Here is a 72,089-nt window from a genome sequence, read left to right on the forward strand (position 1 = left end):
AGGTAAATGTCATGCAGAAACATGTCATGCAGAAACATGTCCATAATTTCCTCCTTAAGCCATGCACTAGAATTTCATAGCAGCAATATTTTGTAATGACTCCAAACTTGAAGTGAGATGGTAAAATAAAGTGTGGAATAGTTATATAATGGAATTATATTCAGCAATGAGAATAAGCAAATTGCAATGGCACAAAGCAATATGAATAAATCTTACTAACCTAATGTTGAATAAAACAAGCCAAACATAAAAGAGTTAAAAAAAAAAATTCTCTGGGTGACTACCAACTCGATGATTTAACGTTTTTCTAGCTAAAATAATTAGAAGACAAAATGAAATAAATGATAAAATATTGGGAGTAGAGAAAAATTACAACTGAATTCTATAAGCAGATCTAAAAATCAAAGAGAATCCATTGGAAAAATGACGTAAATCTGCTATTCTGTTCTGGTCATCCCATTTCTCTGTTCTAAGCACAATAGCATAATGTTTTACTTACTATGGATTGCAGTAAGTGTTATTTTCTGCTAGAAGTCCCCCACTTCTCCCCTCTTTCTCAAGGTTGACATAGTTATCTGTAGCATTTATTGGTCCATGAGAACTTTACTTTCTGAGGCCTCAAAAAAAATCCAGCTGGAATTTGTTTGGGATTGCATCCAATTTATATTTTAATTTAGTAGAAATGTTATCTTTATAGTGTTGTCCCACTCAAGAACCTACAATATCTCTTTTAATTTTTCACATTATTTTCTAACTCTCAACTAAAGAATTAAACATTTCTCCACAGAACTGTTCTTGGTTTAGTTAAGTTTGTTACTGGATACTTTAGACCTCTGAGTATGAGATGTTATTTTATTTTATTTTTTATGTGCCTATGACTGGTGTGGAAATGTTGAATTTAATGATTACCTGGTAATGACAGTCTAGTTGGACTCAATTCCACTGGTTTGCTTGTTTTTACATACAGATGATCATATTCAAATAATGACAGTTTTATCTCTTCCATTTAACCTTTACACAACTTATTTGTTTTCCTTTCCATGGAGCACTATCCAGAATCTCTAGGCTCAACTTGTCTATACCCGTCATCCTACTCTTTCCTTGGAGGGCTAATTTATGAGGCCCTGGGAGGTAACACTGTACTAAAGATAGCCCTACCATAGAGAAGTCAGGTTATTTCCCCAGTTTTCTTATATATAACCCCTTACATGCTTTTGGGGTACTTAACTGCTTCTGCTTACCTTCTCATCTTCTTTCCTAAAGAAATCTCACTGGCTTCTATGCCCATTACAAGGTGAGTTGTCTATTCGGTCTTTTTTTCTGCCCTTATAAAATAGAGAGAGGCTTCCACTGCCAGCATCTTAAGCCAGACTCTACACATGGAGCAACTGATGTCCCTGGGTGGAGAAAAAAATATTTTGTGGAATAGCTGGGTCTATAGCCCATAAGTCCTGGCCCATTTTCTGGGCCCCTTTGCCCCATGCCTCTCCTTCTCAGATGAAACTTGCTCTCTTTACTCTTAGTGGTCAGTATGAGGGGATTCAGTAGTCCAGCTCCCTATGAGGACCCAATGCATCACACCTCCTAGAATCTTCACTCCAGGGAAAGCTTTGTTGGGTCCTTTCTTCCTCAGGAGCATGAAGGCCCTGGTTTGAGTCCAAGGGTAGGGGACAGACTCTCCTCAGTAAGGAGAGCCTGGGACTCATGATGAGCCTCTGAGAGTGGTAATGCCAGAGGAGCTCCTCTGTGGAGGGCATCATGGTGCCCCTGTCAGACACACTAGATATCCCTGGATGATCAGAGTCTACCCCAGAATCCAAGGGTTTTAATCAAGCTGCATCTCTGGGCCCCTGAGATTAGGCAGCAGCTGTTCTGTTTCTCTCCTATTCCTGACTATGACTTTCTTATCTGTAAGATGTACCCTCCTAAATGTCTTTTTCTTTGGGGCAGTTACATGGAATGAAACATTTTAACCATATCTATTTAAATGAGAAATATTGAGTACCTAATATGTGCAATGAAAGTATAATGATGAGGATTGCTATTGAAAAATTGAATCAGTCATTCATCTTCATGTCAATTACAGTGAAGTAGGGAACATAGGCTCCAAAGAGAAGTGACTGTGTTACAAGGTAAATGGTAGTAAGTTCCACACAGTAATGTGTAGTGGGAGTTTAGGGATAAATTAAAGGGTAATTTTGAAATGGAAAAGTTTTAGGGAAGTATTAATTCAGGGCCAGCATTTGAATCACATCTTGGAATATTGGGGCATATGGAGTTCTCAGGTAGAGAAAAGTTGAGTAAGAAAGTGGAAAATCAGAGGGTCACAGTCTAATGGCTCATGTTAACATGCACTTGAGAGAAAATGGGGAGTAATCACTCTTTCATATAAGGTAAGTAGAGTGTTGCTAAACACCCATTGATTTGTTTATGGCAAAGCATTTATCAATTGCTAATTTAATCAATGATATCAGCCTTGAGGAATGCTGTCTCCCACTCTAAATTCTAAAAATCTTAGAATTTTAAGGAGATCTTAGAGATCACATCCAATTTCTCATGCATTTGGTATCCCCTCTGCAACTTCCCAATTCCTGAACACACACAATGGAGCCCTCATTAGGGAGGTTGTGATTGAGGTATCCTAAAACTGGATGCATCCTTCTGCAGGAATACAGAACTCAGTGAGATGAATGTTACCCACTTGAGGTGTGTGTCAGGCTGTAGTTACTGCCTGGGATTCAAGCCTAGCTGCAGGAGTCTGTGTAGAAGGGAAATGAATAACCTGGAAGGGCTGGTTGCCTTTTTTGTTCTGTAAGAAGAAAAGCAATGAAGAGGAGAGGACAATACTCTCATCAAGGGTTCCAGGTTTCAAAGAAGGCAAAGATTCTCTACCCTGGCTGGACCACAGAATCACATGGGCGTCCAACCCTATTAATATAATTCTTAATGATAAGCCCTGAGCAGCAGTACTTTCTTTTTAGGCTTTTCAGTTTATTTCAATAATCATCCAGATTGAAAATCTAATCTAAGAGAGGGTCAGGAATTACAGCTGAAAATACTGACCCCCACAGCTGTGTAAGATACCTTAACTTTCTGTAATTTCTCTTTCCCATTTGTTTAAACTACTGGCTCTTCCTCTTCAGGATTATATATACAAGTAAAATGAGAAAGGCTGTCTTAAATTTGAGGAAATGTCAAGAAAGGAATAGTGGAAGTGGTGGCTGGAAATGCCCAATCAATGGAGTCTAAGAGAGCAGTGATTCATTGGAATTCACCTTGGGAGCTTTCAAAAATGCTGATGCCAGACTCCCACTCTCAGAGATTCTGGTTGAATTGGCCCAGGATTGGAGCCCCTGCATCAGGACTTTTTAAAGTTTCCAGACAATATCAATGTGCATCACAGTTTGAGACCCACTGTGATAGAGAATGGAAGAGAAATGAGTGGCCAGCTGATCTCCAGATAGGAAATCATAAGGCAAGAAGGGAGTATCTGAGAAGTGGCTTCAGGACTTTAACAGCCATGAGACCCATGTGGTTGTTCTTTGACAACTGGTGGCAACAATGGGCTCAGAGACCCTGGGCACATATTTGTTGTCCAGAGAATAGACTGAAATCACCTGAGGGTATCAGAGGAAAGGGACTTGCAGGCTGGAGGGGAGAGGTGGTCACAGGAAATGGAGTGTGGTTGACAGGAAGTAAAAAAAATTAGTGGGGCAGCTGCTGACTGCACTCAGGACCCACCCAGGTTTTACTGTGATACAAGCGACTGTGTTCACAAGACAAGGACCTTGAGATTATGAGGACATGGTCATGGGAAGGTGGAAATAGGTCAGCCACTCATGAAATGTACATTTGTTGATTACTATAAAAGTAATATTGGTAATTTGGAAAGATAGAACATTTCAAGGGAAACAAGTAAAATCCATTATGTAACTACCACTCTTTGAAAATGACTAGAAATATCTTGGTGTTTCTTCTACTTATTCTGTGTGTGTGTGTTACAATATTGAGAATAAAGGTTATATACAGTTTTGCATCCTCTTTTACATCTTATTTTATCACAGGAATTTACTTGTTTTTATGAAGTTACTTCAGTTACTTCAGTTAATGTTAGCATTTTAAAATTATATTTTCTAGCTGATTACAGTTAGTATGTAAGAAAATTACATGTTACTGGATTTTTGTTTCTAATCTTGCAATTTTCCCATACCTGGATATTAAAGAGTATTTCCATGTCCTTTACCATGTAAATTATTTTATTATTTCCAAATATTATGTTTTTATTGTTTCCTAATATCTAACTTTTTAATTCAATTTCTTGATTAATTTAATTGGCTAGAGCTTTCAGAAAAATGTTAAATAACTTTAGTGATATGAATATGCTTCTCTCATCCTTAACATTAAGGGAAGTCTTCTAATGTTTTCCCAAATGCATGGTGCTGGCTTTGGAGCTGAGCTAGTTTTATTTTTTTCATGAGGTTTAAAAATCAGAATGAATATTGATTATAGTCAAATACATTTTGGAAAGGATTATACAACCTCCACTTTTACATCTGTTATCATGAAATATATTCATAAATATAGCAATTTTAAACTATCCTTGCATTCTTTGAATAAATCCCACATAGTTATGGCAAATTATTTTGTAATGTAGTTCTTAATTAGATTTGTTAATATTTAGGATTTTATATTAACATTTAAGTGATAGACTGTATTTTTCTCTCTCTTTTCTGATCTAGTGATATATATTTAGTAGCCATCTACTGTATCTACTAGAGTGAGGGTCTTCTCTCTGATTATTTTCATACCTTCACTTGATCTTTACTATTTCTAGAAAGCTAGAAATTTAAGTTTCATTTTCAAATGCTTCCTAGTTTTGGGGGGAATATAACTGCTTATTCTCTTGTAATAAGCAGTTATATTCATTTGAGGTGATCCCTCTGAGGAAAATGGAGAAATTTCATCTTTCTCTCACCACATTCAAAGAATAACTTGCTTTTATCTTTATGTATTTTCCCAAGTATTCTGGCCCCTTCAACTAGTAGAGGATGGGAGGGACAAGGTATTGGTGCATGGGGCATCTCTGCTGAAAGATTGGAAAGGGAACACTACATAACGCTGTCTATGAAGCCAACATTACCCTAATACAAAGCCAGATAAAGATACTATAGAAAAGTAAACTTCAAACCAATCTTTCTAATGAATATAGATTCAAAAATCCTCAACAAAAAACTTTCAAATAGAATCCAACAGCCTATTAATAGAATTATACATCATGACCAAGTGGGTTTTATTCCAAGTATGCAAGGGTGGTTCAACATAAGAAAATCAATTAGTGTAATACACCATGTTAACAATTAAAAGGGAGAAAACACATGATCACCTCAATTGATGCAGAAAAGGCATTTGACAAAATTCAGCATCCTTTCATGATAAAAACACTTCAAAGGTAGGAATTGAAGGAAACTTCTTTAACATGATAAAGGGAATATATGATAAACCCACAGCTAACATCATACTCAATGTTGAGAGACTGAAAACTTTCCCTCTAAGATCAGGAACACAAAAAGGATGACATCTGTCATCACCACAATTCACCATTGTGCCAGAAGTTCTAGCTAGAGCAATTAGGCAACAAAAAGAAATAAAAGTCATCCAGATTGGAAAGGAAGAATTAAAGCTGTTTCTATTTGCAGATGACATGATCCTATACTTCGAAAATCCAGAAAAAATGACTGCAAATGTGTTTGATCTAATAAGCAAATTGAGTGGAGGCAAACAAGATCAACACACAAAAATCAATGGTGTATCTATACACTAGTAATGAGCTGTCTGAGGAGGTAATCAAGAAAAATATTCCATTTAAAATAGCACCTAAAAGAATCGAATATCTAGGAAGAAACCTAACCAAGGGTGTAAGGGACTGTACACAGAAAACTACAAAACATTGCTAAAAGAAATCAAAGAAAACCTGCATAAATGGAAAGACATTCAGTGTTCATGGACTGGAAGGCTAAATGTCATTGACATGTCAATTCAACCCAAATTGAGCTATAGATTCAATGCAATACTAATCAAAATTCCAACAGACTACTTTGCAGAAATGGGCAATCTAATTATCAATTTTATTTGGAAGGGTAAGTGCCCTCAAATAGCCAAAAAACACCTTTAAAAAGAAGAATGAAGTGGGAGATATAATGCTTCCTGACTTTAAAGCATAGTAAAAGACACGGTGGTCAAAACAGCATGGTACTGGCATAGAAATAGATATGTTGATCAAAGGAATTGAATTGAGAGCTCGGAAACAGATCCTCAGATCTATGGTCGACTGATTGATAAGGCCCCCAAGTCCACTCAGCAGGGGAGAGAACAATCTCTTCAATAAATGGTGTAAAGAGAGCTGGATATCTCTAACCAAAAGAATGAAAGAGGACCCCTATCTCACACCCTATTCAAAAATTAACTAATAATGGATCAAAGATCTAAATATAAGAAACAGTAACATAAAACTCCTAGAATAAAATGTATGGGAACATTTTCAAGACCTAGTGATAGGTGGTAGTTTCTTAGACTTTACACCCAAAGCACAAGCAATGAAAAAAAAAATCAATACATGGAACTCCTCAAAATTGAATACTTCATTGCTTCATAGAACTTTGTGAAAGGCAACTGATTGAATGGGTGAAATATTTGAGAACCACATATCCAACAAGGGTTTGATATCTAGTGTATAGGAAGATCCTACAACTTAATAAAAAGAGAACCCAATTTAAAAATGGGCAAAGGACATGAATAGACATTTCTCCAAAGAGGAAATACAGATGGCTAAGAGGCACATGAAAAGATGCTCAGCTTCACTAGCTATTAGGGAAATGCAAATTGTAATCACAGTGAGATGGTACAAGGAAATAAATGAAACTATGGTACTCTAACAATATCATTTTTGGAAATTTCCTATATAACTACTGGTTAAATCATACTTTGAAAGATATTACCTTTCTGCATATATATTTCACAATTAGGAAATAACTGAAACTGTGGAACTGTAACACATAACATTCTTTTAAATTTGCTGTCTAACAGCTTGTTAAATTGCACTTGGAAAGTTATCGCTTTTATATATATGTGCTATTTTATACAATAAAAAATATGATTTTAAAAAATCAAGACCTATAATCTCACACCTACTAGTATGGCCACTATTAACCAAATAGGAAATAAGTGTTGGAGAGGGTGTGGAGGAAGAGGAACATGTATTCGCTGCTCATGGGAATGTAAAATGGTACAGCTGCTGTGCAGGACAGTTTGGCAGTTCCTCAGGAAGCTAACTAGAGAGTTGCCTTATGACCCTGCAATCCCACTACTTGGGATACACCTGGAAGATCTGAAAGTAGGGATGTGAACAGACATCTGCACTCCAATGTTCATAGTGGCATCATTCACAATTGCCAAAAGATGGAAACAACCCATGTGTCCATCAACAGATGAATGGGTAAACAAAATGTGGGATATCCATAGAATGGAATATTATTCAGCAGTAAGAAGGAATGAAGTCCTGAAGCATGTGACAACATGGATGAGTCTTGAGAACATTATCTTAAGTGAAATAAGTCAGACACAAAATTACAAGTATTACATGTTGGGAAAATTGAGAAATAAGCTAGAGAACAATGAAAAAAATTAAGCATAAGGCTCACTGATGCGAGGATGTTAATAATAAGATGGTATATGGGAACTCTGTATTCCATGCATGATTTTCCTGAAAACTTACAATTTCTCTAAGAAAAAAAAAAAAATCATGATGGGCACTTCCATGTCAGTGATCTAACATTTTTCTCGCCAGTGCAATTAGATGACACAATGAAATAAATGATAAAATTTTGTGAAGTAGAGAAAAATATAGTTGAACACTGTAAGCTGGTCTAGAAAACAAAGAAACCTCATTGGAAAAATGACTTAAATCTATTCTGTTCCATTCATCCCATTTCTTTGTTCTTTCACCATCATAAAATTTTACTTACTACAGGTTTGTTGAAAGTATTATCTGTTAGGACAAGACCTCCACCTTTCCCCATTTTTTGAGGTAGACTTAGGTATTTGTAGCCATTTTTTATCCCCTACTAATTTTACAGTGAAATTTGAGGACCCAAAGAAAATCCAACTGGAATTTATTTTTGAGGCCTCAAAAAAAAAAATTCAACTGGAATTTGTTTAGGATTGTCTTGAATTTATACTTGAATTTAGGAGAAATATCATCTTTATTTTGTAGTCCCATTCAAGAGTCTGGAATAACTCTCCATTTTCATCACCTTACCTCCCAACTCTCTCTTAGAGAATTAAACATTTCTTCATAGAAGTCTTGTATGTTTTAAATTTATTCCTGATATTTTATAGCTCTCTGGATGATATACTATTTTTATTATATTTTTGAAGTGGTTATTGCTGGGTATGGAAAATACTGTTGATTTTTAAGATGAGCTTGTAATGGCAATCTTGTTAACTCTTCCATTTAAATATCTGCACCTTTTATTTCTTTTTGTTTCCTTATAGTGCTTCTTTCTGATTTTTAAGGAATTGCAATTAAAGTTCTCCATTAAATATGTTTACCCTAGGTTCCCAAGTTAGAGAAGGTCCATTCTTTATCTAGTTTACTAGCAGTGTTTCTCACAAACAGGCATTTAATATGATCAAATCATTTTTCTACATTGAGATAACTGTGTGATTTTTCTTTTTCAGTCTATTAATGTAAATGATGCTAGAGTTTTCTGATGCTGAACTATCCCTGCACTCCAATGATATGCCCCACTAAAGCATGATGCATTATTTTTTATAATACAGTATTGGAATCAGTTAGATAATATTTGGTTTAGGGTTTTTTTATTTTTGTTTTTAATTGAAATGGTTAATAATTTTCTTCCCTTATTTTATCTTTATCTGGCTTGGTGACACAAACTCCACTAGCCTCATAAATGAGTTGTGCAGTTTTACTTGAAAGTTTCCATGAAGTTTAGCTCAGGAGATTTTTTGAAGGATAGATTGGTAAATCCATAATGACCATTTTACTTTCTTCAGTACTTTTCTGCCCATTCAATTCCCTATTTCTTTTTGTACAAACTTTAAATGTTAGGTTTATAATGAGCCATAATATTCTCATGCTATTTTAAGTAAATTTTTTTTGTTAAAGTGTAACATACTTACAGAAGTGCACAAACTATAAATTTGGCAGCAGTGGAATAGTTTCGAATCTCCATGAACCTTCCCTCCAAAAAATAGATTGTGTAAATTGGAGAGCATCTGCCATGTATGTGTGTGATAAAGATGAACAGTTGGGAAAAAAATAACATAGTTACAAGACTTGCATGATATCAGCATCTGTGTAGGAGGAATCTAAGGGAAGTAACAGGGCAGTCAACAGACCTGAAATAGCAGTGAACAGATACTCAGTGGAAAGCATGGAGGGTCAATTTTAAAAGAAAAGCTGAAACTGGGAGTTTTGCACATTTATTAATGCATAACTGCAAAATGACAATAGTAAATTTTGTAGGAGCTAGACAAGTCTAGGACCAGTGAGCTCTCAGTATTATGCCCTGCACACTTTGTGGACAAAGAGCCTCTACAATGAGGAGAAATTACTGAGAAAAGATAAATTGAGAGCACAGGAAAAAAGGAGACAAAGGAGAGATGCTGTCCAGGAAGAATTGGAGGGGGGAGACAGAGCCAGGGTATGGGAGAGGGGGAGTTTTTGGTTGGTGGCTACAAAGGGTTTGAAATTAAAATTTAATTTAGAAGTCTTAAGTTCCCTAATCTGAACAAGAAAATGTCACTATATTTTTGAACACTTCATCAAAACAAAATAGGGGCTCTTATATCAAGCAGTTAAAAAAACTACCCTTAACTATATCTTCTTTGTAAAAGATCAGGAAAAATAGTTTTGCTTAATGACAAGCAATAGAAAAAGATTGAGTACTGGAAAGAGTGTGAAAAAGAGGTACTTATAAATTATTTGCGATTTTGAAAAAATGAAAGTGCCTAAATGGCCATCAGTGAGGAAATTTGTAAGCATATGGTGATACTTATTAGGAGTGAAATATTATGAGGCTTTTTTGTGGGCATGGAAAATTTCTTATAAGATGATGACAACAAGAAGGAAAACTATTTCTACATGTACAGAAAAATACTAGAAGTATATATACCAATGTGTTGCTTGTGTTTTTCTCTGGGTGATGGGTTTAGAGGTAACTCTTACTTATGTCTGTTTTCCACTGGACAGAGATCTAGGGTTTCTCCAAGGCAAGGAACATTTATTCCTCTCTCTAAACCCCTGGAGCCCAGGCCAGGACCTGGGACCCAGAAGGCATCAGTAAGTGTTTGCCTGTTAGAAGGTTATGGGGTTAAGGCTCCTGTGAGCTTTGGCTCCTCTGTGATACTCAATTCAGGTGATAATCACTGAAAAATGACTCTGCTGCCCAAGGAAGCTCACTGAGTAAATTTGGGTTTTTGGAGTTTATTGAACAGAATCAGGGAAAGCTGCCTGGAGCCCCTTGGAGCATGTCATTGGTTAGAGGTGACACATACTCCTCCTGAAACATAATTCCTGGCCACCAGGACTTTACATCTCTCAAGGTCAGATAGAACAAAAGCAGCCTTGACAAACACTTTGAACATTAGTTGACCTTTAATGTAATTATTGATACATTCAGGCTTACTTCTGCCATCTTGTTTTTTGGTTTACTGTTTGTACTAGTTAGTGTTCTCTAGGAAAACAGAATCAACAAGAGATAAGTGTAAATATATGATTTTATAAAAGTGTCTTGCAACTTTAGGGATGCACGAATCCAAATTCCATAGGACAGGCAGCGAACTGGCAACTCCGATGGAGGTGTTTGATGAAATCCTCATGAAATGCTTCACTGGCAGGCCAAAGAAGAAATGAAGGTTCTCTTTTTCCCTTAAAAGTATTCAACTGATTTTATTCAATCCAGCTGATTGAATTCTTTCATTGAGGAAGACATGCCATTCATTGATGTAATCAGTCACAGCTGCAGTCAATTGACTGATGGTTTAATAAACCAGCCTTCTGGTTTATTAACCAGCCACAAATGTCTTTGTAGTAACAGTTAGGCCAGTGCTTGCTTGATCAGACACCTGGATACCATCACCTGGCCAAGTTGGTACAGGAACCTAACCATCACACTATTCAATCTGACATTTTGTTTGCTTTGTCTGTTTTTTTGTTTCACTGTGGTAATGCCTACATGTATGTTATTTTGACATTTTTTAGAATTCCATTTTGATGTATCTGCAGTATTTTTGAGTGTATCTCTTTGTATGGTTTCTTTAGTGGTTGCTCTAGGTATTACATTATATAAACTTACCACAGTCTCCTGTAGTGACATTTTACAGTTCAAGTGAAGTATAGAAAGCTTACTTCCTTTATGTCACATTATCCTCTCTTGTTTATAATTGTTTAAAATATTTCCTCTACATACATTTAGAACCACATCAGACATTGTTGTAATTTTTTCTCAACTATCAAACATAATTTATAAATCTAAGGAGGAGAAAGAAGTCAATTGTGTTTACTGATATGATGACTGTGTTCTTTCTTCCTTCGTGATCTTCCAAGTTTCTGTGGTTTATGAGAAATCTGCTGTCATTTGAATTGTTTTATTTTCCCCTACAAGTATAGTGTCATTTCTCTCTCATTGCTTTGAAGAATATTTTCTTTGTGGTTAGCTTTCAGAAGTTTGACTATGATATGTCTTGGTGTGGATTTCATTGGATTCACTCTTTTTGGGGTTCACTCAGCTTCTTGATCTGTAGGTTAATGTCTTCTATCAAATTTGGGAAGTTTTCAACCATTATATCTCTGAGTACTTCTTAAGCCCTCAGCCTCTTTCTCCTTCCTTCCAGTATCCCATTAGAGTTCTATAGGTCCTTAAGGCTCTGTTCAATTTTGTTCAGTGTATTTACTCTCTTATTTAATTTTTTATTAATTTTTATTTGAAAATACTATATTTATACTCTATATCCACCAATCAAAAATACCTCCTCCAACTACACCTCATTCCCTGGTAAACTCTAATCAACTTTCTGTTTCTGTTAATTTGCAATTTCTAGATATCTCATGTAAGTGACATCATACAATATCTGTCCTAATGGGCCTTGCTTATTTCATGCAGAATAGTATTTTTGAGGTTCATCTATGTTGCAGCATGTCTCAGAACTTCATTTCTTCTTATGGCTGAAAAATATTCCATTGTGTGTATGTACTACATTTTGTTTATTCTTTCATTTGTTGAAGTTTCAAAAGAAGGAAACTTGAGAAGACACAAGATTCCTCTACTGCAAATGTGCAAGTCAGAGTTCAAACCAGCCATGACCTAAACAGCTAAGGAAGAAAGTTAGAGACTAGTTGCACACAAGTTACTATAATATTTAACCTCTATTTATTATATATTCTCATTATAAATTTCTATAAGTCTGTTTACTAAAAGGAACATACGTGACTTACTAAAAAGAATATAGATCCCTCTGGTATTATTGAAAGATTTGTTTGCACATTTGCAGAGATTTTTTACTTGTAACCTTGAGGCAGTAAGTATTTGTATAATAGGCAATAGCTATATTTGTAGTGGAAAAATTGGATTTTCTCACTTAAAATTGTAAAATCTTTGCAATATGATATTGATCTTTCTTGTTGCCTTAGTTTCCCAGGAATGCTGTAACAAAGCACCACAATCAAGGTAACTTAAAACAACAGAAATGTATTGCCTCACATTTGTGGAGGCTAGAACTCTGAAACCACAGTGTTGGAAGGGCTGTGCTACCTCTAACCCTGTAAGGGAGAATACTTTGACTCATCCTTCCTTCTGGTACTGTGGCAGCAATTCTTAGCATTTCTTGGTTTACTGCTGCAACACAACAATCTCTGCCTCATCTGTCACATGGCATTCTCCCATGTGTCCATCTATGTGTCCAAGTTTTCCTCTTCTCATGGGGACTGGTTCATATTGAGTAAGCCCCAAACTAATCCAGTGTGGCCTCATCTTAACTAATTCCATTTTCATTACTGTATTTCAAAATAGAGTCATACTGTGAGATACTGGGGGTAAGGATTTCAACATATATTTTTGGTAGAAAAAAATTAAACTCTTAGCCCTCACTAACATTTTGATCATTATGCCACTTTCCATAACCTCACTTGTCTAAGTTTAAAAAATACTCTAAAGGTTATATAGATTATTAGCATGATGAACACTGCAAAAGACATTCCTTTTTTACAAAAGGTATTTAATAAGTAAAACTGATAAATGAGTAGGTTACTCAGATTAACTTTAAGCACAATACAAAATCTTGTTTCTCCTGACAGTACCAAACTCCTGGTGGGGATTCAGGGAGGGAACTAGTGATAAGGCACATTTGAAATTCAGAATGAGACCCTCGAGGTGGAAATGTCTGTAAGTCCCTCACTGGAGGGAAAGGAGCACACTTGCATTTTCTCTGCTGACATCAGTGGCCCTGCAAGAAGGAGATTTTGCCCCTGAGAAGTCTCCCCAGTGCATTCTGCATGTCCTTGTTCCATAGGCTGTAAATGAAGGGGTTCAGCAGGGGAGTCACCACAGTGTACATGACAGCAGCTGCTGTGTCCTCCTCTAATGAGCTGGAGGAAGTTGAAGAGAGGCACAGATAAACCCTGATCACTCTTCCAAAGAACAAGGAAAAAACAGTGAGGTGGGAACCACAAGTGGAAAAGGCCTTGCACCTTCCCTGGGCAGAGGGGACACAGAAGATGGCTGAAACAATGTGGATATAAGACACCAAGATAAGCATAAAGGGGCTTAAAATAACTGCTCCTCCCACAAAGAGGAGGATAAGTTCATTGACCTGGGTGTCAGAGAAGGACACCTTTATCAGCGGGCCCAGATCACAGAAGAAGTCAGGAATGATCTTCTCTGAGCAGAAGGAATGCTGGAATATGAGGAAGGTGTGGGTAAGTGTCCAGCAGGCAGTGACCATGAGGATGCAGCACTGGGGGCTCATGACCACCATGTAGTGGAGAGGGTGGCAGATGGCCATGTAGCAGTCATAGGTCATGGTGGCCAGGAGAAAGATGTCCATGTCCCCAAAGTTCAGGAAGAAGTATAGCTGAGTCAGGCATCCTGTGTAGGAAATGGACCTGCTCGTGGTCTGGAGGTTCACCAGGGCCTTGGGCACAGTGGTGGAAGTGAACAGGATGTCTGCACAGGACAGGCTGGTGAGGAAGAAGTACATGGGTGTGTGGAGAACCCTGTCGGTGTCAATGACCAGGACAATGAGCAGGTTCCCAGTCACAGTGACCACGTACATCCACGGGAACAGCAGGAAGAAGATGTGCTGCTTCTCTGGCCATGCTGAGAGTCCCCAGAGGAGGAACTTGAAGATGCTGGTCTGGTTCCCTCCTGCCATGAGCCCAAGGTCAGAGAGACAGACCTTGAGTAAGACACAATAAAATTCTCTAAGCTATTTCACTCTAGACAATTGGGAACATGCCATTCTGCAAACTCTAGAGAAGAGGAATAAAGAATGGTGTTAATGTATTTCTATGGACCATCCACTATATGCACCATGTATATTTATCAAATCCTCCTAAATACACAATGCTAGGAAGTGTGGGAGACAAACCTTAAGAAAACTAAAATAGTTTGCTTGTTTGGTTTCTCTGTACTCCTTTCTGTCCACAATTTCTTTAGTTGTAGTTTCTTTTTCTGCAGTTGTACTCTCAGTGGATTCAAGATAATTTCCTCTATTCATTCATTCATTCATTCATTCACTCATTCATTCTACAGGTTGTGTAAGTACCAAGCTGCAACCAGTACAGTGCAAGGTATGCAGGATAGTGGAAATCCTTAAGCTCAGATTTTTTAATCTAATGGGATGGACTTCCCATATTAAAATCCTATAAAATTGGTGATTTGGAGTCCTTCCCAAATTCAGGTGCCTCCAAACACCTCTCAGACCACAGACAATATCTGTTCTGATCCATTGTGCCCAGGAAAGCAAAATCAATATTCCAAAGACACAAGTTCACATTATCCATTCTGCCAAAAACCAACTCAACAGTCTAACAGCTATTTCATAAAGGCCCACTGTGTACATGTTACTCTTCAAGACATCAGGGAAACTACATAGAAGAAATCAAAATATTTAGTCTCTCTCTCTCTCTCTCTCTTTCTCTCACACATAGACACACACACACACACACACACACACACACACATTCATTTCTGACACAAACCAGAAGATGGCAGGAGAGGAAGGCTTTCTGGGCCATAGGAGTATCTCAGGGTTTCACCAGGTGGATGTGGACAATATGTTTAGAGACACCTCTTGAGCCCAGAGGAGGAGGTCAGAAGACAAGGACAGGTTAAGAGATGGGGAAAAGGAGCTTTGAGCAGGGAGAAGGGATTGGAGGCTGAGATGAAGTTGGACAGGGAACTGAGAGCTGAATTAGGGAACTGAGGACCTAAGTAGGGAACTGAGGGCCTACATAGGGATAGTTTTACAGATACTTGAGCAGGTCACTGATGTCAATGCTTGAGTAGGCATGATACCTAAAAATTTCTGTTCCCTCCATGTGTGGAACCAACTTAGAATTAGGCACAGGGGTTAAGCAATCAGGTGGAGAAAAGAAAATCACCTGTATTACTGAAAAAGACTAGGCTGTAGAATGTGTCTTAGCTGTGTCCACTAAGTGAGTTCTTTTTATGTCTACTTTTCCATAATGAAATATATCTTCCTTTCCAGGCTCAGCTGGATAATCATAGATCTCTCACAGGAGAAGAGCTGCCCCTATAAAACATGTAACTTGGAGGAAAATAGCAGAAAGTGTGTTTTCTGAAAATGATCCAATTCCTGAAGAAAAAGGAGAAGCTGACGACCAAAATTCAGTAATCAGGTAAGTCCTCCAGGGTTGAGCTACACAAAAGCAGTGGAGTGGGGCCAGGGATATTCATCTGATGGATAAACTCTTCACATGGAAAGAAACATCAGGAGGAGGAAGTAAGTATTCCCCCAAGTGAAGAAGACAACTTTCGATGGTATTTCTTTCCATCTCTGACTGGCAAGATGCCATGCATTTACTAACGTCACCTACCACATAAAATTTCACTGGTCCTTCTACACAAAAATGTTGTCCTTAGAATTAACTTCCACAACATTTTGCTTATAAATCGTCTATGAGTTTTACTCTTTCAGCACTTGAATTGAATATTTTTGTGGCCCTATGAAAAAACCCAGATAGTCTTTTATATTTTTGTCTTTTGCGTAGTACTTTCAACAGTGCCTTGAAAATAGTAAGATTTAAGCAAAAAATTTTATACTTTCAATGAAATGGAGAGAGAGGTATCCCACAACTCTAAAAACCTTGTCAATGAAGAGAAGAAAAAACTCCAGGTGAACATAACCAGTGTGGGAAACTACAGCCATGAATCAAGTTAGGTAAGTGGTGGTAAATTACCAGAAACCAAAGAACGGTAGTCAATTTCCAGAATCCACAAAACTTAACTAATATTCATGCCTATAAAGAGGGCCTTACCCGGAGTGATGAGTGAGGTAGAAAAGTCTTAGTAACAATACAGTACACTAAGCACAAGAGAAGATCATGAGAAAAAAATGTGAAAATTGTACAGGAAACCAAAGCTGTAGATATTAAAGAAGCCTCCGTCTCTCAGGCGAGGGAGTCCTTGAGCTGAAAATCTAGGCAAGTTTTCCAAATTTTTCCCTACTTTCTACCACAACCAGCCAAAGGATATTCTTGCTAAATCTCTGCTCTAGAAAAATTTGAATCATTCTAACATGAATAGTAACTAATGGGGAAACTGTTGGATCTACACAGAAATGTCACAAGAAAAAAGTCCTGAAGGGGTGTAAATCTCCAGCTACGTGGTACATGACTCCTGGGGATGAGCCTGGACCCAGCATCCTGAGATTGAGAAAGCCTTCTTGGATCAAAAGTGGGAATAGAAATGAAAGAAAATAAAGTTTTGTGGCTGGGAGATTTCAAATAGTCGAGAGGTCATTCTGGAGGTTTTTCATAAGATATATCTTACAGATATCCCTTTTTAGTTTCTAGTGCATTAAAATAGCTAGAAGGAAATACCTGAAACTGTTGAACTGTAATCTAGTATCCTTGATTCTTGAAGATGACTGTATAGCTATATAGCTTTTATAGTTTGATTGTGTGATTGAAAACCTTGTGGCTCACATTCCTTTTATCCAGTGTATGGAAAGAAGAGTAAGAAAATGAAGGCAATAAATATATATTGGTGGGGGGATGAGGTATGGCAGGTTTGGGGTGTTCTTTTTTTATTTAGTTTCTATTTTTATTCTTATTTTTTGGAGTAATTAAAATGTTTAAAAATTGATAGTGGTGATGAATGCACAACTATATTATAATACCATGAACCACTGATTGTACACTTTGGGTGATTATCTAGTATGTGAATATATCTCAACCAAATTACATTAAAATAAAAGCCCTGAAAATTCAAGTTTCCCATCTGAAAAGAAGTCACTACAGAGAAACAATTGTAGAGAAAAATTCCAACAAATATGTCATCCAATATGCCAAAGGCATTATCAAGAAACTGAAAAGACAACCTACAGGAGCATGTCACTGTGAGCAAAAGACAGGAACAGAGCAGGGAGGAAGGGAGAGCAGGGCTCCAGGAGCCGATGGGAGAGGGGCCTGGACCCCTCACAGCTGGATGGAGGTCTCTGGGGATTGCATCCGACCCCTGGATGAGGTGGGGCTGGGTGAATTGGGCAGGATCCCTGGCTTTGCCATACCTGAGAGTACATGCTCAGGGAAAGACCCCCACCCTAAGGAAAGGGGCATCTTGTGTAAAGTTAATCGAAGTGAGTTTATTTGTGACAGAGCCTCATTGCTGAGAAGGGGAGTGCAAGGGGTGAGGGTAGGATGGCATTAAAGGGAAGGGAACTCAAATTCAGTGGGTCCCTTCCAGGGTCCTGACCCAGGACCTTCCATCACCATCTCCTAAACCCCCTCACTGGAAGTAGTTGTTGCTATTGGCCTGTCATAAATGATGAAACTGAGGCTCAAAGAGGCTGAAAGACTTGCCCCAGGGTCACAAACTGATAAGTAGCAGGATCTGGAGTTGATCTTTACCCTTATGACTACAAATCCATTGTGTATTTTGGAAGGGAGAATGGTGGTGTGAAGCAAACATTTGGACCCAAATAGCTACATCTGGCCAGCTGCTTGTCCCTTCTGATCTGGGGCAATGGGTCTCCCTCTCATGGTCCAACAGACCCTATCCCATGTCCCATGAGTCCCTCCACCAATGCCCAGCCTGACCCTGGTGCTCTCCCTGTGACCTGTTCATATCAACACCATCATCTCTCCATCACACACGGCCTCCCCCCACTGCTCAATCCTCACCTCTGAACCTTCTCACTTGCTCTCCCCTCTGCCTTGAGCACTCTCTCTCCACCACCAATCACTCCATATTCATTTAAATCCTATTCATCCTTTAAGTCTCAGCATAAATATTCCAAAAGACACCTTCTAGGGTTTTCTGTACTTTGCTAGGTATTCCAATATTAACCTTTATCCCCCTATTTCAATACCCATATAATTTATGCTACTTTTTTAAGTCAGGTACACCACCGGACTGAAATCTTCAAGAAATCAGCCCCCTGTGGTTCTGTTCCCCACTGTGATTTCCTGGTACCTAAGATAATGCTTGGCACAAAAGAGTTGTTCCATAAGCATATGATGCCTGAATGACAAAGGTGTAGAGTGGACACTGGCAGATGCACAAAACAACCCCACTGTGTTACAGTCAGGAAACTGAGGCCCATGAAATTTAAAGAAATGCAAAGGATCTTATAAAAAACTAGTTTCCCAAAATTTCTGTGTTGCCTTCCATTTGACCCTATCTTCTTAGACGCCTAGAACAATGTACTGTCTGCAGCTTGGTATGGTAGACTAACAAAGAATGCATGATTTAGAGCAAGAGATTAGCAGATGTTCTCTTTTCCCCAAAACCTGTGACTTCCTGATGCAAAGCAGCAGTTCTGCTAGAAGGAATTTATCAGTCAAAGCACAAATCCCTTTTCCAAATGCCCAGCATTCTGAGTCTACTCAGTGTGGCTAGAGACTGAAATCCCCAGCTGTCCTAAAATCCCTCCTTGTCTGTGGAGCCTTCCCTGGCCATAAAAGCCTACAGGGAACCTCCTTTGTCCACTCACCTCCACTCACCTAATTTTTGTACTCCTTATTCTGTACCCCATAGACTGCCAGGAAATCTCTCACCTTATGGTTGGGAAGGCTTCCTTCCACCCACACAGTTCAAGTGTCAAGATTTTGTTTTACTTTCACTGTCAAATGTTTACCTTACTTGACTTGCACTCTTTGGAGATGGAGACCTTGCTTCATTTACCTGCATATTCCTTTCACCTCCTAGGACATGCTTGGTTGTGTTTGCTGTTAAGAGCAGAGAGAGCTCAGAACTTGAATCCCTTCACAAACATAAAACTTACCTCCCTGTCTGTGAACATCTCAGCCACTGTCTCTTATGTCCTATTGCTTCTTGTTCAGTCTCCTACATCATTGGAAATTAACATGAAAAAGCTACCTGAATATTCAGAGGCCATCCTTCCCTGGAGCAAAGAACTCAATAGGTTCATGGTTGGTTTTTTAGCCTCTGATGCAGCAAGTCTTTCCTACAACCCAAATGCAGCAGTGCTGAAGATAGGGAGTTTTCTGTTCATTAACATCTGGACCTCTGGCATAATCCTTAGTGTCTCTAGCCCTGAGTTATAAGGAGACTTGCCCTATTTGTTTCCTAAGTGGCCACAGTGTGAGCCCTCTTGGGTGCCTTGTGAGAAATGGGAACTTAATAATTGTCTTATGCTCTATGCATTCCCTTGGGAGCAGTTTCTGGGAAGGTGGAAAGGAAGTGGTCCAGGCGTATTGGGATTTTCTCCAAGAAAAATTCACTGCCTATATCTTGGACTGAACTAGAAAATCCTCCCAATCCATCAAAAATACCTTTTTGGTCCCTGTTATGTGAAATGTCACCTATTTTAATGAATTACAAAAGGTCTATGCTAGAATTATAATTTCATGTGTAGCACTAGTCACCCCTTGAAAAGTAGAAAATGTATGCATTCATGATCATTCTCACTTTAGTGTAGATTATTTCTCAAATTCTTCATGAGAAGGTAACTTTAAGCTTCATTGGAGAACAAGAAGGATATAGACTGGGGCACAATGGATGGTGAGACTCCAACCAGAGGAAGTCAAGGATCAAGGTACACTACCAAAAAACTTAACTACATTTCAAATGAATAACAGAACTGCACTGAATGGTGGGGAAAGAATTAACCCAAGTCACTCTTTTTTTTAAAATTCAATTTTATTGAGTTATATTCACATACCATGCAGTCATACAAAGCATACATTCAATTGTTTATAGTACCATTATATAGTTGTGAGTTCATCACCAAAATTAATTTTTGAACATTCTCATTACCACCCACACAAAAATAATAAGAATAAAAATTAAAGTGAAAAAGAACAAATCAAGTAAAAAAGAACACTGGGTGTGTTTTTTTTTTTTGCCCCCATTTTTCTATTCATCCATCCATACACTGGACAGGGGTGTGTGGTCCATATGGCTTTCCCAATCATATTGTCACCCCTCATAAACCACATCTCTATACAATCATCTTCAGGATTCAGAAGTTCTGGGCTGCAGTTTGGTAGTTTCAGGTATCCACTGCTAGCTATTCCAATTCATTAGAACCTAAAAAGGTTGTCTATATTGTTTGTAAAAGTGCCAATCAGAGTGACCTCTTGGCTTTTTTGTAATCTCTCAGCCACTGAAGTTTATTTCCTTTCTTTTCACATCCCTGTTTTGGTCAAGAAGATGTTCTCCATCCCATGATGCCAGGTCTAAATTTTCCAGGGGGAGTTATATTCCACATTGCCAGGGAGATGTACTCCCCTGGGTGTCAGATCCCACATAGGGGAGAGGGCAGGGATTTCATCTGACAAGTTGGCTTAGCTAGAGAGAGAGGGCCATATCTGAGCAACAAAGAGGCATTCAGGAGGAGACTCTTAAGCACAATTATAGGCAGGCCTAGCCTCTCCTTTGCAGCAACAGTCTTCCCAAGGGCAAGTCCCATCGTAGAGGGCTCAGCCCATCAAACCACCAGTCCCCTATGTCTGTGAGCACATCAGCAACCATTGAGGTGGGGAAGCCCAATACCCCTGCATTCTCCACCAGCTCCTCAGGGTGGCTCTGCAAATTTTTTCATTTTTTTTAATTAACTATAAACTATATATAAATAGAGTAAAAATCATTTCAAACAAACCATAACAAGGGAGTAAGAAAAAGGCAACTAACCTAATATAACTACTTTACTTTCAACATGTTCCTACTCTACCCCAAGAAAATAACCTAATATACATTTCTATGAACTTGTTCCTACTATACCCACCAGAAATTAACAAACTGTAGTCATTCAGGGCATTCCCAGAATGTTAAATTTACCCACAATAGCTTATCTGTTCTTATTGAGTTATCGTACCCCCTTGATTAATTGCTCTATCACTAATTCCCCTACATTCTATATTATAAACCATTTATTTTACATTTTTCCAATGTTCACATTAGTGGTAGCATATAATATTTCTCTTTTTGTGCCTGGCTAATTTTTCTCAGCATTATGTCTTCATTTCATCCATGTTGTCATATTTCATGACATCATTCCTTCTTACTGCTGCGTAGTATTCCATCGTGTGTATATACCACATTTTATTTATCCACTCATTTTTTTTTTTTTTCATGATGAATTCTGTAAAATTTTATTTTCTCAATTTTGGTTTTCCTCAAAACTAAAATGGAAACAAGATGTGAGTTTTGCTCTCTTAAATAGCAATCAGTTATTCACTTATTCCAGAACACAGAAACATTAAACATGCCATCAATTAGTATGTTATTACTATTATAAGTCCAAAATAATAAAATAGTAATAATTATAATCATGACTCATTTTATATGTTCCTGAATCTTTTTTATCAACCCAGAGAAAGTTCATGTTAGCTAGACAATAGAACCTCTGAAGAAGGCTGAGGGAAAGGTGAACTGATGAAACCCATGACAAGCAGTTCTTCACCTCTGTTGAGCACTAAGACCAGGAGGTTGCCAAAATACCACGGGACTGCCAAAGAAATCACACCCTGCTTGCTGGCTTGTGCTATGATTTCTCAAAGTCCCTTCCAGTTAGGACTGAAATGCACAACTACTGAAGACTACGTCTCAGGCTATCAGTCCTCTCTTTGTCCTGATTAATCTGTTCAGTCTTTTAAGGGGCAAGAGGGAAGAGGAATAAACACAAACCATGTTCTTCGAATGTGCAAAGTTAAATTGTCCTGAGTTATAACTGTCTGCTTAATACAGTGATATCATGTTCTCATCTAAGAACCATCTCATAATTTATTTAAAGAATGACACAGCTGAAAGAGATATTTAGGAAGACATTTCCAGGCAGAGCTGAATTTAAATCACCCTCCAAATAAAAGTCTGTCCTTTTCTTTATTGAAATATTTTATCTGGATTTACATGAAAATTAATCAATTGATTTTACCAAAAGACCATGACATATCAATTCTACTGCCTCTAATAGAGTCAATAATTTTATAAATTAAGGTGATTATAAAGTCATTTGTAAAAACAGTATCAACTGAGACTTTCTTGCACTTATTACTAATCCATTATAAACAAATAACAATCTTAAAAACAAAAATTCTAGAATAAGTACAGTTAGACCAGTACAGATAAGAAAGTACAAGGAGTTCATTGGTAATGCTATACCAAATGGATAAAAAGTAAAATTGATTTTATACTGTAAAGTTATACAAGTAAATAATAAAGCTCCTATCATTTTTTCTTGCATACATGCTTAGATTTCTTAAATAAATAACAGAATGCTCCATTTCATGCACTTCACTAGGATCAACCCCTTAGAAAAAGACTGAAAAGATTTGATAATCAACTCCCAAATTTCATGCTTCTTTTATCGTTTATCAATTTCCTGACATTTAACATAAGCAGCAAAGTATTTTCAGTAAGTTTAGCACTTGGGTCTAGAAAATGTCTTGAAGAGCCCTGGCAAGTTACATATATCCCCTGTTGCTTTTGGTTTCCCATCTCTTCTTTGCTTCAAACCCCCATGCAAGTTTCTTCTTTTTCCAAACAACCTGTGAATTTTCAGCAGCCTTCTTGGCTTTTACAAAATTTTGGCAGGCAACAGCTTTGGCAATTTTTACACCAAGCTCTCGAGTAGCTAGCTGGTTGCTGAGTTCTTCGGCTTTCTCAGTATTCCACTCTTCCACAGCCTGGTCTATGCTCTTTTCAAGACCTGACTTCTCAATTTTTTCTTTTTTACAGCGGGGTCAAACCTTTCATTGACTCCAAAATACTGAGTAAGTTACTTCCACTGGATTTCATTTGGTGAGTGTTCACCATGAGATGCTTCTTCATTGTTCAATTTATCTTTCCTGGAGCGCTTTCTTTTTTTCCTCCTGAATCTTGAGGCTGAGTTTTTCTGTTCTGAATGTTTTTTATGCAATTCTTGAAATTTATTCCACATATTTAATGAAATTCCAGATGGACACTCTTCATATGCATTTACATTTGCCTCTGTTTCAGTTTTTGGTTCATTTGTAGGGAACTCTGAGATTTCTAATTTTCTAGTGGCCTGATCTTCTTTATCTTCCTGTAAGTTAAATCCAGAGTTCTCTACTATGGCTTTGTCTTCAGAGTTTGACTCAACATCACTTTCATTTAGACCAGGAGGTAGCAGCCCACTCCACATCTTTTCTTTTTTTGCAGATTTGGTTCAGCCTCAACAGTTGTTGATTCTATGAAACATCCTCACCAAAATATTCTCTTAGTTTATTAAGAGGAAGGGCTCTGGCATCTAACAGCTCCAACTGGAATCTTGACTCCACCACCCACTAGTGACATCAGGAAATCATTTAGTGTATCTGACCCTCAGTTTCTTCATAAGGTCCAGGACTTGTGCAAGAGGGTGGCTCTAGAAAAGTACACCTTTTCCTGCTTGGCTGCACAACCCAGAACTCTGCAGGCTCTCTAGAAGCAGTGCCACACTCCAATCCCAAAACGGGAAGAATCCCCTCCAGGACACAGGACTAAACCCCGCAGATTCTGGTGTAGAATCCCTAGCCGGTAGGCACTGGCCACCCGGCAGCCATCTTAAGACCTATCCATTCATTTTTCTTTTTTTAATTCAGTTTTATTGAATTATATTCACAAACCATACAGTCATCCATGGTATACAATCAACTGTTCACAGTATGATCATATAGTTATGCGTTCATCACCACAATCTATTTCTGAACATTTTCCTTACATCAGAAAGAATCAGAATAAGAATAAAAAATAAAAGTGAAAAGAGAATACCCAAACCATCCCCCCATCCCACCCTATTTGTCATTTAGTTTTTACTCCCATTTTTCTACTGATTTTTTTTCAATTTTTTAACTTTGTTTATCAAAAAATTAAAAACAAACAGGCAAACAACAACCAAAAAAAAACCCCACAACATTTCAAACAAAGCAATGGATTAAGGAAAACAAATAACCTAAAATAACTACTTTGCTTCCAATATATCCATTCATTTTTGAAGGACATTTGGGTTGTTTCCATCTCTCAGCAATTGTGAATAATGCTGCTTCGAACATTGGTGTGCAGATATCTGTTTGTGTCACTGCTTTCAGATCTTCTGGGTATATACCAAGAAGTGCAATGGCTGGATTGAAGGGTAACTCTATATCTAGTTTTCTAAGGAACTGTAAGACTGACTTCCAGAGTGGCTGAACCATTATACAGTCCCACCAACAATGAATAAGAGTTCCAATTTCTCTACATCCTCTCCAGCATTTGTAGCTTCCTGTTTCTTTAATGGCAGCCATTCTAATAGGTGTGAGATGGTATCTCACTGTGGTCTTAATTTGCATCTCTCTAATAGCTAGTGAAGCTGAACATTTTTTCATGTGTTTCTTGGCCATTTGTATTTCCTCTTCAGAGAACTGCCTTTTCATATCTTTTGCCCATTTTATAATTGGGCTGTCTGTACTATCATCATTGAGTTGTAGGGTTTCTTTATACATGCAAGATATCAGTCTTTTGTCAGATACATGGTTTCCAAAAATTTTTTCCATTGATTTGGCTGCCTCTTTACCTTTTTGACAAATTCCTTTGAGGTACAGAAACTTCTAAGTTTGAGGAGTTCCCCTTTATCTATTTTTTCTTTTGCTGATTGTGCTCTGAGTGCAAAGTCTAGGAAGTGGCCGCCTAATACAAGGTCTTGAAGAAGTTTCCCTACATTATCTTCTAGGAGTTTTATGGTACTTTGTTTTATATTGAGATCTTTGATCCATTTTGAGTTAATTTTTGTGTAGGGGGTGAGGTAGGGGTCCTCTTTCATTCTTTTGGATATGGATATCCAACTCTCCCAACCCCATTTGTTGAAAAGATTGTTATGTCCGAGTTCAGTGGGTTTGGGGGACTTCTGAAAGATCGGTTGACCATAGACCTGGGGCTCTATCTCTGAATTCTCAGTTCAATTCCATTGATCAATATGTCTATCTTTGTGCCAGTACCATGCCGTTTTGACTACTGTGGCTTTTTAGTAAACTTCAAAGTCAGGGAGTATAAGTCTCCCACTTCGTTTTTCTTTTTTAGTCTTAAGCAATTCAAAGCACCTTCCCTTTCCAAATAAATTTTTATAAATAGCTATTCCAAGTCTGCAAAGTAGGGTGTTGGAATTTTGATTGGGATTGCATTGAATCTGTAGATGAGCTTGGGTAGAATTGACATCTTATAGACATTTAGCCTTCCTATCCATGAACATGGAATATTTTTCCATCTTTTGAGGTCACTTTCTATTTCTTTTACTAGAGATATGTAGTTTTCTTTGTATAGGTCTTTTACATCTTTGGTTAAGTTTATTCCTAGGTACTTGATTTTTTAGTTGCTTTTGAAAATGGTATCTTTTTCTTGAGTGTCTCTTCACTTAATTCATTTCAAGGATATAGAAATGTTACTGACTTATGTGCATTAATTTTGTATTCTGCTACTTTGCTAAATTTGTTTATTAGCTCTAGTAGCTGTATTGTCAATTTCTCAGGGTTCTCCAGATATAAGATCATATCTTCTGCAATTAATGACAGTTTTACTCCTTCCTTCCCAATTTGGATGCCTTTTATTTCTTTGTCTTGCCATATTGCCCTGGCTAACACTTCTAGCACAACGTTGAGTAATAGTGGTGACAGCGGGCATCCTTGTCTCATTCCTGATATTAGAGGGAAGGCTTTCAGTCTCTCACCATTGAGCACTATGCTGGCTGTGGGTTTTTCATATATACTGTGTATTATACTGGGCAAGTTTCCTTCAATCCCTACAGTTTGAAGTGTTCTGATCAAAAAGGGATATTGAATTCTGTCAGATGCTTTTTCAGCATCTATTGAGATGATCATTTGATATTTCTCTTTTTATTTGTTAATGTGTTGTAACACATAGATTTTCTTATGTTGAACCATCCTTGCATGCCTGGAGTGAACCCCACTTAGTCATGGTGTATGATTTTTTTAAAGTGTCTTTGGATTTGATTTACAAGTATTTTGTTGAGAATCTGTTTATTAGCTCTAGTAGCTGTATCACCGATTTCTCAGGGTTTTCCAGACATAAGATCATGTCTTCTGCAAATAATGACAATTTTGCTTCTTCCTGTCCAATTTGGATGCCTTTTATTTCTTTGTCTTGCTGGATTACCCTTGCTAGCACTTCTAGCACAACATTGAATAACAGACGTGACAGTGGTTATCCTTGTCTCATTCCTGATCATAGAGGGAAGGTTTCCAATCTCTCAGCATTGAGTACGCTGCTGGCTGTGGGTTTTTCATAGATGCTCTTTATCATATTGAGGAAGTTTCCTTCAATTCCTACCTTTTGAAGTGTTTTTGCCAAAAAGGGATGTTGGATTTTGTCAAATGCTTTTTCAGCATCTATTGAGATGATGATTTGATTTTTCTCTTTTGATTTGTTAATGTGTTGTAATACATTGATTGATTTCATTATGTTGAACCATCTTTGCATGACTGGAATGAACTCCACTTGGTCATGATGTATGATTTTTTTAAATGTGTCTTTGGATTCTACTTGCAAGTGTCTTGTTGAGAATTTTTGCATCTATATTCATTAGGGAGATTGGCCTGTAGTTACCCTTTTTTTATAGCATCTTTGCCTGGTTTTGGTATTAGATTGATGTTAGCTTCATAAAATGTGTTGGGTAGTATTCCATTGTCTTTGATGTTTTGAAAGAGTTTAAGTAAGATTGGTGTCAGTTCTTTTTGGAAAGTTTGGTAGAATTCACCTGTGAGGCCATCTGGCCCTGGGCATTTATTTGTGGGAAAATTTTTGATGACTGATTGGATGTCTTTGCTTGTGACTGTTTGGTTGAGGCCTTCTGTTTCTTCTCTGGTCAGTCTAGGTTGTCCATATGTTTCCAGGAAGTTGTCCATTTCCTCTATATTATCCAGTTTGTTGGCATATGGTTGTTCATAGTATCCTCTTATAAGTTTTTAAATTTCTTCAGGATCCACAATAATGTCACCTTTCTCATTCATTATTTTGTTTATCTGGGTCTTTTCTCATTTTGATTTTGTCAGTCTCTCTAGGGGCTTGTCAATCTTGTTGATTTCCTCAAAGAACCAATTTTTGGTTTTATTTATACTATTGTTTTTTTGTTCTCTATGTCATTTATTTCTGCTGTAATCCTTGTTATTTCTTTTCTTCTACTTAGTTTGTGAATGGTTTGCTGTTAATTTTCCAGCTTCTTCAGTTGCTCCATTAGTTCTTTGATACTAGCTCTTTCTTCATTTTTGGTGTATGCATTTAGGGCTATAAATTTCCCCCTCAATACCACTTTTGCTGCATCCCGTAAGTTCTGGTATGTTGTGTTCTCATTTTCATTCATCTCTATATATTTAGCAGTTTCTCTTGCTATTTCTTCTTTAACCCACTGTTTGTTTAGGAGTGTGTTGTTTTAGCCTCCAGCTCTGTGAATTTTCTAAGTCTCTGATGGTTATTTATTTCTAACTGTATTTCATTGTTCTCAGAGAATGTGCTTTGAATAATTTCAATATTTTAAGTTTATTGAGGCTTGTTTTATGTCCCAGCATATGATCTATTCTGAAGAAATTTCTGTGAGCACTAAAGAAGAATGTGTATCCTGGTGATTTGGGATATAATGTTCTATATATCTGTTAATTACAGTTCATTTATCAGATTGTTTAGGTTTTCAGTTTCCTTATTGGTCATCTTGTCTTATAGATCTATCTATAGCAGAGAGTGATGTGCTGAAATCTCCCATAATTATTGTGGAACCATCAATTGCTTCCTTTAGTTTTGCCAGTGTTTCTCTCATGTATTTTGTGGCACCTTGATTGGGTGCATAGACATTTATGATTGTTATTCCTTCTTGTTGAATTGCCCCTTGTATTAGTATGTAGTGGCCTTCTTTCTCTCTCATAATATCCTTGCATTTAAACTCTATTTTATCTGACATTAATATTGCTACTCCTGCTTTCTTTTGGCTGTAGCTTGCATGAAACATGTCTTTCCATTCTTTCACTTTCAATTTCTTTGTGTCCCTGTGTTTAAGATGAGCCTCTTGCATGCAACATATTGACGGTTCATATTTTTTGATCCATTCTGCCAATCTGTATCTTTTAATTGGGGAGTTTTATCTGTTTACTTTCAACATCACTACTCTGAAATCATTTCTTGAATCATCCATCCTATCCTTTGGTTTATGTTTGTCAGATATATTTTTTTCCTCTCTCTCTTAATGTCCTTTAATGTACCCATACTGAATCTCTTTACTACTGAACCTATCTTCATCTCTCTCTCTCCTTTCTTTGTTTCTCTGTTGGTAGGGCTCCCTATAGTATCTCAAGTAGGGCAAGATTCTCATTAATAAGTTCTCTCTTCATTTGTGTGTCTGTGAAAAATTTAAACTCTCCCTCAAATTTGAAGGAAAGCTTTGCTGTATAAAGAATTCTTGATTGGCATTTTTTTCTCTCAGAATTTTAAATATGTCATGCCACTGCCTTCTCACCTCCATGGTGGCTGCTTAATAGTCACTACTTAGTTTTACACTGTATCCTTTGTAAGTGGTGATTTCTTTTCTCCTTCTGCTTTCAGAACTTCCTCCTTCTCTTCATTATTTGATAATCTGATCAGAATATGTCTCAGAGTGTGTTTATTTGGATTTATTCTATTTGGAGTTCACTGGACATTTATGATTTGTGTTTTTATGATGTTTAGAAGATTTGGGAAATTTTCCCCAACAATTTCTTTGAATACTCTTCCTAGACCTTTACTCTACTCTTCCTCTTCTGGAACACCAATGAGTCTTATATTTGGATGTTTTATATTATCTATCATATCCCTGAGGTCCATTTTGAAATTTTCAATTTTTCCCCCATTCTTTCTTTTGTTCTTTCATTTTTCACTCTGTTATCCTTGAGGTCACTGACTCTTTGTTCAGCTTCCTCTAGTCTTGTACTATGAGTATCCAGAATCATTTTAATTTCATCAACATTTTCTTTTATTTCCATAAGACCATCTTCTATTTATTTGCTCTTGCAATTTCTTCCCTATGCTCTTCTAGGGTCTTCCTCATGTCCTTTATATCCTGTGCCATCCTCTTGTTTTTCTTCAGTTCTTTGATTAATTGCTCCAAGTACTGTGTCTCCTATGATCTTTTGATTTAAGTATTTGGGTTTGGATTATCCATATCATCTGTTTTTTTATATGCTTTAAAATTTTCTGTTGTTTTTGGCCTCTTGGAATTTGCTTAACTTGATAGGGTTCTTTTAGGATATGTAGGCTGATTTAAACACTGATCTCTAATTTATCAGATCTACAGCTTGGTGGAGTTCACTTTCTCTAACCAGCATGTGGCCTCCACCAGGACACCTAATCCCCTCCAGCCTATTCTCCCCGACTTTGTCTTTGTGGTGTGTGGAAGTGTGAGTCTTGTAGGGGTCCTATTGGTGCACCAAGTTTGCATGTGTATTTGGTGCTGCATACCCTGAATGTGAGGTGTGTGAGCAGTTAGGAAGGGAGCGTGGCTTTAATTATCAAATCTCCCAGGTGTTCCTGGAGATTTAAAGCTGTTGCAATGGTCTAATCCTACAGTTCAGTCTCACCACAGATTTTCTCTGCTACTGACCCACAAGTCCTTGGTATTGGTGTATGGTCCCTGTGAGTTTTGAGTAGATACATCTTCCAAGCAATGCCATCCTAGGGCCTCTGCTGAGGTAAGACTGTGCTACATCACAAGTGAGTACCATCCCTCAAGGGGAATTCTAGGCTGCAGGGCCATGTAGGGGAATTCCCTTCCTGCTGAAAGCATGGTTGAATGGGGCATGTTAATTTCCCCCTTTTCACACAGCTCTGCCTTTCCAGCTCTGGGACAATTACCTGTGGGTGCACAAAAGGCTATTTTCCATGCCAGATTTGTGGTGAATGTGTGTGTTGCTGGAAACACTTCCCATCATACTGTGTTGTTTGGGGCAGCTCTGTGCTGTGTCACTTACACCTGGAAGGATCATTCCCAGACTGCTGGGAAGATGACTGTAATGGGTGTCCCCCTTTTCTTGGGATGTTATGGTGTTTAGTGAATTTTCTCAGCCACTAGACTTATTGCTTTGTCCCTCAGAGCTATCTTTGCTCTGCTCTTCCCTGGGCCCAATTGCAAGTCTTTGAGGCTTTCTGTAATGGACTTCTTAGAGTAATTGTTTTAGAAAAGGAGAAGATTAAAAAAGAAAGAAAAAGAAGGTCCCTCCTTGCAGACCTAATGGGCTATTGAAATGCTAAGAGTCAAGGAAATTAGGGCCATTAAGGAACAATCAAGAAAGTAGAGAAACCAGCTCTTCAGACAAGGGTCCTCACCCACTGAATTTGCATATGCCCTTAATTCTGTTTGAGCCCTGCCCTTCTCTGTTTTCTGTTCACTGGAACTCCAAAAATCTTTATTTTTATTTTTGGTTTTTTTTTTTTTTTTTTTTTTTTTTGCTGTTTTTGCTGGCCCTATCTCCTCTCTGCTGAGCTGACTGCTCCCAGATTCTCTAGTGCCTCATCTCAGTCTATCTATGTTTGGAGTTTTGATCAGCAATCTGAGTTTTCAATCAGAGCTGCAACCACAGATCTCCCTCCTGGTTCCCAGCACCAATGGCCCCTCCTCCTATGGGACTGTGCCTGGCAGACAGGGGCATGGGTCCCCTGGCCATGAGAACTTACAGATTCCAGTGATGTCAGCTATCCCATGCATTTGTGAATGTTGTATAAAATATGCCCAAAGTCAAATTGCTCTGTGGAGTCCAGGCCATGCAGTTCCTGGCTTTCTACATACTGCCCTGGAAGAGTAACTAAAACCCAAACCTCACCACTCCACCATCTTGCCTCACCTTGAAATAAACTTGAAAACCTGGATGAAATTGATGGGTCAATTGAACATAAATAGACTTAAGAAGAGATGAAAATCCAGACTCATGTCCATTGATAAGTTGATAATTTTTCAGTGATACGCCTGCAGAAAGTGCCAGTCTCAGACAGTTTTATGGTTAGTTATTTATAGAGTTCAAAAAATTTATAAATAATTTTTATGCAATTGAAATTGTGTCAGGCTTTGGAGAAAAGGATACTTCTGAACTTACTCTTAAAAATCCAGCATAATTCTGTAGTATATCCTGAACAAAGTGGTGAGAAAATAAAGTTCCATCCCATTTAAATTTAAAGAGTCAACTAGCTAAGCCAACTTGAAAGGTGAAATCACTGCCCTCCCCCCTACGTGGGATCAGACACCCAGGGGAGTGAATCTCCCTGGCAACGTGGAATATGACTCCCGGGGAGGAATGTAGACCCAGCATCGTGGGACGGAGAACATCTTCTTGACCAAAAGGGGGATGTGAAAGGAAATGAAATAAGCTTCAGTGGCAGAGAGAATCCAAAAGGAGCCGAGAGGTCACTCTGGTGGGCACTCTTACGCACACTTTAGACAACCCTTTTTAGGTTCTAAAGAATTGGGGTAGCTGGTGGTGGATACCTGAAACTATCAAACTACAACCCAGAACCCATGAATCTCGAAGACAGTTGCATAAAAATGTAGCTTATGAGGGGTGACAAGGGGATTGGGAAAGCCATAAGGACCACACTCCACTTTGTCTAGTTTATGGATGGATGAGTAGAAAAATAGGGGAAGGAAACAAACAGACAAAGGTACCCAGTGTTCTTTTTTACTTCAATTGCTCCTTTTCACTCTAATTATTATTCTTGTTATTCTTGTGTGTGTGCTAATGAAGGTGTCAGGGATTGATTTGGGTGATGAATGTACAACTATGTAATGGTACTGTGAACAATCGAAAGTACGATTTGTTTTGTATGACTGCGTGGTATATGAATATATCTCAATAAAATGAAGATTAAAAAAAAAAAAAAAGAGATAATGCTGAGCAAAATAAGCCAGGCACAAAAAGAGAGATATTGTATGTTACCACTAATGTGAATTCTGTGAAAAATGTACAATGTTTTATACTGTAGAATGTAGGGGACCTAGAGATACCAATTAGTGGAGGGGGAATGATAATCTAGAAAAAAAAAAATTTAAGGAGTCAAAAACCCTAAATGTTAACCAAGCACTACATTAGAAAAATGTCCACTTCTGATGAACTCAGTAAGGATTTAATCTTAGGAAATTTATTAACGTAATTAATCCTATTAAAATTTACTTGGGTGATAAAAAACTCTATGGTTTCTCAATGGAAGGCAAAATGCTTTTAATAAAGCTGAAAATTCATTCAAAATAAAAACTCTAAGGAAATGGGAACAGATTGAAGCAGCCTAACATGAATATATATTGGGAATTCAAGTAACTGAATCCAATATGTATCATTATTCATTTTTATGTTACATTAGAGAAATATTCCCTTTTTTATTGAGATTTTTCACAAACCATACAACTATCCAAAGATCCAAAGTGTACAATCAGTTGCCCATGGTACCATCATACAGCTGTGCATCCATCACCACAACTAATTTTTTTCAATTTTTTGTCCCTGTTTATTACTCTAGAAAAGAAATACAAAGAAGGAAACTCAAATCCTCCCATACCCTTAACCACCCCCTCTCCATTATTGATTCATAGTTTTGGTACAATATATTTGTTACTGTTGATGAAAGGATGCTAAAATACTACTAACTGTAGTGTATAGTTTGCAAAAAGAATATTTTTCCTATATGCCCATCTATTATTAACTTCTAGTTATAGTGTCATACATTTGCTCTAGTACATGAGAGAGCTTTCTAACATTGTACAGTTAATCATAGACATTGTCTACCACAAGTTTCACTGTTTTATACATTCCCATCTTTTAACCTCCAACTTTCCTTCTGGTGACATACATGACTCTGAGCTTCCCCTTTCCAGCACATTCACACATCATTTAGCACTGTTAGTCATTCTAGAAGCATGTTAAGTTCACCCTACTTGAACATTCTGCTCATAATAAGCAATTGCTCCCCATGCTTTGGCCCTGTTCTATATTTCATGTAACTTATTTCATGTAATTTATATTTCATGTCTGTGAGTTTACATGTTATAACTAGTTCATATCAGTGAGACCCTGCAATATTTATCCTTATGTGTCTGTCTTATTTCACTCAATATAGTGCCCTAAAGGTTTCTTCATCAACCCATTTTTTAAGATGGTTTTGTTCATATACCATGCATTCCATCCTAAGTAAACAATAGATAGTTCCCTGTAGAGTCACGTATTTATGTATTCATCACCATCACCACTATCTATATAAGGACATCTCCATTCCCTCCACAAAGAAGGAGGAAGAGTCAAAGAAGGTAGAGAGACAAAAGAAAAAAAGGAAGGGGGGGTAATATGACAGCTAGGAAGCAATAAAAGGAAAGTTAGCACTGAACCAAAGTAGAATAAAGAGTCAGACAGCATCCCCAATGCCAAGAGTCCCATACCCCTCTCTATTCCCCTCATATGCATTTAGCTTTGGTACATTGCCTTTGTCACATTAAAGGAAGCATAATACAATGTTTCTGTTAATTATAGTCTCTAGTTTGCATTGATTGTATTCTTCACCCATTCCCACCCTATTTTAACTCCTTGCAATGTTGACATTCATTTGTTCTCCCACATGTAAAAATATATTTGTACCTTTTATCATAATCATTGAGCACCCTAGGTTTCACTGAGGTCTAGAGTACCAGTCTTTATATTCTCTCTTTCCTTCTGGTGTCCCACATGCTCCTAATCTTCCTTTCAACCATACTCACTGCCATCTTTGTTCAGTGTACTTACATTGCTGTGGTACTATCTCCCAAAATTGTGTTCCAAACCTCTCACTCCTGTTTTTTCCTTTCTGTTTGTAGTGCTCCCTTTAGTATTTCCTATAGAGCATGTATCTTTTTCACAAACTCTGTCATTGTCTCTTTGTAAGAGAATGTTTTAAGGTCTCCCTCATATTTGAAGGACAGTTTTTTCAGATATAGGATTGTTGGTTGGTGGTTTTTCTCTTTCAGTATCTTAAATATATCATACCACATCCTTCTTGCCTCCATGGTTCCTGTTGAGAAATCTGCACATAGTCTTATCAAGCTTCCTTTGTATGTGGTGGATTGTTTTTCTTTGCTGCTTTCAGGATTCTCTCTTTATATTTGATGTTTCATAATCTGATTATTAAGTGTCTTGGCATAGGCCTATTAGGATCTATTCTGTTTGGGTTACACTCCACTCTAGGATCTGTAATTTTATGTCTTTCATAAGAGATGGGAAATTTTCATTGATTATTTCCTCTATTATTTCTTCTGCCCTTTTCTCTTATCTTCTTCTGGGACATCCATGACATGTACATTCCTGCATTTCATGTGGTCATTAAAATACCTGAGACATTGCTCATATTTTTCCATTCTTTTCCCTATCTGTTCTTTTGTGTGTATACTTTCAGTTGTCTTGTTCTCCAGTTCCTGAGTGTTTTCTTCTCCCTCTTGTGATCTGCTGTTGTATGTCTCCATTGTGTCTTTCATCTCTCGTGTTGTGCCTTTCATTTCCATAGATTCTGCTAGTTGTTTTTTAGAACTTTTGATTTCTAGGTTACATTCACCCATGGTTTTCATTATAGCCTTCATCTCTTTTGCCGTATCTTCCCTAAGCTTTTTGAATTGATTTAGCATTAGTTGTTTAAATTCCTGTATCTCAGTTGAAGTGTAAGTTTGTTCCTCTGACTGGGCCATAGCTTCATTTCCTTACTGTAGGTTATAGTTTTCTGTTGTCTGGGCATCTAGTTTCCTTCGTTCCCCCAATCAGGCTTTCCCAGAGCAGAATGGGCTCAGGTTTCAGAATAAGGCAACAGTATCATGTCTTCCTGATGGTATGTGTTAGAGGATTGATACCCCTTTTGAGGCCTTAATTCACCGTGCTTTTCTCTCCAGCAGGTTGTACCTTTCAGCCTGTCACTTCAGACTGGTGTAATGAGGTGTGGCCCATGGCTGTTTTCCCCTAGACTCTGGGGTCTGGTTCTGAATGGAAGGCAGGTAGTAGAGCTGGGCACCACCTCTTTCCTCTTAGGGAAAATACACCCCCTGCAGAGATATCATTTGCATTTGAATAGTCTCTCTGACTCTGCTCTCCCCACCCTTGTCTGGGTCAGAGTGCTAGGAACTGAAAATGGCTGAGGCTTTCTCCACTGAAACAAAAAAAGGACAGAGAGCACCCCTTCAGTGCTCTCCCACAGCCACCCTCAGTATCACCCATTGGCTAGGGACAGCACCTGGTCCTCTGGGCTCCCCCTCCCTCCCAGAGAGGTCCTCCAGCTCACCAAGGTCATTCATCACCAAAAGCCTCAGTGTGATTGTTGGAAGTTTGTAGCTTTTATTAAGCAGCCAACATTTGGTAATTAAAGCCTCAGTTGGATATGGGGTGTGGCATATTAACTTGTTCCGAGAGTGCTGCTCTGTAGCACAGTGGGGCTTTGCAGTTTGGGCTGTCATGGGGGAAGGGCTCTCAGTGTGGTTCTGCAGTTTTTACTTACAGATTTTATGCTGTGATCTTGAGCATTCCTCCCAATCCAGGCTGGTGTATGATGAGTGGACAGTCATGTTTGGCCCCCAGCAGTTTTTCCAGATTATTTACTAATTGTTCCTGGTGGTTTATTAATTGTTCCAAGGCAACTAACTAGGTTCCACTACTCTCTATGCTGCTATCTTCCACACTCTGGGAAGTAATCCCTTTTGATATAAAAAAGAAAGCATGATAATCTATAAAGAATGTTTAATAAGGATGATTGAAAATCTTTGGAAATGGATAGCACAATACTATGCAATGGTAGCACAATACTGTAAGTGTAACTAACAATATTGAGTGTGAGTATCCTGAAGGGGGAAGGATAGGGTTGTGTATGTCACTAGAAGGAAAGCTGGAGGATAAAACATGGTTCTGTATAACATAGTGAAACATATAGTGGACAATGACTGTGGTTAATTGCACAAATATAAGAAAGTTCTTACATGAACTATAACAAATGTAAATCACTATTAAAAGGCATTAATAATAGGGTGGCATATGAGAAAAAATACAGTTAATGCAAACTAAAGACTATTGTTAACAGTAACATTGTAATAGTGTTTCATCAGTTGTAACAAAGGCAATATACCAAGGGTAAATGTCAATAATAGAGGGGTATAAATGGTATGGAATTTTTTTTCCAGAGGAAGGAGAATGTTCTCATAATTATTGTGGTGGTGAATGAGTAAATATGTGATTATACCAAGAACCATTGATTGTATGCTTTGGATGGATTGTATGATGTTTGAATAAAACTATTTAAAAAGAAGTTAAAAAACATGATGGCAAGTTCTTTATTGACATGGGAAGATGCCCAGGATATTAAGTTAATTAGGAAATGCTGGCTAACTAAGAGTATATAAAGTATTATGTTTATTTCTAAATAATTCTTTGATACCAAGGGTTGGCAAGGATGTGGAGCTCAGGTATTCTGATACATACTGTATCAGTGTAAATTATTACAACCATTTTGGAAAATTCTTTGTCAATATGTATTAAAAACTCAACATATGCACATACCCTAGAAACCAACAATTCTATTTCCAGGTAAAGGCCATGCAGAAACATGTCCGTAACTTCCCCCTTAAGCCATGCACTAGAATTTCAGAGCAGCAATATTTTGTAATGACCCCAAACTTGCAACGAGATGGTAAAGTGTGGAATAGTTATATAATGGAATTATACTCAGCAATGAGATTAAGTAAATTGCAATGGCACAAAATAATATGAATAAATCTTACTAACCTAATGTTGAAGAAAATAAGCCAAACATAAAAGAGTTAAAAAATAAGCATCTGGGTGACTACCAACTCAGTGATTTAACACTTTTCTAGTTAACAGAATTAGATGACAAAATGAAATAAATCATAAAATATTGGGAGTAGAGAAAAATTACAACTGAATTCTATAAGCAGGTCTAAAAATCAAAGAGAATCCATTGGAAAAATGACTTAAATTTGCTATTCTGTTCTGTTCATCCCATTTCTCTGTTCTTAGCCCAATAACATAATGCTTTACTTTCTATGGGTTGCAGAAAGTGTTATTATCTGCTAGAATTCCTCCACCTCTCCCCTCTTTCTCAAGGTTGACATAGCTATCTGTAGCATTTATTGGTCCATGAGGACTTTACTTTCTGAGGCCTCAAAAAAAAAAAAAAAAGAAAAGAAAAGAAATCCAGCTGAAATTCATTTGGGATTACATCGAATTTATATTTTAATTTAGTAGAAATGTTATCTTTATAGTGTTGTCCCACTAAAGAAAAACTTGGAATATCTCTCTAATTTTTCACATTATCTTCTAACTCTCAATTAAAGTGTTAAACATTTCTTCAAAGAACTGTCCTATATTTTAGTTAAGTTTATTTCTGGACACTTTATACCTCTGAGTATGAGATGTTATTTTTCTTTTATTTTTTATATGCCTATGACTGGTGTGGAAATGTTGAATTTAATGATCATCTTTTAATGACAATCTAGTACTCAATTTGAGTGGTTTGCTTGTTTTCACATACAGATGATCATATTCAAATAATGACAGTTTTATCTCTTTCATTTAACCTTTATACATCTTATTTATTTTCCTTTCCCTGGAGTACTATCCAGAATCTCTAGGCTCAACTTGTTTACTCCCTGCATCCTTCTCTTTCCCAGAAGGGCTAATTTCTGAGGCCCCAGAGGATAGCACTGTACTAAAGATAGCCCTAGCATATAGAAGACAGGTTATTTCCCCTGTTTTCTTGTGTATAATCACTTATATGCTTTGGGGGTACTTAACTGCATCTGTCTAGCTCCTCATCTTCTTTCCTGAAGAAATCTCACTGGCTTCTATGCCCATTCCAAGGTGAATTGCCCATTGGGTCTTTTTACTGCCCTTATAACATAGAGAGAGGCTTCCATTGCCAGCACCTCAAACCAGACTCTATACGTGGATCAACTAATGCCTGTGGGAGGAGGAAAACTATTTAGTGGAAGAGCTGGGTCTATAACCCAGAGATTCTGGCCCATTTTCTGGGTGCATCCCCCTCCTTCTCAGATGAAAACTGATCTCTTTACTCTTAGGGGTTGGCATGAGGGGATTCACTAGTTCAGCTCCTTACAAGGACCCAACCCATCATGTCTCCTAGAACCTTCACTACAGGGAAAGCTTTGTTGAGTCCTTTCATCTTCAGTAGCATGAAGGGCCTGGTTGAAGTTCCAGTGTCAGGACCAGACTCTGTTCAGTAAGGAGAGCCTGGGACTCGCGATGAACCCCTGAGAGTGGTAATGCTGGAGGAGCTCCTCAGAGAAGGGTATCATGGTGCCCCTGTCAGACATGCTGGATGTCCCTGGATGATCAGAGTGCACCCCAGAATCCAAGGGTTTTAATAAAGCTGCATCTCTGGGCCCCTGGGGTTAGGCAGCAGCTGTTCTGTTGTTCTCCTATTCCTATGACTTTCTTATCTGTAAGGTGTACCCTCCTAAAGGTCTTGTTCTTTGGGGCAGTTACATGGGATGAAATATTTTAACCATCTGTCTATTTAAATGAGAAATATTGAGTATCTAATATGTGCAAAGAAAGTATAATAATGAGGATTGCTATTGAAAAATTGAATCGGTTATTCATCTTCAAGTCAATTACAGTGAAATAGGGAACATAGGCTCCAAAGAGAAGTGACTGTGCTACAAGGCAAATGGTAGTAAGTTCCATACAGTAATGTGTAGTGGGAGTTTAGGGGTAAAATAAAGAGTAATTTTAAAATGAGAATGTTTTAGGGAAGAATTAATTCAGAGGCAAACATTTGAATCACGTCTTGGAATATTGGGGCATATGGAGTTCTCAGGTAGAGAAAAAATCATGAAAAGGAAGGTGGAAAATCAGTGTCACAATCAAATGGCTCATCTTAACATGGATTTGAGAGAAAGTGGGGAGAAATCATTTTTTGACATAAGGTATGTAGAGTGTTGTTATCAACCCATTGCCACCCATTTATGGCAAAGCATTTATCAATTGCTAATTTCCTCAAGGATGATCAGCTCTGAGGAAGGTTATCTCCCACTCTAAATTACAAAAATCTTAGAATTTTAAGGAGATTTTAGAGATCACATCCAATTTCTGATGCATTTGTTGTCCCCTCTGCAGCTTCCCAATTGCCTGAACACACACAATGGAGCCCTCATTAGGCAGGCTGGTGATTGAGGTATCCTCAAACTGGATGCATCCTTCTGCAGGAATACAGAGCTCAGTGAGATGAATGTTACCCACTTGAGGTGTGGGTTAGGCTGTAGTTACTGCCTTGTTTTCAAGCCTAGTTGGAGGGGTCACTGTAAAAGGGGAGTGAATATCCTGGAAGGGTTGGTTGCCTTTTTTGTTCTGTAAGAAGAAAAGCAACGAAGAGGAGAGGACAATGCCATCAGGCATTCCAGGGTTCAAAGAGGGCAAAATTTCTTTACCCTGGCTGGACCTTAGAATCACATGGGCATCCAAACCCTATTAATATAATTCTTAATGATAAGCCCTGAGCAACAGTACTTTCTTTTTAGGGCTTTTCAGTTGATTTCAATAATCATCCAGATTGAGAATCTAGTCTAAGAGAGGGTCAGTAATTACAGTTGAAAATATTGACCCCCAAAGCTTGTGTAAGATACCTTAACTTTCTGTAATTTCTCTATTTGTCATTTGTTTAGACCACTGGCTCTTCCTCTCCAGGATTATATATACAAGTAAAATGAGAAAGGCTGCCTTAAATTTGAGGAAATGTCAATAAAGGAATAGTTGAAGTGGTGGCTGGAAGTGCCCAATAAATGGAGTCTAAGAGAGCAATGATTCATTGGAATCACCTTGGGAGATTTAAATAATGTTGATGCCAGGCTTCCACCCTTGGGCATTCTGGTTGAATTGGTCTGGGATTGGAGTCCCTGCACGAGGACTTCTTAAAGTTTCCAGACAATATTAGTGTGCATTGAAGTTTGAGACCCACTGTGATAGAGAATGGAAGAAAAATGAGTGGTCAGCTGATCTCCAGGTAGGAAATCATAAGGTAAGAAGGGAGTATCTGACTAGTGGCTCCAGATTTTTTTTTTTTCATAAAGGGGTTTTATTTGGTTACACAGTTAGTCTTAAGGCCATAAAGTGTCCATGGTAACAGATCAACAATTGGGTACCTTCACAGGAGGATGGCCAATGGTATCCAGAAATCTCTGTTAGCTGGGAAGGCACGTGGCTGGCATCTGCTCCAAGTTCTGGTTTCAAAATTGCTTTCTCCCAGAACATTCCTCTCTAAGCTGCGGTTCCTCAAAAACGTCACTCTTAGTTCCTCTTGGGGCATTTTTCCTCCCCTACCTTCTCCAGAGCAAAAGCCTGCTTTCAACGGCTGTCTTCAAACTCTCTCATCTCCAGCTCTTCTCTCAGTTCCTGTGCATTCTTCAAAGTGTCCTTCTTGGCTGCACCAAGCTGGCTCCTTCTGTCTGAGCTTATATAGTGCTATAGTAAACTAATCAAGGCCCATGCTGAATGGGTGGGGCCACAACTCCATGGAAATTGTCTAATCAGTTATCCCCACTGTTGGGTGGGGTGCATTTCCATGGAAACCACCTAACCCAAACGTTCCAACTTAATCCACACTAATATGTCTGACCCCACAAGATTGCACCATAGAACATGGCTTTTTCTGGGGGACATAATATATACAAACCAGTACACTCACTTTTACCTTTTTCCAGTAGCACAGGAGAACAGGAAACCTTGGGCATCCTGTCCCTCTCCCACACAGTCCAATTCCTTGGCAGAGGTGGGTGGGTGTCCAGCACTGGGAGGGGAAGGAAGCTGTTGGTGCAGACCCAGGGTGGGTCCAGGAACCTGCTTCTGACCCAGGGATGGGCTCTGCCCTGGGCACCCTCCTAGGCCAAGGTACACTCTTCCTAGAATGAAGAGCAGAGTTTCCTCAGATAAATGGTTACTTAGTCAGGGAGACAGGAGATTCAGGGAAACAGATGTTCCAGGACAGGCCAGGAGCAATTTGGATTTTCTAAGTGCCTGGTTCCAACACACAGCCTAGGATAAATCCTTGTTACTCCTTGGTCAAGAGGACTTTGCCAGATTAAGAATTCCTCAAGGACATAGACCAATCATATTTTATTCACTTTTTATCTCCAGCACTTAATACAGGACTTGCACTTTTTTTTAATATTCCTTTTATTGAGATATATTCACATACCATGTAGTCATACAAAACAAATTGTACATTCGATTGTTCACAGTACCATTACATAGTTGTGCATTCTTCACCAAAATCAGTCCCTGACATCTTCATTACCACACACACAAAAATAACAAGAATAATAATTAAAGTGAAAAAGAGCAATTAAAGTAAAAAAGAACACTGGGTGCCTTTGTTTTTTTCCTTCCCCCATTTTTCTACTCATCCATCCATAAACTAGACAAAGGGGAGTGTGATCCCTATGGCCTTCCCATTCCACTGTCACCCCTCATAAGCTACATCCCTATACAATCATCTTCAAGATTCATGGGTTCTGGGTTGTAGTTTGATAGTTTCAGGTATTTACTGCTAGCTATTCCAATTCCTTAGAACCTAAAAAGGGTTGTCTATATTGTGCGTAAGAGTGCCCACCAGAGTGACCTCTTGGCTCCTTTTGGAATTTCTCTGCCACTGAAGCTTATTTCATTTCCTTTCACATCCCGCTTTTGGTCAAGATGTTCTCCATCCCACAATGCCAGCTCGACATTCCTCCCTAGGAGTCATGTTCTACTCCCCTAGGTGTCAGATCCCATGTATGGGGGAGGGCAGATATGTCAACAGCCAAGTTGTCTTAGCTAGAGAGAGAGGGCCACATCTGAACAACAAAGAGGCATTCAGGAGGAGGCTCTTAGGCACAATTATAGGGAGGCCTAGCCTCTCCTTTGCAGCAATAGACTTCCCAAGGGCAAGTCCTGTGGTAGAGGGCTCAACCCATCAAACCACCAGTCCTCTAGGTCTGTGAGCACATTAGCAACTATCAAGGTGGGGCAGGCCAATACCCCTGCATTCTCCACAAGCCACTCAAAGCCTTTTTGCTTTTTTTTTTAATTATTAACTCTTTTTTAAAAAATCAACTGTATAAAAAATAAAAACATTTAAAAAATTTAAAAAACGTATGATAAAAGAACATTTCAAATAGACCATAACAAGGGACTAAGAAAAAGACAACTAACCTAAGATAACTGCTTTACTTCCAACGTGTTCTTACTCTACCCCAAGAAAGTAACCTAATATAGCAACATTTCTGTGAACTTGTTCCTACCATACCCATCAGAAATTAACAGACCATAGTCATTCCTGGGCATTCCCCAAATGTTAAATTTACCCATGATAGCTTATCTGTTCTTTTTGGATTATATTTCCCCCTTCTTTAATTGCTCTCTATCACTAGTTCCCCTACATTCTACATTAAAAACCATTTGTTTTACATTTTTCAAAACTCACATTAGTGGTAGCATATAATATTTCTCTTTTTGTGCCTGGCTTATTTCATTCAACATTATGTCTTCAAGGTTCATCCATGTTGTCATATGATTCACAACATCATTCCTTCTTACTGCCACAGAGTATTCCGTTGTGTGTATGTACCACATATTATTTATCCACTCATCTGTTGAAGGGCATTTGGGTGTTTCCATCTCTTGGCAATTGTGAATAATGATGCTATGAACATTGGCATGTAGATATCTGTTTGTGTCACTGCTTTCAGATCTTCTGGGTATATACCAAGAAGTGCAATTGCTGGATCAAAGGATAATTCTATATCTAGTTTTCTAAGGAACTGTCAGACTGACTTCCAGAGTGGCTGAACCATTATACAGTCCCACCAACAATGAATAAGGGTTCCAATTTCTCCATATCCTCTCCAGCATTTGTAGCTTCCTGTTTCTTTAATGGCAGCCATTCTAATAGTTGTGAGATGGTATTTCATTGTGGTCTTAATTTGCATCTCTCTAATAGCTAGTGAAGCTGAACATTTTTTCATGTGTTTCTTGGCCATTTGTATTTCCTCTTCAGAGAACTGTCTTTTCATATCTTTTCCGCATTTTATAATTGGGCTGTCTGTACTATTGTCACTGAGTTGTAGGATTTCTTCATATATGCAAGATATCAGTTTTTTGTCAGATACATGGTTTCCAAAAATTTTTTCCATTGATTTGGCTGCCTCTTTACCTTTTTGACAAATTCCTTTGAGGTACAGAAACTTCTAAGTTTGAGGAGTTCCCCTTTATCTATTTTTTCTTTTGTTGCTTGTGCTTTGGGTGTAAAGTCTAGGAAGTGGCCTCCTAATACAAGGTCTTGAAGAATTTTCCCTACATTATCTTCTAGGAGTTCTATGGTACTTTGTTTTATATTGAGATCTTTGATCCATTTTGAGTTAATTTTTGTGTAGGGTGTGAGGTAGGGGTCCTCTTTCATTCTTTTGGATATGGATATCCAACTCTCCTAGCCCCATTTGTTGAAAAGACTGTTACATCCCAGTTCAGTGGCTTTGGGGTTCCTATCAAAGATCAGTCGGCCATAGGCCTGGGGGTCTATCTCCAAATTCTCAGTTTGATTCCTTTGATCAATATGTCTATCTTTGTGACAGTACCATGCTGTTTAGACAACTGTGGCTTGATAATAAGCTTCAAAGTCTGGGAGTGTAAGTCCTTCCACTTTGTTTCTCTTTTTTAGAGTGTCTTTAGCAATTCAACATATCTTCCCTTTCCAAATAAATTTGATTACTAGCTTTTCCAAGTCTGCAGAGTAGGTTGTTGGAATTTTGATTCGGATTGCATTGAATCTTTAGATGAATTTGGGTAGAATTGACGTCTTAATGACATTTAGCCTTCCTATCCATGAACATGGAATATATTTTTCCATCTTTTAAGGTCCCCTTCCCTTTCTTTTAGTAGAGTTATGTAGTTTTCTTTGTATAGGTCTTTTAACATCTTTGGTTAAGTTTATTCCTAGGTACTTGATTTTTTTTGTTGCTATTGAAAATGGTATCTTTCTCTTGAGTGTCTCTTCAGTTTGTTCATTTCTAGCATATAGAAACATTACTGAGTTATGTGCATTAATCTTGTGTCCTGCTACTTTGATAAATTTATTAGCTCTAGTAGCTGTAGTGTCAATTTCTCAGGGTTTTCCAGATATAAGATCATATCATCTGCAAACAATGACAGTTTTACTTCTTCCTTTCCAATTTGGATTCCTTTTATTTCTTTGTCTTCCTGGACTGCCCTGGCTAGCACTTCCAGAACAATGTTGAATAACAGTAGTGGTAGTGGGCATCCTTGTCTTGTCCTGATCTTAGAGGGAAGGCTTTCAGTCTCACCATTGAGTACTATGCTGGCTGTGGGTTCTTCATATATGCTCTTTATCATATTGAGGAAGTTTCCTTCAATTCATACCTTTTGAAGTGTTTTTATCAAAAAGGGACTTTGGATTTTGTTGAATGCTTTTTCAGCATCTATTGAGATTATCATTTGGTTTTTCTCTTTTGATTTACTAATATGTTGTAATACATTGATTTTCTTATGTTGAACCATCTTTGCATGCCTGGAATGAACCCCACTTGGTCATGGGGTATGATTTTTTTAATGTGTCTTTGGATTCGATTTGCAAGTATCTTGTTGAGAATTTTTGTATCTATATTCATTAGGGAGATTAGCCTGTAGTTTTCCTTTCTTGTAGCATCTTTGCCTGGTTTCGGTATTAGAGTGATGTTTTCTTCATAAAATGTGTTAGGCAGTGTTCCATTTTCTTCAATGTTTTGGAAGAGTTTAAGTAAGATTGGTGTCAGATCTTTTCAGAAAGTTTTGTAGAATTCCCCTGTGAAGCCATCTAGCCCTGGGTATTTGTTTGTGGGAAGTTTTTTGATGACTGATTGGATCTCTTTGCTCATGATTGGTTTGTTGAGGTCTTCTATTTCTTCTCTGGTCACTCTAGGTTGTTCATTTGTTTCCAGTAAATTGTCCATTTCCTCTACATTATCCAGTTTGTTGGCATACAGTTGTTCATAGTATCCTCGTAACTTTTTTTTTTTTTTTTTATTTCTTCAGGATCCACAGTAAAGTAACCTTTCTCATTCATTATTTTGTTTATATGGGTCTTCTCTCTTTTTGATTTTGTCTGTCTAGCCAGGGGATTGTCAATCTTGTTGATCTTCTCAAAGAACCAACTTTTGGTGTTATTTATCCTTTTATTTTTTTGTTCTGCATGTCATTTATTTGTGCTTTAACCCTTATTTCTTTTCTTCTATTTGGTTTAGGATTAGTTTGCTGTACATTTTCTAGCTTCTCCAGTTGCTCCATTAGTTCTTTGATTTTAGCTCTTTCTTTCTTTTTGATTATGCATTTAGTGCTATAAATTCCCCCTTCACTACTGCTGTTGCTGCATCCCGTAGGTTTGATACATTGTGTTCTCATTTTCATGTGCCTCTATATATTTAGCAATTTCTCTTGCTATTTCTTCTTTATCCCACTGATTGTTGAGGAGCGTGTTCTTTAACCTCCAGGTAATTGTGAATTTTCTAAATCTCTGATGGTTATTGACTTTTAATTGTATTCTATTGTGGTCAGAGAATGTGCTTTGAATAATTTCAGTTTTTTTAAATTTATTAGGCTTGTTTCACATCCCAGCCTATGATCTATTCTGGAGAGAGGTCCATGAGCACTAGAGAAGAATGTGTATCCTAGTGATTTGGGATGTAATGTTCTATATATATGTCTGTTAAATCCAATTCATTTATCAGATTGTTCAGGTTTTCAATTTCCTTATTGGCCTTCTGTCTGGTTGATCTATCTATAGGAAGAGAGTGATGTGTTGGAGTCTCCCACAGTTATTGTGGAAACATCAATTGCTTCCTTTAGCTTTGCCAGTTTTGTCTCATGTATTTTGAGGCAACTTGATTGGGTGCATAAACATTTATGATTGTCATTTCTTCTTGTTAAATTGCCCCTTTTATTAGTATGTAGTGGCCTTCTTTGTCTCTCATAGCATCCTTGCATTTAAAGTATATTTTATCTGAGATTAATGTTGCTACTCCTGCTTTCTTTTGGCTGTAGCTTGCATGAAATATTTTTTCCATCATTTCACTTTCAATTTCTCTGTGTCCCTATGTCTAAGATGAGTCTTTTGTATTGATGGTTCATATTTTTTGATCCATTCTGCTAATCTATATCTTTTAATTGAGGAATCTAATCCATTTACATTCAACATTATTACTGTGAAGGCATTTCTTGAATTGACCATCCTATCCTGTGCTTTATGTTTGTCAGATATATTTTTCCGTCTCTCTCTTAATGTCGTTTAATGTACCTATGCTGAATCTTTTTAGTACTGAACTTTTCTACATATTGCTCTCGCCTTTCTTTGTTTCTCTGTCAGTAGGTCTCCCTTTAATATTTCAAGTAGGGCAGGTCTCATATTAGCAACTTCTCTCAGGATTTGTTTGTGAATAATTTAAGCTCTCCCTCAAATTTGAAGGAGAGCTTTGTTGGATAAAGTATTCTTGGTTGGCAATTTTTCTCTCTCAGAGTTTTAAGTATGTCATGCCACTGCCTTCTTGCCTCCATGGTAGCCACTGAGTAGTCACTACTTATTCTTATGCTGTTTCCTTTGTGAGCAGTGAGTTGCTTTTCTCTTGCTGCTTTCAGTACCTGCTCCTTCTCTTCAGTATCTGACAATCTGATCAGAATATATCTCAGAGCAGGTTTATTTGGATTTATTCTATTTGGAGTTCACTGGGCATTATGATTTGTGTATTTATGTTGTTCAGAAGGTTTAGGAAGTTTTCCCCCAAAATTTCTTTGAATACTTTTCCTAGACCTTTACCCTTCTCTTCCCCTTCTGGAACACCAATGAGTCTTATATTTGGATGTTTTATATTATCATATTTGTGAGGTCCTTTCCATTTTTTTTTCCATTTTTCCCCATTCTTTCTTTCATTCTTTCATTTTCTGTTCTGTCATCCTCGAGGTCACTGATTTGCTGTTTAGCTTCCTCTAGTCTTGTACTATGAGTATCCAGAATCTTTTTAATTTGGCCAATGGTTTTTTTATTTCCATAAGATCATCTTTTTTTTATGTACTCTTGCAATTTCTCCTTTACGCACTTCTGGTGTCTTCTTCATGTCGTTTATATTCTGTGTCATGCTCTCATTATTTGTGTTTAGTTCTTTGATTATTTGCTCCAAGTACTGTGTCTCCGATCTTTTGATTTGGGTGTTTGGGTTTGGGTTATCCATATTGTCTGTTTTTTTTTTTTATATATGCTTTAAAATTTTCTGTTGTTTTTGGCCTCTTGGCATTTACTTAACTTGATTGGGTTCTTTTAGGATATGTAGGCTGACACAAATACTTATCTCTATTTTGTCAGCTTGTGCTATACACTTTAACTAACCAGTTTGTGGAATCCATGAGCCACCTATTCCCCTCAAGCCAGTTCTCCCCAACTTTGTCTTTGTGGTGAGTGGGGGTCTGAGACTTGTGGGGGTCCAACTAGTTCACCAAGTTTCTGTGTGTAGTTGATGCTGCCCACCCTGAATGTGGGACATGTGTCTGTGTGGTTAGGGAGAGCGGGAGGCTTTAATAATCAAATCTCCCAGGTGTTCCTGGAGATTTAAAGCTGCTGCAAGAGTCTAAATCTTCAGTTCAGTCTTGCCACTGTTTGTCTCTGCTGCTGACCCACAAGTCCTTGGTATTGCTGTATGGTCCCTGGGGCTTCTGAGTGAGTCCCTCTTCCAAGCCATTCCCTCTTAGGGCCTCTGCTGAGAGAAGGCTGCTACATCACAAGTGAGTGCCATCCCCCAAGGGAAGTTCTGGGCTGCAGGGCCATGTAGGGGCATTCCGAGCCTGTTGAATTTTGGCTGTATGGGGCGTATTAATTTCTCCCTTTTCACACAGCTACACCTTCCCAGCTCTGGGACAGTTAGCTGCGGGTGCATGAAAGGGTTGTCCACACCAGATATTGTGGCATGTGCATGTGTTGCTGGAAACACATCTGGTCACACTGGTTTTTTTTGGCACAGCTCTGGGCTGTGGCACTGTCACTGGACAGGAATATTCCCACCCCTCCAGGAAGATGGCTGTAAGGGGCATGGTTATTTTCCCCTTTTGGCTTACCTCTGCCTTCTTCACTCCAAGACAGTTAGCAGCGGGTTTGTGAAAGGCTATCGTCCATGCCAAATATTAAGGTGTGCCCACAGATTGTGGGGATGCAGTTCCTACTGTGCTTCACTGTGAGGTTTTTGCTGCCGTATCTGCAGTTGCTTTTGGATTTTTAAAACTAGCTTGACTCCAAATGCCAACCCACAGTTTCCCCAGACTGCAGCGTGGCTACCAGTTATTCAACAGGCTTACTCACTCGTTTCAGAACGCAGACTCCCTGTTTCACCAAGTTCATGGTCCCTGTGGGTTTAGCAGACTTGTCCAGCTGGTGCATCACTGGAACTGGTGTTCTGGGTCACTGTCTGTCTTTTATCTAGTATTTTTCACAGAGATTTTTTTTGCCCTAACTGCTGTCTTCCGGAAGCTGCAAATGTCTTCTGCTAACTTGTGGTTTATTTTTTTCACTTCATTTGTTGTAACTTTTAATAAGCAAAAGTTCTTATTTTTAAGGTAGTTACATATGCCCACTGTTTATACTTTAAGATTCCAGCTGTTTTACACTGTATCTCATTAAGCACTTCTCCCTTACTAACAGTGAAAAGAACTATCTCCTACATTTCAAAAGTGTTAACAATTTGCCTCTCTTGGGCATGTTTTTAGTCCATGTGGGAGTAATTTATAAGTGTGATTTGTAGTCAGGATCTGGTTCCATTTTTTCCCATGGAGGTGACACACTGTTCCAGCCCCACTTGTGAAACATTCTCCCCGTCTGTGGCGACCCTCTTGCCACCTGTGCTGTGTTTCCTGCTCCACATTCTCAGTCCTAGTCCTGTGTCCTGGCATCTCTTGCTTTAGGTGGATGGTGTCAGTACCACCCGGACTTAGTAATTGGAGTGGATGGTGGCACTGCTGCTCCCACTGCCCCTGTCCACAGCAGGACATGTGGGCTCTATGACCTCTTCACCCAGTGAGATGCCCACAGAAGGGACATGCACTGTCACCTGGGGACAGAATCTTTCAGAACAAGGCATGAGTCTGGTGGTCAGCAGCACCTGGTGCCGGAGTGAGGAGGATGGGCAGAGCCCTTGAGGACCCCGGGATGGGCCTGGGGGTGAGTGAGAAGGAAAATGAGTGCTTTCCAGCTGATCAGCTTTGGGAAATTTCTTTACCAGAAGGTAACACAAACAATGCTGACCCAGGCATCGACTTTGACACCAGTCGTGATATTTCATAGCGTGGGCCTGATTTTCCTTCTCCTAATTACAGTCTTTGATGTAGTTGTTGAAATCATCTCTTCAAGGCTCCTCTCTCCCTGGCCCTTTCAATGTCTGATTATGATAACATTAATGATGGGGGTTCATCAGGGGAAATAGGTGTCCTTGCAGAATGGAGCCCTCATTTATTTAAGTCTGTATTTATTTATGTCTTCACCAGCACCTTTCACATTAATTTCACTACAAAGCCTTGACTTCTTTGTCATCTTCTCTAAGTACCCTATATTTTTGCTCTTATTGTGGTAGCTTTAAATTAACTTTCCCAACTGTTTATGGCTGTTGTGACATAATGTTTTGTTGACCTATCTTCCACTACATGAAAAATCATTAGGGTTTCTCTGTGACTTAAAAGTAAAGATGAACAACTGTGCTGTTGTTTTCCAGTGAATTATGAAATTAGGTGTGATAGAGGCAGTCTTGATTCTTAGATAGAGTGCTTCTAACACCTTACTGTTCAGAACTACGAATAAGGTTTTTGGTAGAAATCCTTTCTCAGGGTAAGGAGTTTTGCTGCTCTTCTTAGTTTGCTACAAATCATGAGTGAATGTTGAATTTTATGTAAATGCTTTTTTGGCACATTTTTTGATCATATATTTTTCTCTAGTCATCTATCAACCAGTTAATTACATTCCTCCATTTTCAAATGGGACCAATTTTAAAATTTTAGAAATGAACCCAACTTGGTGATTTTATTTTTAATATTGATGGATTGAGTTTACTAATAGTTTAGAATTTTTTGATCTCTGATCATGCATGAGGAAGATCTTATTTCTCATTTTTGTGCTGTCCTTAACTGACTTTGATATTATGGTAACGGTAGCCACATTCAATGCACTTAGGAGTTTTTTTTTCTTTCTCTATGGAAAGATTTGTACATGATAAACATAATCTGCTTCTTGAATATTTGGTATAGTGTTGTCTGAGCCTAGTGTTTACTCTGTTTGAAGAAGGTAAATCACTGATACAGTTTATTTAATAGCTCCTGGATTATTCAGTGTTTCTATTTCTTTTAAAATGTCAGCTCAGTTTACATATTTGGGAAGTTGATCACTTATTCTCATGTACTGATGTAAAGTTGTTCAGAATGTTTGAATTTTTTATCTATTTCTGCTTTATGTACAGTTACATCTTATTAATTCTTATTAATTCCTATTGTTACTTCATTGTACTTTCTCTTAATCTATGCATTCTCAACAAGGATAATATCACCCCAAGGGGAGCAAAAATTGTTTTTTTGGTGGGGAAGAAAGGGGATCTTCTCTTTTTATAGATAAAGCACATATGCACTTATAGCATATAAAAGATTAACAGCATATCTGTGGTATTAAAATTTCATGCGGATAATTAGGCAAAAACGTCAAAAAATTGTTCTTATAGTGAAAAAAGAAGAGTTGAGAAAGACTGCTTTAGATTTAATTTTATCAGAGTATTGCCTCTGTTAGTATAGTTTTCAAATAAATTTTGGCTTTGTTATTACTCTCTATTGTGTTTTATTTCTTTAATTTAATTTCATCCTCCTTTCACTTTCTTTGGGTGTATTTTGCTATTCTTTTTCCAATACTTCAGTTAGCTATTTAGTTCATTTACCTTCACCCCTTCTTTTCTGTAACGTAAGATCTTTGAGCCACAAATGTTCTTAATTTCTTGCTCATGGTAGCGTGTGTGTTTTCATGCATACTATTTGATCATTTGAATTTAGGAATATTTTCATTTTCATTCTGGTTTGTCCTATGCTTCATAATTATTTACATGTGTGATTTAAAATGCTCAAGTCTATGTTTTTTTTTTTTTTCCAAGGAATTCTTTTAGGCATTGATTTCCAAACTAATTGCACTGTCATCAGAGAACATGATCTCTTTGATAGTGTTTCTTTTAATTTTATTGGGACTTGTCTGATTGCATGATTGGGTGGAATATTTTTTAGAAGCCCATTAAAACTAGTTTATTGTGTTTTCAAATCTTAATTATTAGTGACATTTTATCGGCTTGATCAGAGGTGTGTGGAAATTTCTCATTGTAATAGTGGATTTGTCAATTTCCCCTTCTAGCTCTACCATTTTTCTTTGATTGTATAGACTATTTTATAGTTGCATGTACAGAAATATTGTTAACTTACTAGCAAATGAAACTCTATCATTAGATATCGATTCTCTTTAAATCTAAAAATGTTTTCTGTGCTTGTGTTGGAGAGATAAGTGTCAAGTACAGCCTCCGACTATTGAACCGGCTCCAGGCAACACCAGGGCGGCGCCGGCGGTTTCAGGATGCTCTCCGGGTTCCGGGTCCCATGTCCCCGCCTTCGTCCCCAGATCGGCCCGAACCAGCGGGGTGCGGGGAGCCAAGAGCCTCGAGATGAGCCAGGGAGGGCTTAGCCGCTGCGGAGGGGGCGAAAGGGCGGGCGTCGGGGCGTCCGGGGTTCTCCTGCATCAGTGCCCGGGAAGTTGGGTCCGCTCTGCGCCCCTCGCCGCCTCCCTAAGGAAAATGGGGTGGCCACCGCACTGCCCACCCTCCCTCTCTCCCTTCCCCCTTCCTGGGCCGCCTCGCCCTGTCCCCCCGTGGGGCTTGGATCCGGGTGCGCCTGGCGGCTCTGCCCCGGGGGCGGAGGAGCTCAAGAAGGCGGGTCGCGGCCGGCCCGGGGCTCGCGCGGCAAGTTGGCAGCGGGGGCGCCGCCGCGTGGGGAGTCTGGGGAGCTGCATCGCCGGAAGCGCGCCGCGAGAGCCCAGGTGAGAAACGCCCTCCGGCCCGCCGGGTCCGAGGGGCGCGGGGTCGCGGGGTCGCGGGCGCAGCTCTGGGGAGCCTGCGTGTGCCTGCCCGGCCCTTCCCTTCCCTGTGCGGTGGCTTTCTCCGGGCAGGTCACTTTCTCCCAGTTCCTCCCAGCCTCCCTCCTCCCTCTGTCCTGGCCTCCGTGTCCCTTCTTCTTTCCCTCTCCTCTCCCTCACTGTTTCCCTCCTATCTTTTCTTTGTTTGTTTCCCCCGTCTTCTCCATCTCTCATCCTCTCTCCTCTCCCTCTCCGTCTTTTCCTCTTTCCTTTTCCACACACACGAGTTCTGCCTTTGACTTTTTTCTCCTAGGTTAACACTTTTAGTTCATTCACCCATCCTCCGTCTGTCCGTCCATCCTTCCATCAAAGAATTACAACCAAATTATCAATCTGAATTTTCAGGATGAGTTGAAAGAAAATACTTAGTTTGAGATAAGGCGTTGATTGAAATCTTTTCTTACCATTTTGCCTTCCTTATGGGCACAGACAGCTCACCAGGAAGCTTAGCTTTCTGTGGAGGTGCAGTGCAAGGTTGGGGTATGTGTGGGGGCACTCAGAGCTGGTTCTTGGAAGACAATAGGGAAGCCAGGGCTTTTCATTTGAAACATCTGGGTGAGAGTTGAAATAAGAAATTAACTATAAATTTCTAAAACTTGTATATGTTTGTTAATGGAGGGATGTTCAGAAATTAAGTTACATGACTACTGTTGAATGAACTATTAGATGTTTTAAAGCAATAATTGTGGCATTTGAAATTGTTTTCATTTACATTATGGAGGACCAGGGTGAAAATATTTCTTCTTAATATCAAAGATTTTCTTAGATACATTAAGTGAAGAAATCTAGAAAAACAAGTCTGGTTCATTTTTGAGGAATAATATAAAAGTATCTTAAGGCAACTTTTTTGCATCTTTTAAAAACAGTCTTGTTGGAAAGATGTGATTTCATTATCTAATGGTATTTTAATGACATATATCTATACATTCAGACACACACACATATACACATATTTTATATGTATACACACACAGACTAAGATACATCAAGAAACTTTGTTTTAAGCATGTTAATTACCAGCTAAAGCTTGAAGCTTTGGTTTTTTTAATTAGATTTTTATTGTAGTAACATGTGCTGTTTTGAATGTATTATGTCCCCCAAAATGCCATTATCTTTGATGCAATCTTATGCTGGCAAACATATTTAGAGTTGATTAGATTGTAATCTTTGATTGTTTCCATGGTGATGAGACCCACCTAACTGTAGGTGATAACTCTGATTAGATAATTTCCATGGAGGCGTGGCCCTGCCCATCAGTGTAGGCCTTGATTAGTTCACTGGAGCCCTATATAAGCTCAGAAAGAAGGAGCAAGCTTGCTGCAGCCAAGAGGGCCACTTTAAAAGAATGCACAGGAGCTCATAGCCGGGAAAGAGGCCCAGGTACAGGGGAGGTTGGAAGACTGTCACCTCACAGAAGCCTGCTGCAAGGACCTTGCTTCTGCTCTGTCAACCAGAGGTTGACACACTTGTGCTTGGCCAAGAATGACCTCAGGGATGGAGGGGTGAAACTTCTATGTGACAGCTTGTGGTACCCTGGATGCAAGCTACAGACCATGGTGCTCTGGTGCTGCAGCATAACAGAAGTTGGTTGCAATCATCTCTCAAAGCTTCTCCAACAAAAGTCAAGTTTAACTCATTTGGACCTGGGGCTGAATTACATAGGAATTATAGAATTTAAATCACTGTGGGAGGCTTTTAAGGAGCCACTGTGTAACCTGAAATGTCTATGGTTGAAGATGAATTAATCTGATACTGAAACCCAGAAGCTGCTGAAAGAGATCAGAGAAAGCAATCTGTAACTGGCTATTTAAAGTAGAAATCCAACTCCTGGGGAAACACAGACCTTCATCTCAAGACTTCATTTTCTGAATCTCCCTAGAGATTCTCCCACAGCATTATGTGTCTTCAGAGAGATTGCAAATTTCATGAGTCCCTTCAGTCACAAGACAGTTGCTGAGCTATATGTTGTCTTAGAATCAGTTATTCCTCTGGTTTATATATGACACCATCCCTCAACCTCATCATAAAGGAAATGTGTCATATATACATAAGAAATAAAAGTAAAAAGCATTCATGAAAGAAAAAAAAAAAAAAAAGAATGCACAGGAGCTGAGAGAGGAGCTGCAGATGAGAGCCAGTTTGAAGACAGCTGTTAAAAGCAGGCTTTTGCTCCAGAGAAGCTAAGAGAGGACAAATACCCCAAGAGCAACTAAGAGTGACATTTTTGAGGAGCTGAAGCCTAGAGAGGAACATCCTGGGAGACAGCCACTTTGAAACCAGAACTTGGAGCAGACGCCAGCCACGTGCCTTCTCAGCTAGCAGAGGTTTTCCAGATGCCATTAGCCATCCTCCAGTGAAGGTACCCGATTATTGATGCATTACCTTGGACACTTTATGGCCTTAAGACTGTAACTGCATAACTAAATAAACCCCCTTTATAAAAGCCAATCCATTTCTGGTGTTTTTCTTAAGGGCAGCATTAGCAAACTGGAACATAACATACATACAATTCAAAATCTTTCATTTTGACCATTTTCAAGTGTGCCATTTGATGGCATTAATTACATTCACACCATTGTGCTACCATCACCAACATCAATTACCCATCCTTGCTTTGTTCCTAACCTTAGGGCAATGGCTTTCAGTCTTTCACCACTGAGTATAATGCTAGTAGTGGGTTTTACATATAAGCTTTTTACCAATGAGTAAGTTCCCTTTTATTCCTATTTTTTCTCAGTGTTTTTATCATGAAAGGGTATTAGATTTTGCCAAATGCCTTTCCTGCTTCAGTTGAGATGATCAAGTGATTTTTTTTCCCTTCATCCTATTGATGCTGTGTAGTACATGGATTGATTGTCATAACTTGAACCACACTTGCATTCCTGGATTGAACCCCCCTTGGTCATGGTGTATGACCCTCCAATATGCTGTTGGATTTGATATGCTGGTATTTTGTTGAGGATTTATTTCTGCATCTATATTCTGAAGGAAATTAGCTTGTAATTTTCTTTTCTCATAATGTCTTTATCTGGCTTTTATATCAGGGTAATGCTGGTTTTATAGAGTGAGTTAGGGAAAGTTCCCTACTCTACAATTTTCTTTATAGGTAAGTTGAGATACTCTATTTCTTTTTGAGTTAGTTTAGGTAAATTGTAGTTTCTAGGAATTTGTCCATTTCCTCTAGGATATCTAGAGGATATCTGATTTGTTGGTGTACAATTGTTCATAGTATTCTCTTATAATCTTTTTTTTTCCTTTTAAATTTTTAGTGGGATTGTTCAGATACCATACAATTATCCAAAGATCCAAAGTGTACAATAAGTTGCCTCTGGGTACCCTCATACAGCTGTGCATCCATCACCACACTTAATTTTTGTTCAATTTTTAGAAACTTTTCATTACTCCAGACAAGAAATAAAGTGAAAGATGAAAACAGAAAAAAAGAAAAGGAAACTCTAATCCTCCCCATCCCTAACCAACTCCCCTCAATTGTTGACTCATAGTGTTGGTATAATACATTTGTTACTGTTTATGAAAAAATGTTGAAATACTACTAACTGTAGTATATATTTTGCAATAGGTATGTATTTCTTCCCTATATGTCCCTCTATTATTAACTTCTAATTGTATTGTCATACATTTGTTCTGGTTCATGGAAGCAATTTCTAGTATTTGTACAGTTGATCATGGACATTGCCCACCATAGGATTCAGTTTTATACATTCCCAACTTTTGACCTCCAACTTTCCTTCTGGTGACATATATGACTCTGACCTTCCCCTTTCCACCTAACTCACACACCATTCGGCACTGTTAGTTATTCTTACATCTTGCTACCGACACCTCTGTTCATTTCCAAACATTTAAGTTCATCCTAGTTGAACATTCTGCTCATACTAAGCAACCACTCCCCATTCTTAAGCCTCATCCTATATCTTGGTACCTTATATTTCATGTCTATGAGTTTACATATTATAATTAGTTCCTATCAGTGAGACGCTGCAATAATTGTCCTTATGTGTCTGGCTTATTTCACTCAGTATATTGCCCTCAAGGTTTTGTCATCAACCCATTTTTTTTTAATATGGTTTTGCTCACTCACCATACATTACATCCTAAGTAAATAATTGATGGTTCTCTGTATGGTCATATATTTATGTGTTCACCACCTTCACCGCTATCTATATAAGGGCATCTACATTTCTTCCACAAGGCAGGAGGGAGAGTAAAAGAAGGTAGAGAGGCAAAAGAAAGAGAAAAAATAAGTGACAGCTAGGAAGCAGCAAAAGGAAAAATAACCTTAAATCAAAGTAGAGTAAAGAATCAGACAATACCACCAATGTCAAGTGTCTAACATGCCTCCTTGATCCCCCCCCCCATCTGCTTTTACCTTGGTATATCACCTTTGTTACATTAAAGGAAGCATAATACAATGATTCTATTAGTTACAGTCATAAGTTTATGTTGATTGCATCCCTCCCCTAATGCCTCCCCATTTTTAACACCTTGCAAGGTTGACATTTGCTTGTTCTCCCTCGTAAAAGAACATAATTGGGACAAGGCGGGGCAAGATGGTGGACTGGTGAGCTGTATGTTTTAGTTACTCCTCCAGGAAAGTAGGTAGAAAGCCAGGAACTGCGTGGACTGGACATCACAGAGCAATCTGACTTTGGGCATACTTCATACAACACTCATGAAAATGTCGAACTGCTGAGATCAGCGAAATCTGTAAGTTTTTGTGGCCAGGGGACCCGCACCCCTCCCTGCCAGGCTCAGTTCCGTGGGAGGAGGGGCTGTCAGCTCCGGGAAGGAGAAGGGAGAACTGCAGTGGCAGCCCTTATCAGAAACTCATTCTACTGATCCAAACTCCAACCATAGATAGACTGAGACCAGACACCAGAGAATCTGAGAGCAGCCAGCCCAGCAGAGAGGAAACAGGCATAGAAAAAAACAACATGAAAAACTCCAAAATAAAAGCGGAGGATTTTTGGAGTTCTGGTGAACATAGAATTGGGAAGGGCAGAGCTCAGGCCCTGAGGCTCATATGCAAATCCTGAAGAAAAGCTGATCTCTCTGCCCTGTGGACATTTCCTTAATGGCCCTAATTGCTTTGTCTCTTGGCATTTCAATAACCCATTAGATCTCTGAGGCGGGCCCTTTTTTTTTTTTTTAATCCTTTCTTCTTTTTCTAAAACAATTACTCTAAGAAGCCGAATACAGAAAGCTTCAAAGACTTGCAATTTGTGCAGGTCAAGAAAAGAGCAGAACTAAGAGAGCTCTGAGACAAAAGGCAATAATCCAGTGGATGAGAAAATTCACTAAACACCACAACTTCCCAAGAAAAGGGGGGTGTCCACTCACAGCCATCATCCTGGTGGACAGGAAACACTCCTGCCCATCGCCAGCCCCATAGCCCAGAGCTGCCCCAGACAACCCAGTGTGACGGAAGTGCTTCAAATAACAGGCACACACCACAAAACTGGGCGTGGACATTAGCCTTCCCTGCAACCTCAGCTGATTGTCCCAGAGTTGGGAAGGTGGAGCAGTGTCAATTAACAAAGCCCCATTCAGCCATCATTTCAGCAGACTGGGAGCCTCCCTACACAGCCCAGCAGCCCAGAACTGCCCTGGGGGGACGGTACTCACCTGTAACATAGCACAGTTATCCCTCAACAGAGGACCAGAGGGTGCACAGCCTGGAAGAGGGGCACGCTTGCAAGTCTCAGGAGCCATACGCCAATACCAAGGACTTGTGGGTCAGTGTCAGAGACAAACTGTGGCAGGACTGAACTGAAGGATTAGACTATTGCAGCAGCTTTAAAACTCCAGGATCACCAGGGAGATTTGATTGTTAGAGCCACCCCCCCTCACTGATTGCCCAGAAACTCGCCCCATATACAGGGCAGGCAACACCAACTACACACACAAGCTTGGTACACCAATTGGACCCCACAAGACTCACTCCCCAACTCACCACAAAGGCTAAGCAGGGGAGAACTGGCTTGTGGAGAACAGGTGGCTCGTGGACGCCACCTGCAGGTTAGTTACAAAAAGTGTACTCCACGAAGCTGTAGATCTGATAAGTTAGAGATAAGGACTTCAATTGGTCTACAAATCCTTAAAGAACCCTATAAAGTTCAGCAAATGCCAAGAGGCCAAAAACAACAGAAAATTATAAAGCATATGAAAAAACCAGACAATATGGATAACCCAAGCCCAAGCACCCAGATCAAAAGATCAGAAGAGACACAGCACCTAGAGCAGCTACTCAAAGAACTAAAGATGAACAATGAGACCATAGTACGGGATACAAAGGATATCAAGAAGACCCTAGAAGAGCATAGAGAAGACATTGCAAGACTAAATAAAAAAATGGATGATCTTATGGAAATTAAAGAAACTGTTGACCAAATTAAAAAGATTCTGGACACTCATAGTACAAGACTAGAGGAAGTTGAACAATGAACCCGTGACCTGGAAGATGACAGAATGGAAAATGAAAGAATAAAAGAAAGAATGGGGAAAAAATTTGAGAAAATTGAAACGGACCTCAGGGATATGTTAGATAATATAAAATGTCCGAATATAAGACTCATTGGTGTTCCAGAAGGGGAAGAAAAGGGTAAAGGTCTAGGAAGAGTATTCAAAGAAATTGTTGGGGAAAACTTCCCAAATCTTCTAAACAACATAAATACACAAATCATAAATGCTCAGCCAACTCCAGATAGAATAAATCCAAATAAACCCATTCCGAGACATATTCTGATCACCCTGTCAAACACGGAAGAGAAGGAGCAAGTTCTGAAAGCAGAAAGAGAAAAGCAATGCACCACATACAAAGGAAACAGCATAAGACTAAGTAGTGACTACTCAGCAGCCACCATGGAGGCGAGAAGGCAATGGCACGATATAGTTAAAATTCTGAGTGACAAAAATTACCAACCAAGAATACTTTATCCAGCAAAGCTCTCCTTCAAATTTGAGGGAGAGCTTAAATTTTTCACAGGCAAACAAATGCTGAGAAAATTTGCTAACAAGAGACCTGCCCTACTGGAGATACTAAAGGGAGCCCTACAGACAGAGAAACAAAAAAAGGACAGAGAGACTTGGAGAAAGGTTCAGTAGTAAAGTGATTCGGTATGGGTACAATAAAGGACATTAATATAGAGAGGGGAAAAATATGACAAACATAAACCAAAGGATAAGATGGCTGATTCAAGAAATGCCTTCACGATTATAACGTTGAATGTAAATAGATTAAACTCCCCAATTAAAAGATATAGATTGGCAGAATGGATCAAAAAAAAAATGAACCATCAATATGTTGCATACAAGAGACTCATCTTAGACACAGGGACCCAAAGAAATTGAAAGTGAAAGGATGGAAAAAAATATTTCATGCAAGCTACAGCCAAAAGAAAGCAGGTGTAGCAATATTAATCTCAGATAAAATAGACTTTAAATGCAGGGATGTTTTGAGAGACAAAGAAGGCCACTACATACTAATAAAAGGGGTAATTCAACAAGAAGAAATAACAATCGTAAATGTCTATGCACCCAATCAAGGTGCCACAAAATATATGAGAGAAACACTGGCAAAACTAAAGGAAGCAATTGATGTTTCCACAATAATTGTGGGAGACTTCAACACATCACTCTCTCCTAGAGATACATCAACCAGACAGAAGATCAATAAGGAAATTGAAAACCTAAACAATTTGATAAATGAATTAGATTTAACAGACACATACAGGACATTACATCCCAAATCACCAGGATACACATACTTTTCTAGTGCTCACGGAACTTTCTCCAGAATGGATCATATGCTGGGACATAAAACAAGCCTCAATAAATTTAAAAAGATTGAAATTATTCAAAGCACATTCTCTGACCACAATGGAATACAATTAGAAGTCAATAACCATCAGAGACTTAGAAAATTCACAAATACCTGGAGGTTAAACAACACACTCCTAAACAATCAGTGGGTTAAAGAAGAAATAGCAAGAGAAATTGCTAAATATATAGAGACGAAAGAAAATGAGAACACAACATACCAAAACCTATGGGATGCAGCAAAAGCAGTGCTAAGGGGGAAATTTATAGCACTAAACGCATATATTAAAAAGGAAGAAAGAGCCAAAATCAAAGAACTAATGGATCAACTGAAGAAGCTAGAAAATGAACAGCAAACCAATCCTAAACCAAGTAGAAGAAAAGAAATAACAAGGATTAAAGCAGAAATAAATGACATAGAGAACAAAAAAACAATAGAGAGGATAAATATCACCAAAAGTTGGTTCTTTGAGAAGATCAACAAGATTGACAAGCCCCTAGCTAGACTGACAAAATCAAAAAGAGAGAAGACCCATATAAACAAAATAATAAATGAAAAAGGTGACATAACTGCAGATCCTGAAGAAATTTAAAAAATTATAAGAGGATACTATGAACAACTGTATGGCAACAAACTGGATAATGTAGAGGAAATGGACAATTTCCTGGAAACATATGAACAACCTAGACTGACCAGAGAAGAAATAGAAGACCTCAACCAACCCATCACAAGCAAAGAGATCCAATCAGTCATCAGAAATCTTCCCACAAATAAATGCCCAGGGCCAGATGGCTTCACAGGGGAATTCTACCAAATATCCAGAAAGAACTGACACCAATCTTACTCAAACTCTTTCAAAACATTGAAGAAAATGGAACACTACCTAACTCATTTTATGAAGCTAACATCAATCTAATACCAAAACCAGGTAAAGATGCTACAAAAAAGGAAAACTACTGGCCAATCTCCCTAATGAATATAGATGCAAAAATCCTCAACAAAATACTTGCAAATTGAATCCAAAGACACATTAAAAAAATCATACACCATGACCAAGTGGGGTTCATTCCAGGCATGCAAGGATGGTTCAACATAAGAAAAACAATCAATGTATTACAACACATTAAAAACTCGAACGGGAAAAATCAATTGATCATCTCAATAGATGCTGAAAAAGCATTTGACAAAATCCAACATCCCTTTTTGATAAAAACACTTCAAAAGGTAGGAATTGAAGGAAACTTCCTCAATATGATAAAGAGCATATATGAAAAACCCACAGCCAGCATAGTACTAAATGGTGAGAGACTGAAAGCCTTCCCTCTAAGATCAGGGACAAGACAAGGATGCCCGCTGTCACCACTGTTATTCAACATTGTGCTGGAAGTGCTAGCCAGGGCAATCCGGCAAGACAAAGAAATAAAAGGCATCCAAATTGGAAAAGAAGAAGTAAAACTGTCATTGTTTGCAGATGACATGATCTTATATCTAGAAAACCCTGAGAAATTGACGATACAGCTACTAGAGCTAATAAACAAATTTAGCAAAGCAGCGGGATACAAGATTAATGCACATAAGTCAGTAATGTTTCTATATGCTAGAACTGAGCAAACTGAAGAGACACGCAAGAGAAAGATACCATTTTCAATAGCAACCAAAAAAATCAAGTACCTAGGAATAAACTTAACCAAAGATGTAAAAGACCTATACAAAGAAAACTACATAACTCTGCTAAAATAAATAGAAGGGGACCTTAAAAGATGGAAAAATATTCCATGTTCATGGATAGGAAGGCTAAATGTCATTAAGATGTCAATTCTACCCAAACTCATCTACAGATTCAATGCAATCCCAATCAAAATTCCAACAACCTACTTTGCAGACTTGGAAAAGCTAGTTATCAAATTTATTTGGTAAGGTAAGATGCTCAAATTGCTAAAGACATTCTAAAAAAGAAAAACGAAGTGGGAGGACCTACACTCCCTGACTTTGAAGCTTATTATAAAGCCACAATTGTCAAAACAGCATGGTACTGGCACAAAGATAGACATATAGATCAATGGAATCGAACTGAGAATTTGGAGATAGACCCCCAGATCTATGGCCGACTGATCTTTGATAAGGCCCCCAAAGTCACTGAACTGAGTCATAATGGTCTTTTCAACAAATGGGGCTGGGAGAGTTGGATATCCATATCCAAAAGAATGAAAGAGGACCCCTACCTCACACCCTACACAAAAATTAACTCAAAATGGATGAAAGATCTCAATATAAAAGAAAGTACTATAAAACTCCTAGAAGATAATGTAGGAAAACATCTTCAAGACCTTGTATTAGGTGGCCACTTCCTAGACTTTACACCCAAAGCACAAGCAACAAAAGAAAAAATAGATAAATGGAAACTCCTGAAGCTTAGAAGTTTCTGCACCTCAAAGGAATTTGTCAAAAAGGTAAAGAGGCAGCCAACTCAATGGAAAAAAATTTTGGAAACCATGTATCTGACAAAGGACTGATATCTTGCATATATAAAGAAATCCTACAACTCAATGACAATAGTACAGACAGCCCAATTATAAAATGGGCAAAAGATATGAAAAGACAGTTCTCTGAAGAGGAAATACAAATGGCCAAGAAACACATGAAAAAATGTTCAGCTTCACTAGCTATTAGAGAGATGCAAATTAAGACCACAATGAGATACCATCTAACACTGATTAGAATGGCTGCCATTAAGCAAACAGGAAACTACAAATGCTGGAGGGGATGTGGAGAAATTGGAACTCTTATTCATTGTTGGTGGGACTCTATAATGGTTCAGCCACTCTGGAAGTCAGTCTGGCAGTTCCTTAGAAAACTAGATATAGAGTTACCGTTCGATCCAGCGATTGCACTTCTCGGTATATACCCGGAAGATTGGAAAGCAGTGACATGAACAGATATCTGTACGCCAATGTTCATAGCAGCATTATTCACAATTGCCAAGAGATGGAAACAACCCAAATGTCCTTCAACAGATGAGTGGATAGATAAAATGTGGTATATACACACGATGGAATACTACACGGCAGTAAGAAGGAATCATCTCGTGAAACATATGACAACATGGATGAACCTTGAAGACATAATGCTGAGCAAAATAAGCCAGGCACAAAAAGAGAAATATTATATGCTACCACTAATGTGAACTTTGAATAATGTAAAACAAATTGTTTATAATGTAGAATGTAGGGGAACTAGCAATAGAGAGCAATTAAGGAAGGGGGAACAATAATCCAACAAGAACAGATAAGCTATTTAATGTTCTGGGGATGCCCAGGAATGACTATGGTCTGTTAATTTCTGATGGATATAGTAGGAACAAGTTCACAGAAATGTTGCTATATTAGGTAACTTTCTTGGGGTAAAGTAGGAACATGTTGGAAGTAAAGCAGTTATCTTAGGTTAGTTGTCTTTTTCTTACTCCCTTGTTATGGACTCTTTGAAATGTTCTTTTATTGTATGTTTTTTTTTTTAATTTTTTTTTCATACAGTTGATTTAAAAAAGAAAGGAAAGTTAAAAAAAAAATGACAACCAAGGAAAAAAATATGTAGTGCCCCCTTGAGGAGCCTGTGGAGAATGCAGGGGTATTTGCCTACCCCACCTCGATGGTTGCTAACATGACCACAGACATAGGGGACTGGTGGTTTGATGGGTTGAGCCCTCTACCATAGGTTTTACCCTTGGGAAGACGGTTGCTGCAAAGGAGAGTCTAGGCCTCCCTATAATTGTGCCTAAGAGCCTCCTCCCGAATGCCTGTTTGTTGCTCAGATGTGGCCCTCTCTCTCTAGCTAAGCCAACTTGGCAGGTGAAATCACTGCCTTCCCCCCTACGTGGGATCAGACACCCAGGGGAATGAATCTCCCTGGCAACGTGGAATATGATTCCCGGGGAGGAATGTAGACCCGGCATCGTGGGACGGAGAACATCTTCTTGACCAAAAGGGGGATGTGAAAGGAAATGAAATAAGCTTCAGTGGCAGAGAGATTCCAAAACGAGCCAAGAGGTCACTCTGGTGGGCACTCTTACGCACACTTTAGACAACCCTTTTTAGGTTCTAATGAATTGGGGTAGCTGGTGGTGGATACCTGAAACTATCAAACTACAACCCAGAACCCATGAATCTCGAAGACAATTGTATAAAAATGTAGCTTATGAGGGGTGACAATGGGACTGGGAAAGCCATAAGGACCACACTCCACTTTGTCTAGTTTATGGATGGATGAGTAGAAAAATAGGGGAAGGAAACAAACAAACAAACAGACAAAGGTACCGAGTGTTCTTTTTTACTTCAATTGCTCTTTTTCACTTTAATTATTATTCTTGTTATTTTTGTGTGTGTGCTAATGAAGGTGTCAGGGATTGATTTAGGTGATGAATGTACAACTATGTAATGGTACTGTGAACAATCGAATGTACAATTTGTTTTGTATGACTGTGTGGTATGTGAATATATCTCAATAAAATGAAGATTAAAAAAAAGAACATATTTGTACATTTTATCACAATTGTTGAACACTCTAGATTTCACCAAGTTACACAGTCCCAGTCTTTATCTTTCCTCCTTTCTTCTGGTGTCTCACATGCTCCCCACCTTCCTTTCTCAACCATATTCATAGTTTTCTTTGTTCAGTGTACTTACATTGTTGTGCTACCATCTCCCAAAATTGTGTTCCAAACCACGCATTCCTGTCTTCTATCACTCTGTAGTGCTCCCTTTAGTATTTCCTGTAGGGTGGGTGTCTTGTTCACAAAGTCTCTCATTGTCTGTTTGTCAGAAAATATTTTGCACTCTCCCTCATATTTGAAGGACAGCTTTGCTGGATATAGGATTCTTGGTTGGTGGTTTTTCTCTTTCAGTATCTTAAATATATCACACCACTTCCTTCTTGCCTCCATGGTTTCTGCTGAGAGATCCGCACATAGTCTTATTAAGCTTTCTTTGTATGTAATGGATTGCTTTTCTCTTGCTGCTTTCAGGATTCTCTCTGTCTTTGACATTTGATAATCTGATTATTAAGTTGACGTAGGCCTATTCAGATCTCCTCTGTTTGGAGTACGCTGCACTTCTTGGATCTGTAATTTTATGTCTTTCATAAGAGATGGGAAATTTTCATTAATTATTTCCTCCATTATTGCTTCTGCCCCTTTTCCCTTCTCTTCTCCTTCTGGGACACCAATGATACGTACATTATTGTACTTTGTTTCATCCTTAAGTTACCGGAGACGTTGGTCATATTTTTTTCATTCTTTTCTCCACCTGTTCCTTTGCATGTAGGCTTTCAGGTGCCTTGTTCTACAGTTCCTGAGTGTTTTCTTCTGCCTCTTGAGATCTGCTGTTGTATGTTTCCATTGTGTCTTTCATCTCTTGTGTTGTGCCTTTCATTTCCATAGATTCTACTAGTTGTTTTTTTGAACTTTCAATTTCTTCCTTATGTATGCCCAGTGTTTTCTTTACAGCCTCTATCTCTTTTGCAATATCTTCTGTAAACTTTTTGAATTGATTTAGCATTAGCTGTTTAAATTCCTGTATCTCAGTTGAAGTGTACATTTGTTGCTTTGACTGGGACATAACTTTGTTTTTCTTAGTGTAGGTTGTAATTTTCTGTTGTCTAGGCACGGTTTCCTTGGTTATCCAAATCAGGTTTTCCCAGACTAGAACAGGCTCAGGTCCCAGAAGGAAGAAATAGGCAGTATCTGGTTCCCTGAGGATGTGTCTTAGAAAATTGCTCCACCCTGTGATGCCTCAGGTCACTGTGCTTTTCTGCCCAGCAGATGATGCCTGTTAGCCTATAATTCTTGACTGGCGTGAGGAGGTATGGCAGTGTTCCCCCAGGCTCTGAGGTCTGGTTCTGAATGGAAAGGGCCACACCCCTTTCCTCTTAGAGAAGATAGATCCCCTGTGGGAGGTCATTAGCATTTCAATGATCTCTCTCTGCTTGTGCTGTCTCCACCCTTCTCTGAGTCACAGCCCTGGAAACTTAAAATGACTGGGGCTTTCTCCACTGAGCCAAAAAAGAAACAGATAGGACCCTTCAGACCTAGTCCAAGGCAACCCTCTGGCTCTCCAAGGTCAGTTGTCACCCAAAGTCTCTGTCTGTTTTTGGGGGATTTGTACCTGTAGTGAGCAGTTCACACTCGCTACTTAAAACCCCAGTTGGAGCTCAGCTGAGCTATATTCACTTGCTGGGAGAGAGCTTCTCTCTGGCAGCACGAGGCTTTGCAGCTCGGGCTATGGGGGAGGGGTCTCACGACTTGGCTCCGCAGATTTTACTTACAGATTTTATGCTGTGATCTTGGGCATTCCTCCCAATTCAGGTTGGTGTATGATAAGTGGATGGTCTCGTTTGTCCCCCCGCAGTTATTCTGGATTATCTGCTAGTTGTTTCTGTTTTTTTTTCAGTTGTTCCAGGGGGACTACTTAGCTTCCACTCCTTTTTATGCTGCCATCTTGCCCAAGCTCCTCTTATAATCTTTTTAATTTCTGCAAGGTCATTGGTAATATCCCCACTTTCATTTATGGATTTAGATATTTGCGTCTTCTCTCTTTCTTTTTGAGAGTGACTGAAAGTTTGTCTTTTTTTTTTTTTTTTAATCTTTTCAAAGAACCAACTTTTGGTGTCATTGATTTTCTTGATTGTGTTTCTGTTCTCTATTTTTCTCTGCTCTAATCTTTATTATTTCCTTCTTTCTGGTAACTTTAGGTTTACTTTATTCTTTTTCTAGTTCCTCAAGATGTATAGTTTATGGATCACATCTTTCTTCTTTTATAATGTTGGCATTTACAGCTATAAACTTCCTGAGCACTATGTTTGCTGCTTTCCATAGATTTGGTTTGTTTGTTTTCCTTTACATTCATTTCTAAAACAATTTTCTTATTTCCCTTGTGATTTGGGAATATTTTGTGTAATTTCCACATTTTTGTGAATTTCCAGTTTTCCTCCTGTTATTGATTTCTAGCTATATTCCATGGTATTTGAGAAGATGCTATGCATGATTTCAATGTTTCAAAATTTATTGAGACTTGTCTTGTGCCCTAATATATGTTGTATTCTGGAGAATGATCCATATGCACTTAAGAAGAATGTGTATTCTGTTGTAGTTGGGTGGAGTGTCCTATATATGTCAGATAGGTCTAGTTGATTTATGGTATTGTTCAAGCCGTCTGTTTCCTTATTGATCTTCTCTCTAGATGTTCTATCCATTACTGAAAGGGGTGTGTTGAAGTCTCCTTCTATTACTGCTGTACTATTTCTCCCTTTAATTTCATCAGTGGTTACTTCATGTATTGGGGCTCTGTTTTTAGATGCACATATGTTTATATTTGTTATATCTTCTTGTTGGAGTGACCATTTTGTTAATATATAGTGTCCTTTGTTTGCCTCTTGTAACAGATTTATACTTAAAGTCCATCTTAGTTTCCTGGCTGCTATGACAAATACCATACAATGGTATTCCATTGTATGGAATTTATTGGCTCATGGTTTTAGAGAATAAAAGGCTTGCTTCCTCCTGGGGTTGGTATTGTTCTGGCTGCCAGTAATCCTTGGGTTCCTTGGCTTTTCAATTACATAGTGACATTCTTTACTTTTACCAGAGATCTTTATTCCTTCAATCTGTTGTCTAGTGCCTTTTCTTTTCAATGTGAAGAATATCCTTTATGATGTTTTGCAGGGCAGGTTTAGTGGTGATAAACTTCCTCAGCTTTTGTTTATCTGGGAATGTCTTCATAGCTCCCTCAGTTTTGAAGGATAGTTTTGCTGGATATACAAGTTTGGGCTGTAATTTTTTTTTTCTTTCAGCACTTCAAATCCTGCCTTCTTGCCTCCCTGGTTTCTGATGAGAAATAGACCCTTATTCTCATTGAGGATCCCTTGTATGTGATGAGTCACATCTTTCTTGCTACTTTCTGGATTCTTTATTTTTGCCCTCAGACAGTTAATTATAATAGGTCTTGGTATGTATTTCTTTGAGTTTTCCCTATTTTGGAGTTTGTTGGGTTTCTTGGCTGTGTATATTCATGTCTTTCATCAGTTGGGGGGGGGGATTTCTGCCACCTCCACTTCTGTGCAGTCCTTGGGGCAAGCACTGCCCTGCCCCTCTGAGTCCCCTCATTGCTGACCCCTCAGCTGGCACCTGTGAGTGGTGAATGTTCAATGAGTCCCTGAGCTGTGGGTGAGCAGGAGGTGGGGCTGTATCCTCCTCCCCATGGAGGCCCCTCAGACCTCAAGAAAGGATGTCATGGATCCCACACCACCACTCCACCCTGCCCTGTGCCCTCCTGCCAGAGTCTCCCTAGCAAGTCCCCCTGCCCTGCCCATTCCTCCCTGGCCTCACTCTCCAGCCCCACTTGTGTTTGGCCTACCCTGTAAAGGTCTCACATTCACCTCAGTTCCCTGAGCCTGGGCCACCCTGCCCCCCAAGTACAGTCTGTCCCCAGGTGGGCTCTACAACCAGCCACCCTGGCAGAGTGAGCAGCCTGTAGTCTGCAGACCCCAAGGCCTCACCCAGGGCTTAGCCATCCCACAGAGAAGGCCTGGGAGCCAGGGGTGATCTGGGGGCATGTAGGCCCTGCTGGTGCTTGGGGTGACCCAACCCTACTGCTGCCGGTGGAGCAGGGACCCACACGGAGAGCTCCCTGGGCCCTGCCTTAGGTCATGGCCAGGGTGAAGCTCAGGGAGGGAGAGCCCATCATGGACATCAGTACTGGGGATGCCCAGGATCGAGGACTGGTTCAGTGAGGACACACCATTGGTCTGTTGTCCTATTGGGCTTTGGCATCTGCTCTGCTTCTGGCAGGACCAGTGATGCTTCCTCAAGCATCTCCCCCCAGGCCAACAGGCACAGCCTTGGATGCCTGACTCCCACAGACCCCAGAGAACAAACCCCATGCCCATCTCTCATAGGCTTTCCATGTGAGAAACTCTGGAGCCAGCCCCATGGAAGCCTGAAAGCCCAGATGGAAGGCAAGATTTCACTTTTGTTTCCTCTGCTGCTTATAAATTCAAGTGAAATTAAATGCGATAACTAAGGGTCAGCACTAGCATGTAGGCTGTGATCTCACAGTTTCCTTCTTTGTCCCTGTGAGTGGCCCGGCCCTGCCCTAGGCAAGGAGACCAAGCTGGGAAGGCTCCATAGAGATTCTGCTCTAAGGGCTCCTGCCCTACCTCTCTCCTATATATGCGGCTGTCTGATGATCAATGGCCTAAATAGTATTAGCACTTTTTCTAAGTAGTGAAATTTGGGGTGATTTAAAAAAAAATCTTTCTTATACTTTGTTCTTTTTCCTAAGTTTTTATAATGAGTTTATATCATTATTTTAAATGCAGGAGTCATTATTCCACGAATAAAATAAAATAAATTATTTTCTTGAGTCACTAACAAGTAGTGATGATTAGTGGGTGTTAAGTGTATTTTTCCATCTGTTTTCCTTTCCTGTTATTTGAGTTACCTTGATGTGGACAACTGTTGTTCATTGAGAGCTTGTTGTACTTAAGCTGCTGTGCTCAGTGCTGTGGGGTCAGCAGATGGCAGAGATCCTGGCGGGTCTTAGACAGGGGAAGGGGAGCCCCTGAGGTCGGAACCCCATGGTTCTCTCTGCTCAGCTTCACAAGAAATCAACCATTGTTATCTTTTCTATATAAGTTGACAGAGACCCCGAATTCTCAGCAGCTTACCAAGATTACACATCCAGCATGGTGGACACTTCTTTTCTGGGGCACCAACATCTGCCCCCTTTGAATGTTTTGGAATTGCTCCCCATAGGGATACCCCATAAGGGAACAAAACCAGTTAAGGAGCAGCAAGGGGGTTCTGAGCCCAGGTCCCAGTGCCAGCCTGCCTCAGGGAGGCCGGTCCACCACTGACCAGCCTGTGATGCTGGGCAACTTTCTTTGGTTCTGGCCTCAGTTTCCTCCTCTGTAGAATGGGAAGGGTGATCCTACCCTGTGGGTTGTGAAGATAAAGGAGCCCATCCAGTGTCCAGGGAAGGCCAGCTGTCACCACCTTCACACTGTAAAAGCCAGCATCCCCTGGCAGTGGGGCTTGGGCACATGGTCCTGCAGAATGTTTAATCCAGGGCAGTGACCCAGGCATGCTGTGGGCATCCAAAGGCTCAGGGCACAGGGTGTTGCAGCTACCCCCTACTCAGCAGGGACCACAGGAGCATTGTCACGAGGCAGGTCCCAGGCCTTCCCTGGGCTGTGGTCCTGGCCAAGTGGCCCCGGGTCCCTGTCCACTGCTCAGCTTCCCCAGCCTGCCTGTCCCATCGAGTGTCCCCATCAAGTGTCCTGGGATCCTCTCAGTAAATCTCTTTGTGGCTTAAATCAGCCAAAGCCTTTGTTTACTTACAACTAACTTCACTGCCTGGTGCAGCTTTATGGGCTATGGGATTTGAACCCACATCCATCTGGCTGCAAAGCTTTGTGTTCTCCATATGGTGAACTGGCCTCCAGCCTGGTCTGAGCAAAGGGGTTAAAGAAGAGGGAAGCTACAATGCTCACCCTGCAGAGTTAAAGGGCGGCTTTCTGCCTTGTTTCCTGCTTGGACACAGAGGACTGGGGAAGACGAAATGGAAACCAGTTCTCCCTGGACCTCAATTTTGGATGGCCGACCCAGACATGCATGCCACCTGGGAGCCCCTCTGCTTGCATGGGCCCATGGACTTGCCATGTCCCACCCTGAGCTCCTCCGCCTGCCCTGACCCAACCTGCCCCTCCACCAAGGTCCCCACAGCAGCTCTTCCCCCCAAGCCCATGCTGGAGACCAGGGAGACATCCACACATCTCCCTCTGTCTCTGCTCCACCCTGTGTTCACACGACCCCCAAGGCTGAGACCCAAGGGAGTTCCCATCCCTCTGCTCTCCTTGTCCTGGATCCCAGCTCTGTGTCCAAATCCCCACCAGGAGGAGGCCCCACTGGGCTGTGCTGTGGGAACATGGATGACAGAGGGGGGACAGTGGTCCTGAGAGCCCCTCCGAGGATGGCTCCTCAGAGGACACCAGGTAGCCCCTGGGAGGGGAGGTGCAGGGGACCCCAGAGAGGACCCAGGGACCAGAGGTGAGCAGGGGGAGGACTGGGGCTGGGCACTGAGCCCGCGTCCTCATCTGTCCATCGGGAACAGGCCACGTCTCTGCCAGGCGGTATGAAAGGAGGGAGGACAGGTGACCTTCACCTTCAGGCCCTTGGAGACTTGTCCCCCTCCCCCAACAGGAGGTCCCAGACATGGAAGGAATGCTTTACCCGGAAAGGGTAAAGGGGC

The 72,089-nt window shown here is 39.2% G+C and overlaps 1 protein-coding gene and 1 pseudogene across 1 annotated transcript; both read right to left on the bottom strand.

The window, feature by feature from the left end:
• Positions 1 to 13,512: 13,512 nt before the first annotated feature.
• On the bottom strand, positions 13,513 to 14,448 carry LOC119514639 (olfactory receptor 1P1-like). The gene has a single exon (XM_037810453.1). It carries the CDS (start codon positions 14,446 to 14,448, stop codon positions 13,513 to 13,515), a length of 936 nt encoding a protein of 311 aa, XP_037666381.1.
• Positions 14,449 to 23,188: 8,740 nt separating this feature from the next.
• LOC119514977 lies at positions 23,189 to 23,889 on the bottom strand (annotated as a pseudogene).
• Between the last annotated feature and the right edge of the window lie 48,200 nt (positions 23,890 to 72,089).

This window comes from Choloepus didactylus, chromosome 18, assembly GCF_015220235.1.
Source record: "Choloepus didactylus isolate mChoDid1 chromosome 18, mChoDid1.pri, whole genome shotgun sequence".
Classification (NCBI taxonomy): Eukaryota; Metazoa; Chordata; class Mammalia; order Pilosa; family Megalonychidae; genus Choloepus; species Choloepus didactylus.

Coding starts and splice junctions, on each gene's coding strand:
- LOC119514639 (XM_037810453.1), bottom strand. CDS start 14,448: ATGGCAGGAGGGAACCAGACCAGCATCTTCAAGTTCCTCCTCTGGGGA.